Source organism: Rana temporaria, chromosome 2, assembly GCF_905171775.1.
Source record: "Rana temporaria chromosome 2, aRanTem1.1, whole genome shotgun sequence".
NCBI classification, from domain to species: domain Eukaryota; kingdom Metazoa; phylum Chordata; class Amphibia; order Anura; family Ranidae; genus Rana; species Rana temporaria.
In genome coordinates, this window is record NC_053490.1 from 1411974 (window position 1) to 1484062 (window position 72089).

At 50.3% G+C, this 72089-nt stretch overlaps 3 protein-coding genes across 3 annotated transcripts; all 3 read right to left on the minus strand.

Annotated features, from left to right (window-relative positions):
- Positions 1-1807: 1807 nt before the first annotated feature.
- Positions 1808-3268, minus strand: LOC120928449 (olfactory receptor 51E1-like). Its single transcript, XM_040339549.1, has one exon. It carries the CDS (start codon positions 3242-3244, stop codon positions 2294-2296), a length of 951 nt encoding a protein of 316 aa, XP_040195483.1. The 5' UTR covers positions 3245-3268; the 3' UTR covers positions 1808-2293.
- Positions 3269-19733: 16465 nt separating this feature from the next.
- Positions 19734-21099, minus strand: LOC120928450 (olfactory receptor 51E1-like). The gene has a single exon (XM_040339550.1). The coding sequence runs from the start codon at positions 21088-21090 to the stop codon at positions 19981-19983; it is 1110 nt and encodes a 369-aa protein (XP_040195484.1). The 5' UTR covers positions 21091-21099; the 3' UTR covers positions 19734-19980.
- A 21522-nt stretch (positions 21100-42621) lies between these two features.
- On the minus strand, positions 42622-43598 carry LOC120928830 (olfactory receptor 51E1-like). Its single transcript, XM_040339847.1, has one exon. It carries the CDS (start codon positions 43596-43598, stop codon positions 42645-42647), a length of 954 nt encoding a protein of 317 aa, XP_040195781.1. The 3' UTR covers positions 42622-42644.
- Positions 43599-72089: the final 28491 nt, after the last annotated feature.

The following is a 72089-nucleotide window of genomic DNA, read 5'->3' on the forward strand; positions in this document are numbered from 1 at the left end:
AGTATGGGGGGAGGAGTCCTGTGTAATAATAGGGGTAGTATGGGGAAGGGGGTCCTGTGTAATGATGGGGGTAGTATGGGGGGTCCTGTGTAATAATAGGGGTAGTATGGGGAAGGGGGTCCTGTGTAATGATGGGGGTAGTATGGGGGGTCCTGTGTAATGATGGGGGTAGTATGGGGTAGGGGGTCCTGTGTAATGATGAGGGTAGTATGTGGGGTCCTGTGTAATGATGGGGGTAGTATGGGGGGTCCTGTGTAATGATGGGGGTAGTATGGGGTAGGGGGTCCTGTGTAATGATGAGGGTAGTATGGGGGGTCCTGTGTAATGATGGGGGTAGTATGGGGGGGTCCTGTGTAATGATGGGGTAGTGTAGGAGAGGGGTCCTGTGTAATGGGGGAGGGGGTCCTGTGTAATGATGGGGGTAGTATGGGGGAGGTGGTCCTGTGTAATGATGGGGGTAGTATGGGGGAGGTGGTCCTGTGTAATGATGGGGGTAGTATGGGGGGTCCTGTGTAATGATGGGGGTAGTATGGGGGGTCCTGTGTAATGATGGGGGTAGTATGGGGGGTCCTGTGTAATGATGGGTGTAGTATGGGGGGGTCCTGTGTAATGATGGAGGTAGTATGGGGGAGTTGGCCCTGTGTAATGATGGAGAGTAGTATGGGGTAGGGGGTCCTGTGTAATGATGAGGGTAGTATGGGGGGTCCTGTGTAATGATGGGGGTAGTATATGGGGTCCTGTGTAATGATGGGGGTAGTATGGGGTAGGTGGTCCTGTGTAATGATGAGGGTAGTATAGGGGAGGTGGTCCTGTGTAATGATGGGGGTAGTATGGGGGGTCCTGTGTAATGATGAGGGTAGTATGGGGGGTCCTGTGTAATAATAGGGGTAGTATGGGTGAGGGGGGTGGGGTAGGGGGTCCTGTGTAATGATGGGGGTAGTATAGGGGGGGTCCTGTGTAATGATGGGGGTAGTATGGGGGGTCCTGTGTAATGATGGGGGTAGTATGGGGGTCCTGTGTAATGATGAGGGTAGTATGGGGGGTCCTGTGTAATAATAGGGGTAGTATGGGTGAGGGGGGTGGGGTAGGGGGTCCTGTGTAATGATGGGGGTAGTATGGAGGAGGGGGGTCCTGTGTAATGATGGGGGATAGTAAGGGGGGTCCTGTGTAATGATTAAGGTAGTATGGGGGGTCCTGTGTAATAATAGGGGTAGTATGGGTGAGGGGGGTGGGGTAGGGGGTCCTGTGTAATGATGGGGGTAGTATGGAGGAGGGGGGTCCTGTGTAATGATGGGGGATAGTATGGGGGGTCCTGTGTAATGATGAGGGTAGTATGGGGGGTCCTGTGTAATAATAGGGGTAGTATGGGTGAGGGGGATGGGGTAGGGGGTCCTGTGTAATGATGGGGGTAGTATGGGGGAGGGAGTCCTGTGTAATGATGGGGGGGAGTATAGGGTAGGGCGTCCTGTGTAATGATGGGGGTAGTATGGGGGGTCCTGTGTAATGACGAGGGTAGTATGGGGGGTCCTGTGTAATAATAGGGGTAGTATGGGTGAGGGGATGGGGTAGGGGGTCCTGTGTAATTTCGGGATGTTGAGGTGGAAAGCATGGGGGGGTAAGAGAATGTTTGCCCAGAACATTGCCCAATGTTTGCCCAGGCTCAATATTAAATATGACCACGCACATTGCCTGTGTAAATCTGGTCGTGGAGCCCCTGGGAGTGGGGGGGGTTGAACAGGCACATTCAGGGGGGTGAAGGGGTCTGTTCTCCGGCCCCCGTCCTCACACAGGAGAGTACAATCTGGGCTAAGAAGAACGGCTGCCCTGGAAGTCGGTCCTACTTGTAAGGTAACCCGGCTGCTTGCAATGGCCATGAGGGCCCGGGTCCCGGCTAAGAAAGCCCCTCCTCTCATGAAGACTCCTGGGACGTAGGACATCACTTTGGCCTAGGCCAGAATCCAGGAAGCAACCGAAGAAACGTAGAAAAAATTTAATAGTTGAAAACAAGTCATCTATAACCTCCCTTCCTATCTATTTACTAATGCTAGCAGCACGAGGATTACAAGTAGTTGATCGAGAAAGTTTAGTTCCACTTCCAACTGAAAAGCAGCTTTAACTGGTTTTGAGAGCCGATTGGATCTCAGCAGATCGAGGGGCACTCTAAGCCTTCCTCTGTCCATAAAATTAGGAGGTAAAAAATCCCTGGAATCAGACCTCCAATTGTCTTCCTTTTCACAAAATCTGTTCTCCAACGTTCCCGATATCGTCATTAGTCTTCAACCTGAACAAGATTTTACTCCGACTTTATTATTTTACTGACCAATTTGCTAAGCCTGTTTCGAATCTGCTTGGTTTTAATGCCGTAAACGAAGGGGTTGATCACCGGGGGCAGTAGGAGGTAGACATTTCCAAAAAGGATATAAAGGTACGGAGCCGAGGCGTTTGGATACCGGTGCACCACAGAAACGCCGATGAGGGGGATGTAGTAGACGAGGACGGCACATATGTGGGCGGCGCAGGTACTGATGGCCTTCAGACTGGCCTCGGCCAGCAGACACACCGCCGTCTTTATGATCAGCAGGTACGAGATGGAGATGAACAGAGAGTCGACGCCCATGGTATAGAGGATGATGAACAGGCCGTAGATGACGTTGACCTTAAAGTCATCGCAGGACAACTTCATGACTTCTTGGTGGAGGCAGTAAGAATGCGTCAGCAAGTTTCTCCGAAACAAGGGAAGCCTTTTTATAAGCAGTGGGAGAGGGGTCATCCCCGCCACCCCTCGTAATATGATGACCAAGGAGATCTTTGCAATGTTTCGGTGAGTTAAGATGGAAGTGTATCGAAGCGGGTGGCAAATGGCCACGTATCGGTCTACGGCCATGGCCACCAGTATCCCGGAATCCAGGGCCGATAGGAAGTGAATGAAGAACATCTGAGTCAGGCACATGTCGAAAGTGATCTGCCGCTGGTTAAACCAGAAGATCCCCAACATCTGAGGCATGACCGTGGTGGCTATCAGGATTTCCACAACCGATAGCAGGAAAAGGAAGACGTACATGGGTTCGTGGAGCTCCTGGTCCACCTTAATGATGTAGAGAATAGTAGAATTCCCTACGACCGCCATGACATACATTATGGCAATGAGGAAACCAAGCCAGAAATTGTAGTTCTCCAAGTTCGGAATACCGCTGAGGGTGAATTCACTGACATTGCTGCATAACGTATAGTTGGCCTCCGCCATGTCTTGTAGACGGTCACCAAAGCGGCATCTTGTCCTGTAACAGGAGTGGAACACATTGGTCACATGACAGGACATTTCTGACCTTACCACTATGTCCTTAGAGAAGATCTTCGACTTGGGATCAAACTAGTACAGTGTAATGGCCACAAAGCCATCGCTGTATTACACACCTCCTTTCTGGCAATGCCCCCTACCCTGCTCCACGGCCCACCACCTGCCTTCTTCTTCTTTTTTTGAACAGCATCAATAAAATCACTTCCTGTGACTCCAGGACCTCATGGACCCACCCTCTGGGGAAAAAGTATTGAGTTGTCCCAAACTGATGGCTCCAGGAATTCATGGGTTACCTATGTTAATAGTAGTCTCTGCTGGGGTCAAGTAGATAAAAGGAGGGAGCCATCTTGAGATTGGGTCGCTCCATGTGTTGGATCTGGAACAGGAGAGTGCTGCACTAAGTAACACTTTACTTTGCTTACTATCCTTCACCTTAGTGGGAACCTAGTTGGGGTTCCAGGACATACACTGATGGACTTGTATGAGAGTACTAGGGACTTTAAGGACTCTCTCTCTACAATTCAAAAGGTATGACCACCTCAAGGAGCAAGGGCACCAGGAGGCACTAGCCAGAGCTTTGTAAGAGGATTGAAATGTATATGAAGAAGCTAACCCTAACATTCCTCCCTAGGCTTCTTCTGGGACCTTCTTCCAGGGATTGCCAGAGGCATGATAAATATTCACACTGGATATTTGACTCTTCCTGCCCTACATTATATAGGTAATGGCAGCATATACCACAGGGATATCCCGGACGAGCCCCCATATGTACCGCTCACCCCCCGGAGAGGCCACTAAGAATATGTCCAGGTCTGCACCCCAGACTTAAATTCTTGTCTCAGTAGCCCTCTCCCAGAAGCAGCAGCCTCAGGAAAACTGCAACCCACCCTGGAGAAGAAAAAACGTTCAAGGCCTTCTAAACGTTTATTACCTTCCCAGTCACCTTCTGGGTGCATCCTATCAGGGATTGCCACTGGATATTTGACTCTTCCTGCCCTACTTTATATAGGCAATGGCAGCATATACCACAGGGATATCCCGGACGAGCCCCCATATGTACCGCTCACCCCCCGGAGAGGCCACTAAGAATATGTCCAGGTCTGGACCCCAGACTTCAATTCTTGTCTCAGTAGCCCTCTCAAAGAAGCAGCAGCCTCAGGAAAACTGCAACCCTCCCTGGAGAAGAAAAAACGTTCAAGGCCTCCTAAACGTTTATTACCTCCCCAGTCACCTTCTGGGTGCCTCCTATCAGGGATTGCCACTGGATATTTGACTCTTCCTGCCCTACTTTATATAGGCAATGGCAGCATATACCACAGAGATATCCCGGACGAGCCCCCATATGTACCGCTCACCCCCCGGAGAGGCCACTAAGAATATGTCCAGGTCTGGACCCCAGTCTTCAATTTTTGTCTCAGTAGCCCTCTCCCAGAAGCAGCAGCCTCAGGTAAACTGCAACCCTCCCTGGAGAAGAAAAAACTTCCAAGGCCTCCTAAACGTTTATTACCTCCCCAGTCACCTTCTGGGTGCCTCCTTCCAGGGATTGCTAGAGGCATGATAAATATTCATACTGGATATTAAACTCTTCTTGCCCTACATTATATAGGTGATGGTAGCATATACCACAAGGATATCCCGGACGAGCCCCCCATATGTAGCGCTCATCACCTGGAGGGGCCACTAAGAATATGGCAAGGAGCCCAGATTGCAATTCTTGTCTCAGTAGCCCTCCCCTCTCCCAGTAGCAGCAGCTCCAGGAAAACTGGAACCTTCTCTGGAGTTGAAAGAACCTTCTGGAAAGGCATTCTAAACATTTTTTACCTCCCCAGTCACCTTCTGGGTGCCTCCTTCCAGGGGTTGGTTAAAACACGATAAATATTCATACTGGACGTTTGACTCTCCCTATTCTATATTCTGGGAGCTTCTTCCAGGTACTCAGTACAAAGCCGCTGCACTCCGTAGAAGAAGTGAGGCACTGGGTATAAAATCTGGGAGGGGGAGGGGGGGTCAGTACAATAACCATGGAACTTGGTAGAAGACGCTGGGTGCTCAGTACAACATTCAGGGCATTTATAACAAACCCACAACACTCACTAGAAGAACTGGGGGAACTCAGTAGAGAACCTAGGGCACTCAGTTGAAGACCTGGGGCACTTCATAGTTGACCTGAGGCACTCAGTACAGGTCCAGGGCAAATAGTACAAGACCTGGGGCATGCAATAGTAGACCCGGGGCACTTAGTTGATGACCAATGGCACTCAACAAAAACTTAGGGCACTCAGTACAACCCCGCGACACTCACTCGAAGAACTGGGGCACTCTGTACAACCCTGCGACACTCACTAGAAGAACTGGGGCACTCCGTACTACCCAGCGACACTCACTCGAAGAACTGGGGCACTCTGTACAACCCTGCGACACTCACTATAAGAACTGGGGCACTCCGTACTACCCTGCGACACTCACTAGAGGAACTGGGGCACTCTGTACAACCCTGCAACACTCACTAGAAGAACTCTGGCACTCTGTACAACCCCGCGACACTCACTAGAAGAACTTGAGCACTCTGTACAACCCCGCAACACTCACTAGAAGAACTTGGGCACTCTGTACAACCCCGCAAAACTCACTAGAGGAACTGGGGCACTCTGTACAACCCCACGACACTCACTAGAAGAACTTGGGCACTCTGTACTACCCTGCGACACTCACTAGAAGAACTGGGGCACTCTGTACTACCCTGCGACACTCACTAGAGGAACTGGGGCACTCTGTACAACCCCGCAACACTCACTGGAAGAACTGGGGCACTCTGTACAACCCCGCGACACTCACTATAAGAACTGGGGCACTCTGTACAACCCTGCGACACTCACTAGAAGAATCTGGCACTCTGTACAACCCCGCGACACTCACTAGAAGAACTGGGGCACTCTGTACAACCCCGCGACACTCACTATAAGAACTGGGGCACTCTGTACAAACCTGCGACACTCACTAGAAGAACTGGGGCACTCTGTACAACCCTGCCACACTCACTAGAAGAACTGGGGCACTCTGTACAACCTCGCGACACTCACTAGAAGAACTGGGGCACTCTGTACAACCCTGCCACACTCACTAGAAGAACTTGGGCACTCTGTACAACCCCGCGACACTCACTAGAAGAACTGGGGCACTCTGTACAACCCTGTGACACTCACTAGAAGAACTTGGGCACTTTGTACAAGGCTGGGGGCACTCAGTACAAGGCTGGGGGCACTCAGTACAAGGCTGGGGGCACTCAGTACAAGGCTGGGGGCACTCAGTACAAGGCTGGGGGCACTCAGTACAAGGCTGGGGCACTCAGTACAAGACTGGGGGCACTCTGTACAAGACTAGGGGCACTCAGTACAAGGCTAGGGGTACTCAGTACAAGGCTAGGGGCACTCAGTACATGACTGGGGGCACTCAGTACAAGGCTGGGGGCACTCAGTACAAGGCTGGGGCACTCGGTACAAGGCTGGGGGCACTCAGTACAAGACTGGGGGCACTCAGTACAAGACTGGGGGCACTCAGTACAAGACTGGGGGCACTCAGTACAAGACTGGGGGGCACTCAGTACAAGACTAGGGACACTCAGTACAAGGCTGGGGGCACTCAGTACAAAACTGGGGGCACTCAGTACAAGACTGGGGACACTCAGTACAAGACTGGGGGGCACTTAGTACAAGGCTGGGGGCACTTAGTACAAGGCTGGGGGCACTTAGTACAAGGCTGGGGGCACTCAGTACAAGGCTGGGGGCACTCAGTACAAGGCTGGGGGCACTCAGTACAAGGCTGGGGCACTCAGTACAAGGCTGGGGGCACTCAGTACAAGGCTGGGGCACTCAGTACAAGACTGGGGGCACTCTGTACAAGACTAGGGGCACTCAGTACAAGGCTAGGGGCACTCAGTACAAGGCTAGGGGCACTCAGTACATGACTGGGGGCACTCAGTACATGGCTGGGGGCACTCAGTACATGGCTGGGGGCACTCAGTACAAGGCTGGGGCACTCGGTACAAGGCTGGGGGCACTCAGTACAAGACTGGGGGCACTCAGTACAAGACTGGGGGCACTCAGTACAAGACTGGGGGCACTCAGTACAAGACTGGGGGCACTCAGTACAAGACTGGGGGGCACTCAGTACAAGACTGGGGGGCACTCAGTACAAGACTGGGGGGCACTCAGTACAAGACTAGGGACACTCAGTACAAGGCTGGGGGCACTCAGTACAAAACTGGGGGCACTCAGTACAAGACTGGGGGGCACTCAGTACAAGACTAGGGACACTCAGTACAAGGCTGGGGGCACTCAGTACAAAACTGGGGGCACTCAGTACAAGACTGGGGGGGCACTCAGTTCAAGACTGTGGGGACACTCAGTACAAGACTAGGGGCACTCAGTACAAGACTGGGGGGCACTTAGTACACGACTAGGGGTACTCAGTACAAGGCTAGGGGCACTCAGTACAAGACTGGGGGTACTCAGTACAAGACTGGGGGTACTCAGTACAAGGCTGGGGGTACTCAGTACAAGACTGGGGGAACTCTTTACAAAACTGAGGGAGACTCAGTACAAGACTGGGGGCACTCAGTTCAATACTGGGGGCACTCAGTACAAGGCTAGGGGCACTCAGTACAAGGCTGGGGGCACTTAGTACAAGGCTGGGGGCACTCAGTACAAGGCTGGGGGCACTCAGTACAAGGCTGGGGGCACTCAGTACAAGGCTGGGGCACTCAGTACAAGGCTGGGGGCACTCAGTACAAGGCTGGGGCACTCAGTACAAGACTGGGGGCACTCTGTACAAGACTAGGGGCACTCAGTACAAGGCTAGGGGCACTCAGTACAAGGCTAGGGGCACTCAGTACATGACTGGGGGCACTCAGTACATGGCTGGGGGCACTCAGTACATGGCTGGGGGCACTCAGTACAAGGCTGGGGCACTCGGTACAAGGCTGGGGGCACTCAGTACAAGACTGGGGGCACTCAGTACAAGACTGGGGGCACTCAGTACAAGACTGGGGGCACTCAGTACAAGACTGGGGGGCACTCAGTACAAGACTGGGGGGCACTCAGTACAAGACTAGGGACACTCAGTACAAGGCTGGGGGCACTCAGTACAAAACTGGGGGCACTCAGTACAAGACTGGGGGGGCACTCAGTTCAAGACTGTGGGGACACTCAGTACAAGACTAGGGGCACTCAGTACAAGACTGGGGGGCACTTAGTACACGACTAGGGGTACTCAGTACAAGGCTAGGGGCACTCAGTACAAGACTGGGGGTACTCAGTACAAGACTGGGGGTACTCAGTACAAGGCTGGGGGTACTCAGTACAAGACTGGGGGAACTCTTTACAAAACTGAGGGAGACTCAGTACAAGACTGGGGGCACTCAGTTCAATACTGGGGGCACTCAGTACAAGGCTAGGGGCACTCAGTACAAGGCTAGGGGCACTCAGTACAAGACTAGGGGGCAATCAGTACAAGGCTGGGGCACTCGGTACAAGGCTGGGGGCACTCGGTACAAGGCTGGGGGCACTCAGTACAAGACTGGGGGCACTCAGTACAAGACTAGGGGCACTCAGTACAAGACTAGGGGCACTCAGTACAAGACTGGGGGCACTCAGTACAAGACTGGGGGCACTCAGTACAAGACTAGGGGCACTCAGTACAAGACTAGGGGCACTCAGTACAAGACTAGGGGCACTCAGTACAAGACTAGGGGGAACTCAGTACAAGACTCAGGGGCACTCAGTACAAGACTCAGGGGCACTCAGTACAAGACTCAGGGGCACTCAGTACAAGACTCAGGGGCACTCAGTACAAGACTGGGGGCACTCAGTACAAGGCTAGGGGCACTCAGTACAAAACTGGGGGGGACTCAGTACAAGACTGGGGGCACTCAGTACAAGGCTAGGGGCACTCAGTACAAAACTGGGGGGGACTCAGTACAAGACTAGGGGCACTCAGTACAAGACTGGGGGTACTCAGTACAAGACTGGGGGGAACTCAGTACAAGACTTGGGGGCACTCAGTACAAGACTGGGGGGCACTCAGTACAAGACTAGGGGCACTCAGTACAAGACTAGGGGCACTCAGTACAAGACTGGGGGCACTCAGTACAAGACTGGGGGGGACTCAGTACAAGACTAGGGGGCACTCAGTACAAGACTGGGGGGGACTCAGTACAAGACTAGGGACACTCAGTACAAGACTGGGGGGGCAATCAGTACAAGACTGGGGGGCACTCAGTACAAGACTAAGGGCACTCAGTACAATACTAGGGGTACTCAGTACAAGACTAGGGGGCACTCAGTACAAGACTAGGGGGCACTCAGTACAAGACTAGGGGTACTCAGTACAAGACTGGGGGCACTCAGTACAAGACTGGGGGCACTCAGTACAAGACTAGGGGGCACTCAGTACAAGACTAGGGGTACTCAATACAAGACTGGGGGGCACTCAGTACAAGACTAGGGGCACTCAGTACAAGACTGGGGGTACTCAGTACAAGACTGGGGGTACTCAGTACAAGACTAGGGGCACTCAGTACAAGACTAGGGGCACTCAGTACAAGACTAGGGGCACTCAATACAAGACTGGGGGGCACTCAGTACAAGACTAGGGGCACTCAGTACAAGACTTGGGGGAACTCAGTACAAGACTGGGGGCACTCAGTACAAGGCTAGGGGTACTTAGTACAAGGCTAGGGGTACTCAGTACAAGACTGGGGGGCACTCAGTACAAGACTAGGGGCACTCAGTACAAGACTAGGGGCACTCAGTACAAGACTGGGGGCACTCAATACAAGACTGGGGGCACTCGGTACAAGACTAGGGGCACTCGGTACAAGACTAGGGGCACTCGGTACAATACTGGGGGGCACTTAGTACAATACTGGGGGGCACTCAGTACAAGACTGGGGGCACTCAGTAGAAGACTAGGGGCACTCCGTAGAAGACTAGGGGGCACTCAGTACAAGACTAGGGGACACTCAGTACAAGACTAGGGGACACTCAGTACACGACTGGGGGTACTCACTACAAGACTAGGGGGCACTTAGTACAATACTGGGGGGCACTTAGTACAAGACTATGGGGCACCACACATAACTACCTTGCAGCACAGCAGAATTTCTCGCCCCTATGCCCGGTGTAGAAGGTCGCCCATCTCTCAGGGTACATCCAGGTCGGAGGGGGTCAATAGACGGGGTCCGGGGGGCCAGGTGTAAGCTTCCAGCGTGGTCTTTGCACAGCGGGGGGCAGAGTGGGGGGAAGATGTGGGGTGTGTGACCGCAGAGAGGAGGAAGACTCCGGGGAAGAGGAAGTTTCTTATGAAAAGCTCTCAGAGAAGAAATCTAAACATGACAGAACAATAGTTATCCGTCAGGAGAGGGGACCGCGGCCAGCTGAGACTCAGCCAAGAGGAGAAACTTTCCATCCCGTGGCCAGGGGCCAATCTGCCGGATAAAAGGGTGGGCACAGCGAGGGGGGGGGCACTCAGTAGTTGGTATTAGTCATTGTCGTAGTTTTCCATAGATATAAATTCTGATGGTTATCAGGCAAACTCTGCGCTTACTCAATCTCTATGAGCCGGTGTCCCCCTCCCCCCCACTGGGTGACCCGAGAGATACGTAGAGGTTCAATGCCGGAGTCCAACCAATCACAGTCCAGGGAATTGTATGTGGCGCCCTCTAGTGTAGATACTTGGGTAGATTTTAGCCAGAATGGGTTGAATCTGGGTCAGCACTGAGTAACTCGGGAGGCCGGGTGACTCATCAGGCTCACTGATCACTCACTGTGATGTCACTGCCAATCCCCAGCAAGTGGGCTCTCCGCATCCCCCCTGTGCTCTCCACTGCCCCCCTGTGCTCTCCACCTTCCCCCATGCTCTCTTCTGCCCCCGTGCTCTCCTCCTCCCCCCATGCTCTCCACTTCCCCCCTGTGCTCTCCATCTACCCCATGCTCTCCGCATCCCCCTGTGCTCTCCGCAGCCCCCCTGTGCTCTCCACCTTCCCCCATGCTCTCCGCTGCCCCCCTGTGCTCTCCACCACCCCAATGCTCGCCACTGCCCCCTTTGCTCTCCATATCCCCCATGCTCTCCGCTGCCCCCCCCTGTGCTCTCCACATCCCCCCATGCTCTCCACTGCCCCCATGCTCTCCACTGTCCCCCTGTGCTCTCCACCTCCCCCATGCTCTCTGCTGCCCCCATGTGCTCTCCACCGCCCCGTGCTCTCCACTGTTCCCCTGTGCTCTCCGCCTCCCCATGCTCTCTGCTGCCCCCCTGTGCTCTCCACCTCCCCCATGCTCGCCACTGCCCCATGTGCTCTCCACATCCCCCCATGCTCTCCGGTGGCCCCCTGTGCCCTCCACCTCCCCCATGCTCTCTGCATCCCCCCTGTGCTCTCCACCTCCCCAATGCTCGCCACTGCCGCCATGTGCTCTCAACATCCCCCCATGCTCTCCGGTGGCCCCCTGTGCCCTCCACCTCCCCCATGCTCTCCGCATCCCCCCTGTGCTCTCCACCTCCCCCATGCTCACCACTGCCCCCATGTGCTCTCCACATCCTCCCATGCTCTCCGGTGGCCCTCTGTGCCCTCCACCTCCCACCATGCTCTCCACTGCCCCCTGTGCTCTTCATATCCCCCCATGCTCTCCACTGCCCCATGTGCTCTCCACATCCACCCATGCTCTCCACTGCCCCATGTGTGCTCCACATCCCCCATGCTCTCCACTGCCCCCCTGTGCTCTCCACCTCCCCATGCTCGCCACTGCCCCCATGTGCTCTCTGCATCCTCCCATGCTCTCCGGTGGCCCCCTGTGCCCTCCACCTCCCCCCATGCTCTCCACTGCCCCCATGTGCGCCCCACATCCCCCCATGCTCTCCACTGCCCCCCTGTGCTCTGCACCTCCCCCATGCTCGCCACTGCCCCCATATGCTCTCCACATCCCCCCATGCTCTCTGGTGGCCCCCTGTGCCCTCCACCTCCCCCATGCTCTCCACTGCCCCCTGTGCTCTCCATATTCCCCATGCGCTCCGCTGCCCCTTTGCTCTTCCCCTCCCTCTATGCTCTCCACTGCCCTCTGTGCTCTCCACCTCCCCCTGGCTCTCAGCCTTCCCTGTGCTCTCCACTGCCTCCCCGGTCTCTCCACACCCCCTGTGCTCTCCACATCCTCCACCCCATGCTCTCCACCTCCCCCTTCTTCCCCCCAGTGCTCCCCAGCCCCCCAGTGTTGTCCACATCCCCCCATGCTCTCCACTGCCCCCTGTGCTCTCCACCTCCCCCATGTGCTCTCCACATCCCCCCATGCTCTCTGGTGGCCCCCTGTGCCCTCCACCTCCCCCATGCTCTCCACTGCCCCCTGTGCTCTCCATATTCACCATGCGCTCCGCTGCCCCTTTGCTCTTCCCCTCCCTCTATGCTCTCCACTGCCCTCTGTGCTCTCCACCTCCCCCTGGCTCTCAGCCTTCCCTGTGCTCTCCACTGCCTCCCCGGTCTCTCCACACCCCCCCTGTGCTCTCCACATCCTCCACCCCATGCTCTCCACCTCCCCCCTTCTTTCCCCATGTGCTCTCCAGCCCCCCAGTGTTGTCCACCTCCCCCCAGTGCTTCCCAGCCCCCCGTGCTCTCCAGTCCTCAGCCCCCCACTGTAGGCCGCCTCTCCCCAGTGCTCTCCAGCCCCCCAGTGCTGTCCGCCTCCCCTCAGTGATCTCTGCCTCCCCCTGTGCCCTCTCTGTACTCTTCACCGCTTTCCCCTTGTACTCTCCACCCTCCCTGTGATCTCCACCCTACCCCGTGTTTTTGCTTCCCCCTGTGCTCTCCAACCCCCCACCTCCTGTGCTCTCTGGCCCCCCTGTAATCTCCTCTTCCTCCCTGTGTTCACTGCTTCTCCCCTGTGCTCTCGCCCCACTCCATGTTCTCAATGTTCCTTCCTGTGCTGTCAACTCCCCCCTTCATGCTCTTCCCCAGTCCCTGCACCTCTGCCGGGTACCCCCCTTCCCTCTCCCGGGGGATCTGTCAGGGTGGAGAGTGGAGTAGGGGCCGGTTAACATGTCATGGGCTGCTCAGTCCAAAATGCCCGGGCCTATATTTTTTGCCCCCGGGGGAAGCTTTTATCTTGAAGACCAGTTCCTCGTGTTGGGGGAAGGTGGCCATTGTACCCGCAAGCCGGTTTTGTTGCGGGGGAGGAGGAGGGCTGCACCATACATTATTGTCATTACGAAATGTTATTCCCAGCATGGAGATTCGGCCCCCCGTGGAATCAGCCTGGAGACTGAGGCTGTGCAAATATTGACTGTCTGAAATGAAAGACGATTGTCAGCTGGCGGGTGTCCCGGCCACCGTCACCGTCTGGTATTTGATGACCTATGGAGGCCGGGGCTGTTTATTTCCTGTGCTCTGTATTATTATTATTGGGAGGTGTATGGTAGGTGATGGAAACAGGCTTGGATCTAGGTGGGTCCTCTTGGGGTGGGCAATCTGATGGGGCAATTGACGTAAGGGGGGCACATTGATGGAGCAACTGATGCAAGGGGGCATTTTGATGGGGCTGTTGATGTAAGAGGGCACACTGATGGGGCAGTTGATGCAAGGGGCACATTGATGGGGCAACTGATTTAAGGGGGCACACATTGATAGGGGCTTTTGATGTAAGAGGGCATGCTGATGGGGCAATTGATGCAAGGGGGCACATTAATGGGGCTGTTGATGTAAGAGGGGGCAAGTGATGTAAGGAGGCGCATTGATGGGACAATTGATGTAAGGGGGCACACTGATGGGGAAATTGATGTAAGGGGGGCACATTGATGGGGCACCTGATGCAAGGGGGGTATTTTGATGGGGCTGTTGATGTAAGAGGGCACGCTGATGGGGCAATTGATGCAAGAGGCACACAAGGGGCACATTGATGGGGCAACTGATTTAAGGGGGCACATTGATAGGGGCTATTGATGTAAGAGGGCACGCTGATGGGGCAATTGATGCAAGGGGGCACATTAATGGGGCTATTGATGTAAGAGGGGCAACTGATGTAAGGAGGCACATTGATGGGACATTTGATGTAAGAGGGCACATTGATGGGGCTATTGATGTAAGAGGGCACATTGATGGGGCAATTGATGTAAGAGGGCACATTGATGGGGCAACTGATGTAAGAGGGCACATTGATGGGGCTATTGATGTAAGGGGGCGCATTGATGGGCCAATTGATCCTCTGGCCTCCAAAGCATCTGATAAATGTGAGACTCACATAACGGGGACCTCATTGTCTCCTCGGGGGGAGGGTATTATTGGTAGACCCTTGGAGATGGTAAATGGGGGGCGGGGGTGTCTCGGTGTGTTATTGAAGACGTTTGTTCTCCAGCCAGTTCCTTGGATCTGGAGGACGACCAGGAGGATGTAATATCTCTCTGACTAATGGCCATACTGACATCATCTGAGTGGAGGGAAGAGACGTTCTCCGCCGGTGTCGGCTCGGTGTGAAGTGCATTTTGCGGCTCCAGCAGTCCCCTCCCCCCCTTTATTATAAATAAATACTTCATAAGTGCTGCTTTCTCTTCCATGGACTGTCTTGTGTCTGGGTGACAGCAGACACTTCCCCCACCCGGCCGCAGCAGAACGTTAGTATACTCTGGAGAAGTGGGAAGTTCAGGCTCCGATCTAGCGTTGTCCATATTTTCGTTGCACTCCCTCCCCCTCCCCCTCCCCTGGGTCTCTGAGGTCTCGGCATCGATTGATCCATGAGCCAGTCTGATAAAAACAATTGATATAAGGGGGGGCACTTTGATGGGGGCACCTGATGTAAGGGGGCACATTGATGGGGGCAACTGATGTAAGAGGGCACACTGATCAGGCAGTTGATGTAAGGGCGCACATTGATGGGGCAACTGATGTAAGGGGGCACATTGATGGGCCTATTGATGTAAGGGGGCTCTGATCTGATTTTACGGGGGGCACAGGTTCTGTTTATTCATCCTAATCTAATGACAACCCATTCAATACTAATCAGACATTGGTTCCGGGTCATTGGTACAGAGGTGTCCCGGATGAACATTGGTTCCATGCCTCTTCTGTGGTAGACTTACACGTTTACATGATGCCCTCTGACTTTACTGCACCCCCAGATGAGATCCAGCCCTGGAAGGGCTTGTAGAACTACAACTCCCAGGACCAGCTAGCACTGAATTCAAGGCCTGACACTGGCTCGGCCAGGCCCAAAGCAAAATGCCCTTTGCAGGCAGAGACCGCGGGCCCCTATGGTGTAGCAAAATATGGTAGTCCTAGTGCTAGCTATCGCATGTGGCTACTGATCTCAGTACCACCTCTTTAGGCCCCTCCAGCCCTTCCTGCTGCAGCTGCCTCTCTCCACTGCCCGTGCCACCACCCTCCTCCACCTCCACCCATCCCAGACTGCTCCATCCCAGTCCTCTCAGACGTGTCTCTCAGTTTTCCTGACTGTGTGTCACCCACCAGCCCTCTTGGCTGTTCCTTGTTCCTCCTGGAGACTTGCCCCGCAGTGTACTACTGCTGTCCTCTCCTTGCTCCCAGGCCTCCTGCCCAGGAAACCTCCGTTGGTTGTAGGAAGGTCCGGTCCGCACCCGAGCCCAGGCCCAAGGTCACAACCCACCTCCAAACTTGGAAGCTCCCTCAAAGGCCACAACAGCCTAACACTCCATCTTCAGCTTTCACCCGAACAACTCCTCCCCAGCTGGGCTGACCCTGAGTCAGGCAGCTGCAGCCAGGAGGGCTGGCAGGGCCTGAAGAGGACTGCCTCCCAGCATCACTCCACTGTCACCTCCCTCTTTCTTCTGGCTTATTCTAGAAGAGAAGGAGGGCAGGACAGGTGGAGCTGTTTGGGGTGTCTCAGGGAGCCTTGACCGATCCCCAACTAGGATTGGCAGGGGGCAGTCCTCCTTGAAATGCCCAGGGACTGCCCAGCTGGGGAGAGGTTGTCAGGTGGAAGAACTGAGGATGGAGTACTAGGCTGTTGGGGCCTTTGAGGGAGCTCCCCAGTCTGGGGAGGGGTGGCCTTGGGCCTGGGATTCGGATGCAGGATGGAGTCTTTGAAGGACTCATGATGGATCCAGACAGGAGGCACAGGAAGAGTCACAGAGGACAGCAGGGGCTAGTACTGCTGGGCAAGTCTTCAGGAGGGAACCACCGGTTGCAGGCAGGAGGGCTGGTGAGTGACTCATTCAGTCTGGAGGACTGGAGAGACGTGCCAGAGAGGACTGAGAGGAAACAGTCAGAGCTGCTGGGTGTCGAGCCCCTACCCTACCCCAAAGCTAAAACCTGGCAGCCATCACAAGGCTAAATGCATGGTCTTTTCTCAAAGAGTTTATTGGGCTAAACTCTGGGGTAGTTTCATGGACAAGACTAATATGTAGGCAGGTGCAGTTTGTTTTCGCCACTGCAGATGGTGCTTCACCAGAGTGGCTCTGCAACTGGAAAAGAAGTCACCGGGAACATGGTTCCTCTATCGTTCCCTGAATCACTGGGGAGGCAATCTGGTTGGAAGATGTTGCCTAGGGTGCCCACATGTCCCACATGTCCCGGCACTGTCCTGCAATTGACATGTGTGTCCTGGGTCCCGGGCACCTTCATTCCGGGACAATACAGTGTCCTGGAATGAAATAGAGGACACCGCCAACCTACTAACTGATTGTCAGAACTGGTTTCTAGGGCTCCTTGGCATCTAGCAACCAGTGACGTCAGTCAGAGACTCAAAGTGCGCCTAATACTGCACTGTGACTGCTGTTTCCACTCGCCTCCTCCTTCTCCAGAGTGACTTGCAGGCATCAGGGATCACCTTCTCTGGCGCCCGCATCCCACCGCATCTGCAGAGCTGACTGGGCTCTGGCTCAGATCCATGGCTGCCCAACTCTTCCTCCTCCTGCCTGTGGCCGTGGCCCGCCCGACTGTCTGAGGGACCTTGGACAGACCAGTGGACAACCATTTACCAGAGGGGATATTAGAAGGCGAGGATTGGAATAGAAGATGATACAAGTGGGGGCACTGGAGGACAGTAATGAAGCTGACAAGTGGGAGATATGAAGGTGACACAGGGGGACAATGAAGGTGACACAGGGGGACAATAAAGGTGACACAGGGGGAAAATGAAGGTGACACAGGGGGACAATGAAGGTGACACAGGGGGACAATGAAGGTGACACAGGGGGACAATGAAGGTGACACAGGGGGACAATGAAGGTGACACAGGGGGACAATGAAGGTGACACAGGGGGACAATGAAGGTGACACAGAGGGACAATGAAGGTGACACAGGGGGAAAATGAAGGTGACACAGGGGGAAAATGAAGGTGACACAGGGGGAAAATGAAGGTGACACAAGGGGACAATGAAGGTGACACAGGGGGACAATGAAGGTGACACAGGGGGACAATGAAGGTGACACAGGGGGACAATGAAGGTGACACAGGGGGACAATGAAGGTGACACAGGGGGACAATGAAGGTGACACAGGGGGACAATGAAGGTGACACAGGGGGACAATGAAGGTAACACAGGGGGACAATGAAGGTAACACAGGGGGACAATGAAGGTAACACAGGGGGACAATGAAGGTGACACAGGAGGACAATGAAGGTGACACAGGGGGACAACAACTGAGGGTACAGTAATGAAGAAGAAGGTGACTCAAGTGGGGGACAGCGAGTCTGCTTGGGTGCCCCCAGAGTAAGCTTCTTGCCCTGGGGGCACTTGGAAGGAGGAAGGGGCCAGGAGAGCCCACAGGGAACCATAGAAGAGGAAGATCTGAGCTGCTCTGTGAAAAACCACAGCACAAAGCAGGTAAGTACAACATGTTTGTAATTTTTTTTAAAAGACTTTAATATCCCTTTAAGGCCCTGGCTCCTGGGTTTTGGTGGGCTTATGTGAGTGGATAGTTCTGGGAAAGGTACATTGTCTGTTAGGGACAGTACTAGCGGTAGGGAAGGGTTCCTGACAAGGAGGGAAAGTGTAGGGTCACATTTCTTCTACACAACTTCTAGATTGGACATGAGATGTCCAGGCAGTGGCGTAGCATGGGGGTGCAGAGGGGGCCATGGCCCCAGGAGCAATATCAATATTTAAGGGGGGGTAAATTCTGTGCCAGTGTGCGTCACTACTGGCTGCCTCCTTTTCAATTTCCTATGTCCCCGGCGCTCTGGCCGCCATGTTCAGTGTCCGGCACCCTGTGATTGGGTGTACGGGGTCATGTGCGGCGGCAGGGCTGGACTATCCATGATTGTGATTGCTCATGGAGTCCTGCCTCCGCACATGACCCCTGTACGCCCAATCACAGGGGGCCGGACAGTAACCATGGTGGCCAGACCATGGAGGACCCAAGCAATGAAAATCGTAATCCGCCACTGTCTTCTCCTCCTCCTCCTCTCCTCCGGACCAAAGCAGGACAAAAAAACAGATGGTGAGTCATGTTGCTGGCCCCGGGGGGGGGGGACGCAGTCCCCAGACCCAGGGGCAACCACGAACATGGATAGTCCAGCCCTGACGCGTCACATGACCCCCATACACCCAATCACAGGTCTCCGGGCACTGAACATGGTGGCCAGAGACACAGGAAATTGAAATTAGGAGGAGGCAGTCAGTAGTGACGCACACTGGCCTCCCTAAATGTTGCGCCCGGGCCATGGCCCACTCCGTACCCCCCAAGCTACGCCACTGCCTGGACATCCCATGTCCAATGTAAAAAAAGCGAGGGAGCAGCTGGAGAGAGAGTAGAAGAGCAGCGCTGTGTCGTGTCACTATAGGAATACTGTAGGTAGGACAGTGCAGTGGTCAGTGTAGTGTAGTGGACAGTAAAGTGATCAGTGTAGTGGACAGTATAGTGGTCAGGGTAGTGTAGTGGACAGTATAGTGGTCAGGGTAGTAGAGTGGTCAGTGTAGTGGACAGTATAGTGGTCAATTTAGTGGACAGTGTAGTGGAAAGTGTAGTATAGTGGTCAGTGGACAGTGTAGGAATCAGGTAGCTCAGTACTATTGTAGGAAGGGAAGGGAATCGGGGGGCTAAAAGTCTGCAGGTTAGGGGTGCAAATTACTTTCCTTGCCCTGGGCGCTGACAACCCACGCTACGCCAGTCCAGATCATATTCTGCCCCTCTCTACTGATGCCGTCAGTCCAGCTGGAACCCATGGGCAGTCTTTCCAGCAGGATTATTATGAACATCACTTTAATACAAATTTGTTATTGCACTTGACTGAGAAACTTATTGCAGCCGCACCACGCTGCACCCCACCTACAAATTGTCCAAATGCCCCAGAGAAAAGGGTCAACATTTGGACTTATTAATCCGCCAACAATTTGATTTTTAATTCTGTGATTTTATTGAGAAATATGTGATAATAAAGTTAGTTTTTTTATCTTTACATTTGGTATATAAGTTGTCTGTTTACCGGTAGTCCTTTTCTTTCAATAGTGATCTGAACATCTAAGGATGTGGTGCCGCCATCTTGGAGGCCAGTCACTCGGCTTCTTCAGGAAGTGCTGCTTTTGTCTTCTATGGACTGCCTTGTCTCTGGCTGACAGCAACCCACATCCAATGACAGCAGACGTCTAGTTTATACCGAAGAAGTGTGAATTTGTAGATTTCAAAGCTCTGTTTCCTTCCCGATCAGTAGAAATTTCCTAGTCCCCTGATGTTCTACTTCGACTTGAACATTTTACTGAACAGTCTGCCGAGCCTGGTGCGGATTTGCTTTGTTTTAATTCCATAGATTAAGGGGTTAATCACAGGAGAAAACAGGAGATATATATTCCCAAACAGGACGTGAAGATTGGGGGCGGTGCTACTTGGAAAGCGGTGCACCACGGCAATGCCAATGAAGCCCATGTAGAAGACGATGACGGCACATATATGGGAGACACACGTACCGGTGGCCTTCAGACTTGCCTCGGCTACCACACTTACCACCATCTTCAGAAGTAGTAGGTACGAGATGATGATGAACAGAAAGTCGATGCCCACGGTTGAGAGGGCAATAAACAGGCCATAGACGATATTGATGCTTATGTCGGCACAGGCCAACTTCATGACCTCTTGGTGGAGGCAGTAGGAATGAGTTAAAAAGTTGTTCTTAAACAAGGGAAACCTTTTAAGAAGCAACGGTAGAGGAATCATCCCAGCTGCCCCTCTGGTTACAATGACCAAGGTGATATTTTTAATGGTCTTGTTGGTTAAGATGGAAGAATATCTAAGAGGGTGAGAAATGGCCACATACCGGTCTATAGCCATGGCCACCAGTATCCCGGATTCCAGGGCAGACAGGAAATGGATGGAGAACAATTGGGTCAAACACAGGTCAAAGACCATCTTCCGGTTATCAAACCAGAAGATCCAAAGCATTTTGGGCATGACTGTGGTGGCTATCAAGATGTCCAATACCGACAGCATGAAAAGGAAAATGAACATGGGTTCATGGAGCTTTTGGTCTACCTTAATGATATAGAGAATGGTGATGTTCCCAAGGATGGCGACGAGGTATAGTAGGGCAAGAGGAAATCCAAACCAGAAATTTAAGTCATCTAGATCTGGTATACCGCTGAGAGTGAAATCACTGATACCCCTGCATGTTAAGTTGAGTGGTTCCATGATGACCCTTGTCCCACCACGTCCAAGTACAGGTGGCTCCATGATGACCCGTGTGTTAAAATGTCCAGTCTTAGATGTCTTCATGATGACTTCCATCACAAAAGCCTCATCTTCTCCTGAAACAGGAATAACAAAACATTTAGGCAAGGCGTGACGAATCATCTACTCATTGGCAAACTACTCAAGGCATCATCTACTCATTGGCAAACTACTCAAGGCATCATCTATTCATTGGCAAACTACTCAAGGCATCATCTACTCATTGGCAAACGACTCAAGGCATCATCTACTCATTGGCAAACTACTCAAGGAATCATCTACTCATTGGCAAACTACTCAAGGCATCATCTACTCATTGGAAAACTACTCAAGGCATCATCTACTCATTGGCAAACTACTCAAGGCATCATCTAATCGTCTACTCATTGGCAAACTACTCAAGGCATCATCTAATCGTCTACTCATTGGCAAACTACTCAAGGCATCATCTAATCGTCTACCCATTGGCAAACTACTCAAGGCATCATCTAATCATCTGCTCATTGGCAAACTACTCAAGGCATCATCTAATCATCTACCCATTGGAAAACTACTCAAGGCATCATCTACTCATTGGCAAACTACTCAAGGCATCATCTACTCATTGGCAAACTACTCAAGGCATCATCTACTCATTGGCAAGCGACTCAAGGCATCATCTAATCGTCTACTCATTGGCAAACTACTCAAGGCATCGTCTAATCATCTGCTCATTGGCAAACTACTCAAGGCATCATCTAATCATCACCTCATTGGCAAACTACTCAAGGCATCATCTAATCATCTACTCATTGGAAAACTACTTAAGGCATCATCTAATCGTCTACTCATTGGCAAACGACTCAAGGCATCATCTAATCGTCTATTCATTGGCAAACTACTCAAGGCATCATCTAATCATCTACCCATTGGCAAACTACTCAAGGCATCATCTAATCATCTGCTCATTGGCAAACTTTTTGTGCTGAACTTTTTGGAAGATGCTCTGTGTTATGAATCGGGATGGCCAAAATTGAGAGCTCTTTTTTATCAAAAATTTCAGCGAAAATTGCGGGATTTTGATATTTTTTTCCCCATTTTTGGTGAAATGCTGGAATAGGTAAGTCGAAATGAATATGTTTTCCCTTCATCTCTGTCTCTAGTCCAAACTCCAGTGACCACACTGCCTGCACTTCTCTCTTTACTACTGCTGCCTTCTGTCCCCTCACCGATCCTCACAGTTTACACACCAAGTGGGCAAAAATGTCAGGCAACTCTTAGGATAGACCTCCAGCAGCTAAAGGACCCCTCTCCTCCCTGCCTGTGTGTCTCCTGGGCTGACAGAATTGTCCAGATTCACAGGAGAAGGAGCAGCAAGTGCAGCCGATCTGCTTCAGTAGAAGAAGCAACCCACAGCCTACAGAACTGGACAGCAGGAGACAGGTATACAGTCCACCACTGAGCACCACTGTCTCCTCACTGTCCACCCCACTATCCACCTGACTACTGCCCCCCATCCACTCCGCTACTCTCCATATCACCCACTGCCTCCCTGTCCCCCCCCACTGCCAGCCTGTCCATCCCGCTGCCCCCTGTTCACTCTGCTACTCGCCAGTCCACCCCACTGCCCCCTGTTCACTCTACTGCTCCCCATCCACTCTGCTACTCTCCAGTCTGTTTCACTGCCAGCCTGCCCATCCTGCTGCCCTCCATTCCATCCTGCTACTCTCCAGTCTACCCCAATGCCTCCCTGTTCATTCCGCTGCCCCCATCCACTCTGGTACTCTCCATTCTGTCACACTGCCCCCTGTCCATCCCACTGCCCCCATCCACTCTGCTACTCTCCAGTCTGTCACACTGCCCCACGTCCATCCCACTGCCCCCATCCACTCTGCTACTCTCCAGTCTGTCACACTGCCCCACGTCCATCCCACTGCCCCCCATCCACTCTGCTACTCTCCAGTCTGTCACACTGCCCCCTGTCCATCCCACTGCTCCATCCACTATGCTCTGTTCCAGTCCGCCCCACTTCCCCCTGTCATCCCGCTGCCCTCCAGTCCATCCTGCTACTCACCAGTCCACTCCACTGCCTCCCTGCCCACCCCTCTGCCCCCCCTGCCCACTCTGTTACTCTCCAGTCCACCCCACTGCCCCTCTGTCCATCCTGCTACCCTCCAGTCTACCCACTACCCCCTGTCCCCCCCGCTGCCCTCCAGTCCACCCCACTGCCTCCATGTCCATCCTGCTGTCCCCCCTGGCCACTCCATTGCTCTTCAGTCCACCCTACTGCCCCCTGTCCATCCTGCTGCCCTCCAGTCCAACCCACTGCGACCCTGTCCACTTCACTACTCTCCAGTCTACCCCACTGCCTCTCTGTCCATTTGGCTGTCCCCCTGTCTATCCCACTGATCCCCTGTCTATTTCACTGCCCCTCTGACCACTCTGTGGCCCCCATAAATCCTTGTGCCCCCCAGTCCATCCTGCTGCCTCCTTCCCTGCCCACCCCACTGCCCCACAGTCCATCTCGCTGCTGTGGGGCTCTTTGGGGTGCCGTGGTTAGGGTCGTCTGCTTTGGGGTGCGTTGGATATGATGATCTGCTTTGGGGTGTTGTAGACAGAATGGGCCACTTTGGTGTGGTGTTGATAGTGTGGTTTGCTTAGGTAGGGTGGGCTATTCTCTCCCACTGTTAATGCAATGTGACCACACCCTCCGTTCACCATCGTGTGCACAGCACGCCGCATTACTACTTTATTTTAGCCACCCCGGTTTTCTACATTTTTTACAATCCTATTGTCTATCATGTTTACTACAAAAAATCCCCCAACGCTGCAAAACCTGGACACCCCGGGTACTATGTTTGAAGTTCTTCACCCCCATCTTACTCTGAATTGTTATGCTAAACCATGTCTTTGCTATAACTGTACGATCATCACACAAGATGTACCGTCAGATTTGTTCCCAATTTCCATTGGAGATTATTTGTTGATGTATTCTGCCATTATGTTTAATAAAAAACTTTGAACAGAAAAAGAAAAATGCTGTGCGCCAGTAAAGTGTTTGGGTTTGGCTTAAAAGAAAAGGTGGCAACCATCCCTCCGGTAGCGAGGGGTTCAGCGTTCTGCCTCTCTCCCTAGTGGTCAGTTCCTGAAAAGAAACCGGGACAGAACCCACAGTATGGAGACCTCATTTGCCTAGCCGCATAGTGCTACCACTTCTTCCTCCACCAACACTACCACTTCTTCCTCCACCACCACTACCACTTCTTCCACCGTCCCTACTAGGGATGAGCCAAAACACCCCCCTGATCGGTTCGCACCAGAACCTGCGAACACACCAAATGTTCGTGTGAACTTTAGAACCCCGTTAAAGTCTATGGGACTCGAACATTTGAAATCTAAAGTGTTAATTTTAAAGGCTAATATGCAAGTTATTGTCCTAAAAAGTGTTTGGGGACCCGGGTCCTGCCCCAGGGGACATGTATCAATGCAAAAAAAGTTTTAAAAACTCACGTTTTTTCAGGAGCAGTGAATTTAATAATGCTAAAAGTGAAACAATAAAAGTGAAATATTACTTTAAATTTCATACCTAGGGGGGGTGTAAAGTCAGCATGTGAAATAGCGCATGTTTCCCATACATAGAACTGTCCCTGCACAAAGTGTCATTTCTGAAGGAAAAAAAGTCTTTTAAAACCGGACTTGCGGCTATAATGAATTGTCGGCTCTGGCAATTCAGAGAGAATTCATTCATAAAAAATTAAAAAAAAAGCGTGGGGGTCCCCCCAAATTCCATTACCAGGCCCTTCAGGTCTGGTATGGATATTAGGGGGAACCCCGCCGTCAATTTAAAAAAAAAAATGACGTGGGGTTCCCCCAAATATCCATTCCAGACCCTTCAGGTCTGGTGTGGATTTTAAGGGGAACTCCACCCCAAATAAAAAAAAAATGGCGTGGAGTTCCCCCAAAAATTCACACCAGACCCCTTATCCGAGCACGTTAACCTGGCCGGCCGCAGAAAAGAGGGGGGGGACAGAGTGCGGGCCCCCCTCTCCTGAACTGTACCAGGCCACATGCCCTCAACATGGGGAGGATATCCCCATGTTGATGAGGACAAGGGCCTCATCCCCACAACCCTTGCCCGGTGGTTGTGGGGGTCTGCGGGCGGGGGGCTTATCAGAATCTGGAAGACCCCTTTGCTACGTCACTGTGGAAGCCCAGTCTTCCCCCTTGCTGGGCTTCCCCAGTGACTCAAGAAAAGGGGTTGTACTACACTAGGTAGTGACATGGCGGACTTTCAAAGGCAACCACAGGGACATTTTTGGTTATAAAAAATATAGATTTAATTACAAAAATACAGATATACAAATAAATTTCAATAAAATATGTTGAGAAAAGTACATAAATACATATTCCTAAGCAATATTTTCGTCTCGCCGACGCGTTTCGCCTTACGGCTTCTTCAGGACGAGTTTTGAGATTTTATGACAAAAAGGTTTTGCTACTTGCATACGTCTGAAAAGAGATATAAACTTATATATAACTTATATCTCTTTTCAGACGTATGCAAGTAGCAATACCTTTTTGTCATAAAATCTCAAAACTCGTCCTGAAGAAGCCGTAAGGCGAAACGCGTCAGAGAGATGAAAATGTTGCTTAGGAATATGTATTTATGTACTTTTCTCAACATATTTTATTGAAATTTATTTGTATATCTGTATTTTTGTAATTAAATCTATATTTTTTATAACCAAAAATGTCCCTGTGATTGCCTTTGAAAGTCCGCCATGTCACTACCTAGTGTAGTACAACCCCTTTTCTTGAACTACTATTTCGGATGTGGGCAAATGTGAGTGCCTATGTGTTATCCCCCTCCCCCCTTTTTTTCTTGCTTCCCCAGTGACGTAGCAGAGGGTGCGTCAGAGGGGGCGGGGTCACGTGACGGGTGGCCCTGCCTCCCCTATATAAGAAATGTCACAACATCCTCCCCATGTTGAGGGCATGTGGCCTGGTGCGGTTCAGGAGAGGGGGGGGGCCGCACTCTGTCCCCCCTCTTTTCTGCGGCCGGCCAGGTTAACGTGCTCGGATAAGGGGTCTGGTGTGAATTTTTGGGGGAACTCCACGTAATTTTTTTTTTTTTTTTATGAATGAATTCTCTCTGAATTGCCAGAGCCGACAATTCATTAGAGCCGCAAGTCCAGTTTTAAATGTATTTTTTTCTTTCAGAAATGACACTTTGTGCAGGGACAGTTCTATGTACGGGAAACATGCGCTATTTCACATCCTAACTTTACACCCCCTAGGTACGAAATTTAAAGGAATATTTCACTTTTATTGTTTCACTTTTAGCATTATTAAATTCACTGCTCCTGAAAAAACAGCCATTTTTAAACTTTTTTTTGCAGGACCCAGGGTGTTCCGCGGCTTTTCGAATTTGCCGCGAACACCCCTAATTGTTCGTTGTTCGCCGAACAGGTAAACAGGCAATTTTCGAGTCGAACATGAGTTTGACTCGAACTCGAAGCTCATCCCTAGTCCCTACCACTTCTTGCTCCACTGCCACTACCACTTCTTCCTCCACCACCACTACCACTTCTTCCTCCACTACCACTTCTTCCTCCACTGCTCCTACCACTTCTTTCTCCACTGCTCCTGCCACTTCTTCCTCCACTGCTCCTACTACTTCTTCCTGCACTGCCACTACCACTGCTTCCTCCACTGCTCCTACCACTTATTCCTCCACTGCTCTTACCAATTCTTCCTCCACTGCTCCTACCACTTCTTCCTCCATGGCTCCTACCACTTCTTCATCCACTGCTCCTACCACTTCTTCCTCCACTTTCCCTACCACTTCTTCCTCCACTTTCCCTACCACTTCTTCCTCCACTGCCGCTACCACTTCCTCCTCCACGGCTCCTACCACTTCTTCTTTCACTGCTCCTACCACTTCTTTCTACACTGCCACTACCACTTCTTCCTCAACTTCTTCTATCACTTTTTCCTCCACTGCCACTACCACTTCTGTGCCAGTTATCCCCTCTCACCTGTGTCAGTTATCTCCTCTCACCTGTGTCAGTTGTCTCCTCTCACCTGTGTCAGTTGTCTCCTCTCACCTGTGTCAGTTGTCTCCTCTCACCTGTGTCAGTTGTCTCCTCTCACCTGTGTCAGTTATCTCCTCTCACCTGTGTCAGTTATCTCCTCTCACCTGTGTCAGTTGTCTCCTCTCACCTGTGTCAGTCATCCCCCTCACCTGTGTCAGTTATCTCCTCTCACCTGTGTCAGTTATCTTCCCTAACCTGTGTCAGTTTTCTCCTCTCACCTGTGTCCGTTATCTCACCTCACTTGTGTCAGTTATCTCCTCTCACCTGTGTCAGGTATCTCCTCTCACCTGTGTCAGTTATCTCCTCTCACCTGTGTCAGTTATCTTCCATAACCTGTGTCAGTTATCTCCTCTCACCTGTGTCAGTTATCTTCCCTAACCTGTGTCAGTTATCTCCTCTCACCTGTTTCAGTTATCTTCCCTAACCTGTGTCAGTTATCTCCTCTCACCTGTGTCAGTTATCTCCTCTCACCTGTGTCAGTTATCTCCTCTCACCTGTGTCCGTTATCTCACCTCACTTGTGTCAGTTATCTCCTCTCACCTGTGTCAGTTATCTCCTCTCACCTGTGTCAGTTATCTCCTCTCACCTGTGTCAGGTATCTCCTCTCACTTGTGTCAGGTATCTCCTCTCACCTGTGTCAGGTATCTCCTCTCACCTGTGTCAATTATCTCCTCTCACCTATGTCAGTTATCTCCTCTCACCTGTGTCAGTTATCTTCCATAACCTGTGTCAGTTAGCTCCTCTCACCTGTGTCAGGTATCTCCTCTCACCTGTGTCAGTTATCTTCCATAACCTGTGTCAGTTATCTTCTCTCACCTGTGTCAGTATTCTCCTCTCACCTGTGTCCATTATCTCACCTCACTTGTGTCAGGTATCTCCCCTAACTTGTGTCAGGTATCTCCTCTCACCTGTGTCAGGTATCTCCCCTCACTTGTGTCAGGTATCTCCCCTCACTTGTGTCAGGTATCTCCTCTCACCAGTGTCAGGTATCTCCTCTCACCTGTGTCAGTTATCTCCTCTCACCTATGTCAGTTATCTCCTCTCACCTGTGTCAGTTATCTTCCATAACCTGTGTCAGGTATCTCCTCTCACCTGTGTCAGGTATCTCCCCTCACTTGTGTCAGGTATCTCCCCTCACTTGTGTCAGTTATCTCCTCTCACCTGTGTCAGTTATCTCCTCTCACCTATGTCAGTTATCTCCTCTCACCTGTGTCAGTTATCTTCCATAACCTGTGTCAGTTAGCTCCTCTCACCTGTGTCAGGTATCTCCTCTCACCTGTGTCAGTTATCTTCTCTCACCTGTGTCCGTTATCTCACCTCACCTGTGTCAGTTATCTCCTCTCACCTGTGTCAGTTATCTCCCCTCACCTGTGTCAGTTATCTCCTCTCACCTGTGTCAGTTATCTCCTCTCACCTGTGTCAGTTATCTCCTCTCACCTGTGTCAGTTATCTCCTCTCACCTGTGTCAGTTATCTCCTCTCACCTGTGTCAGTTATCTCCTCTCACCTGTGTCAGTTATCTCCTCTCACCTGTGTCAGTTATCTCCTCTCACCTGTGTCAGTTATCTCCTCTCACCTGTGTCAGGTATCTCCTCTCACCTGTGTCAGTTATCTCCTCTCACCTGTGTCAGGTATCTCCTCTCACCTGTGTCAGTTATCTCCTCTCACCTGTGTCAGTTATCTCCTCTCACCTGTATTGGATATCTCAGTGTAGTCTCTCGTCTGTCTCTCTCCGGTAGGTGTGGGATCTCCTCAGTGACGGATCATTTATAGGGAACGTTGGGATCCCGGAGGACTCTCTGTGGTATAATTATGACTTCCGCTGCTCATTATGGAGTGTGAGGGTCTCCAGGGCCTGAATGACCTCCAGAGAAAGGAGATTTTTATACTGTAATAAAAGAATGGCGTAAAACGGATATAAATATATATTGTCACTTTGATCGTCAATGTCATAGTCAGCACTACCCAGCAGAATTTATTTTGACTGCCAAAAGAAACCAGAGCACCCCGTTAAGGTAGTTTGATGTCCATCTTTGTTGCCCCTCTTGTAGTAATTAAACCAGAATTTAGCTAAAATAACGAATTAAAATAAATAATAGCATTTCCACGGAGCCAGTGCCCCGCTCCACCAGACCAGCCTCACTCTGCCACCTCACTTCCAGGGACATAATGGGGTCCCACCATGCACCATGCTAGGTTTCTGGGGGTCTCCCTTTCATTGGTTTGGTCCCTGATTGTTTTTGGGGTACTGACCACTAGGGAGGGTGTCAGAGGTCTGACCCCTCACTACCAGAGGGCCTGTCACCCATGCCTGGCACCACTCTCTGCTGTCCGGCTGCATTTACATTCCCACCAGTTAACAGCTAGCGGCTAACAGAAATCCCCCAATCGCAAGTAGCAATGGTCACATGATCATAAACCCCACCCCTGCCTCCCGGCATCTGAAACCCCTTAAAGCAGTGGTTCTCAACCTTCTAGCGCCGTGACCCCTTAATAAAATTCCCAAGTTGTGGGGACCCCTAACAGTAAAATTATTTGCGTGGCAAGACAAGTAATTTGCGCCCCTAACCCACAGACATTTAGCGCTTATGGTACATTTTAGGATGTATCACTCTCTTTGTTCTCCTTTCTTTCCCTTGTAACTCTCTCTATCCTAATTTCTTGTTTTTTCCCCCATCCCTCTCTCTAGCTATCTTTCTTGTTATTTCTCTTATTCTTTCTCTCCCTTTTCCTCTCCCTTCCTTGTATTCTCTATTTTTTTTCCTTCACTTACTCCTTGGTGGGAGGCCACATGAACATACCAGCTGGGAGGCTACAGGCTCCAAGGACAGCCCTGCTGGGGGGCCACAAAAGGCTGGGAGAGCGGTGTGGGCTTCAGGAACAGCCCAGGATTCGGTGACCCCTGGCAAATCATCATTTGACCCCCGAGGGGGTCCCGACCCCCAGGTTGAGAACCACTGCCTTAAAGGGTCAGGCAGCACCTGCGCCAAGGGGTTAAGTAACTTCAGAATAGACTTTTAACAGTTAATAAAACTTTACTGGATATATTCAGCATTACAGTCCAACAGTGTGAAGCACCCTCTGGTTAGTGAGTGCTGGAAGTGAGGATTTTTGACAGGGTAGGAAAATTTGGGCAGGCCTAGCTGGTGGCTAGGCCTGTTTGTTTTCCTTCTGGGCTGGGAGAGGCTCAGGGAGAGTTGGGTGACTGACAGGTGGCATCACCATCACCTCCATTTTTCTTTCTAGAAGGTCCTGGAAAGAGAGGAGGGGAGCATAGGTGGAGCTGCCTGAGGAATCTGGGGAGTCTTGACCAATCCCCAACTTGGATTGGCAGGGGGCAGGCCTCCTTAAATACCCAGGGTCAGCCCAGCTGGCTAGGCGTTGTCGGGTGGGAGAGCTGGAGTGAGAGAGTGTGGAGTCTGTCGGGCCCACAGGGAGTCTTGGGGGGGGGACCCTGGGCTGGGGCTCGGGTGCATCCAGGAGGAGTGAAGAGATCCCGGAAATCAGAGGCACATGAGAGAGTGGAGAGAGGACAGCGGGAGAGAGAACTCTAAAGCCTCGTACACACGGTCGGTTTGGTCCGCTGAGAATGAACCGAAGTTAATTTTCATCTAACCAAACCGACCGTATGTATAGGCTAGCGGTCTGGTTTCCTTCGGTCCAAAATTTCTAAACATGCTTCAAAACCGAACCGCTGGACCGCTGGGCGATCGGACCAAACCGATGGTTAGTACAGAAAAGCATCGGTTCAAAACCCGCGCATGCTCAGAATCAAGTCGACGCATGCTTGGAAGCATTGAACTTCGTTTTATTCAGCACGTTGTGTGTTTTACGTCACCGCGTTCTGACCCGCTCGGATTTTGGACTGATGGTGTGTACGCACATCAGGCCGCCAGGCCACTTCAGAGGTGAACCGCTGAAAACGAAGCGACGGACCAGTCTCATCGGTTTGGTCCGACCGTGTGTACAAGGCCTAAGAGGCCAAGAGGGCTGGTGAGTGAGCACAGACGGGAGGACTGGGGAGCCACACCTGAGAGAACTGGGAGTTTGAAGCTTGAGATGGGTGCAGACCCAGAAGAGAGGACTGTGGAAAGGGCAGTGGAAAAGGGTCTTTGCAGCCAGGCTGGCACAACTTTCAGCAACCACTACGGGAGCATGACTACAAGTGCAGCAACAGTTTTTCCCTAACTATCTAGATCCAGGTTGCCCAGTGCTTACCCCCCAAGGTGAAAGTCCATAATGTGGAAGAGGCCCTAGGTCCAGGTGGATTCCCTTGAGGGTACTTTGCCTGCTGCTGTAAGTCACATCCTTGTGGTTGAGCTGCTTGATCTTCCCATGCAGCTATGACTGAGATCCCCTGAGCAGAGCCTTCCCCCCTTTTATTAGCAGCACAGGGTGGAGGGGAGGGCTCAGAAAAGCCCTGGATAAATACAGAACCCGAGTTAACCCTTTGCCACCTGGACCTGGAGTACCTATCTAAACAACAGTGACATTTCCAAGCACCTATTTAGTAGAAAGAGAGGGTGGGACTTTTAAGGTGCCAAGTTATAAACACAACATAGGTATAAAAAATATCAAAATGTATTTAAACATAATTAAAATCATCATAATATCATCATACAAAATCCATGTGATATAAAGATTGCAGTTACTCCTTGCTCTACATGTTTCTCCACAACAATGGCTTCCTTGGGAGACCCTTGAAGAGTACTAGTGCAGCATTATACTCTTCAAGGGTCTCCTGAGGAAGCCATCATTATGGCGAAACATGTAGAGCAGGGAGTGACTGCTATCTTTATAACAGATGGATATTGTATCATGGTATTATGATGATTTTAATTATGTTTAAATACATTTTGATATTTTTTATACCCATGTTGGCCCGGATTCACATACATCGGTGCATATTTATGCCAACGTAGCGTATCTAATATACGCTACGCCGGCACAGCGCACAGAGGAAAGCACTGGATTCACAAAGCACTCGCTCCCACTCGCTCTTAAAGATACGCTGGGTTTCCTCGGCGTAAGCCGTCGTAGGTGGAAGTGGGTGTGAGCCATGCTAATGAGGCGTGACCCCATGTAAATGATGGGGCAAGCGTCATAGAAGTACTTAAAATGAACGGCGCATGCACCGTCCCGTGGCCGCATCCCAGTGTGCATGCTCAGAATCACATCGGAACTACTCCCTAAGATACGACGGATCACTGCCTACGACATGAACGTAACCTACGCCTAGTCATATTCACGTACTACGTAAACGACAAAAGATACGACGGCTTGTGTTCCTTGGTCCATACCTTTGCATGACTTGCGCCTCCTATATGGGGAATAACTTTACGCCAGACGTACGACTTATGCAAACTGCGTATATTATGCGTAAGTACGTTCGTGAATCGATGTATCTCCCTCATTTGCATATGTGCATAGAAAATCAATGAGAGCGACAAATGTGCCCAGCGTAAATATGCGCCCACGATACGCCAGCGTAGGAAAGTTACGTTGGTCGGATGAAGCCTATTTTCATGCGTATCTCAGTTTATGGGCACGGCGCATAGATACGACGGCGCATACTTACACTTACGCGGCGTATCTCGAGATACGTCGGAGTAAGTACTTTGTGAATCCGGGCCATCGAGATCACAGCAATGAAGCCTATTTGCAAAGCCTAGTCTTAAAGTCTGTTTGGGTCTGAAAAGATTCACTGGAGAGAGCCAGGAGGAAGTTGGGGGGGGGAGTGTCCAGTTGTCTTATGGTGGCGTAAGCCTGTATCTCCCTTGCTGAAGAGTGCCTGGTGGATATTGGAAGAAGGGGAGGTGTGCTCAGAAGGTGTCTGGAGAGCCCATAAATAGTCTGAGGCCTAAGTCTGATTGAGAGAGTTCCTGGGTCCAGTTCTGCTGGAGGAGACCATTATGCAAGGGGCAGAACTAATGGAGGTGTCATCTAGATGACAATGAGATGACAGCAAGGAAGCCTATTTGCAAAGCCTAGTCTTAAAGTCTGTTTGGGTCTGGAAAGATTCACTGGAGAGAGCCAGGAGGAGGTTGGGGGGGGGGGGGGGAGTGTCCAGTTGTCTTATGGTGGCGTAAGCCTGTATCTCCCTTGCTGAAGAGTGCCTGGTGGATATTGGAAGAAGGGGAGGTGTGCTCAGAAGGTGTCTGGAGAGCCCATAAATAGTCTGAGGAGTAAGTCTGATTGAGAGAGTTCCTGGGTCCAGTTCTTCTGGAGGAGATCCTTATGCAAGGGGCAGAACTAATAGAGGTGCCATCTAGAAGACATTGAGATGACAGCAAGGAAGCCTATTTGCAAAGCCTAGTCTTGAACTCTGTTTGGGTCTGGAAAGATTTACTGGAGAGAGCCAGGAGGAAGTTGGGGGGGGGGGGGGGAGTGTCCAGCTGTCTTATGGTGGTGTGAGCCGGTATCTCCCTCGCTGAAGAGTGCCTGGTGTATATTGGAAGAAGGGGAGGTGTGCTCAGAAGGTGTCTGTAGTGCCCATAAATAGTCTTGTGCAGGGGGGCTCTGTTCCTGGGGCAGGATTACTGGAGGTGCCATCTAGAAGACATTGAGATCACAGCAAGGAGGCCTATTTACAAAGCCTAGTCTTAAACTCTGTTTGGGTCTGGAAAGCTTCACTGGAGAGAGCCAAGAGGAAGTTGGGGGAAAAGTGTCCAGCTGTCTTATGGTGGTGTGATCCGGTATCTCCCTCACTGAAGAGTGCCTGGTGGACATTGGAAGAAGGCAACTGATGATCCTGCGACCATGTGTCATGTACCTGCTAGGGGTCTGATATGACGAGGTCGGCCTTCCTTGTATCTCCAACCCAAGCCCCACTGAAGGTGGAACAGATGATGGATAGGGTCAGGAGGAACATGAGTGCCTGAGATTGTTGCTTGCAGAGCTTGCGGTTGGAGTTGTAGGCTCGGTGGCACAGGCAGGACAGCAGGCAAGGAGCTGGGATGAAGCTCAGTAGACCAGCTGGTGTTAAAGAGGCACTCCAACCAACTAGCAGGTTCAGGCTTCGCAGCTTGCCAGAACTTCCAGGAAGATACTGGACCCAGGAGAACTGAGATGGTAGGGAGCCAGCATAGGTACCCAGAGGCAATGTTGGAGCCGGACAGAGGATGAAAGCAGAGTCATGAAGATAGCCGGGTTCGGTAACAGTCGGATACAAGGCATTAAGCAGAAGCAATGTCAGGTGGAAGCCGGAACCAGGAATCAGTAGTCAGAGTCTATCAAAGTCAAAAAGCATAGTCAGGGGAAGCCAGGATCAGCAACGGGAATCATGCAGGTTTAAACAGGGTTCAGAGGTTCAGAACACAGCTGAAGTCCAGTCAGCACTGTTAGAGAGTCAACGCACCCTTTAAATAGGCCGTCTGGCGCCAATTGAAGTCAGGGGCGCGGTCCTGCGCATGCACGCCGTCCGTTGCGCACTGGCATTCAGGAGAGTCCATAGTTGTCCGTGATATGGAGCGCGCGCCAGGCGCCAACTACCAGTTCTCTTACACCATGTGAGTAGATGACCCCGGTACTGGAAGTTACTGACCAGGGCCGCCATCAGGGGGGGTACAGGCAGTACACCTGTAAGGGGCCCGGTGGTTCCAAGGGTCCCGGTTGGCATCCCCCCTTTATTATTTTTTTATAATTTATTTTTTATTTATTTACCATATTTTTTTTTTCGTCAGCCCCCTCCCGACCTCTAATCGGCCCGGTGGTCCCCAGGGCCCCGGGTGGCATCCCCCTTTTTTTTCGTCAGCAACCAACCCCCCCAACCTCTAAGGGGCCTGGTGGTCACCAAGGCCCCGGATAGCATGCCCCCTTTTTTTTGTCAGCACCCAAAGCCCCCCCCGACCTCTAAGTGGCCCGGATGACTATCCCCTTTTTTTATTTCTTTTTTTGGTCAGCACTCAAAGCCCACCCCCAACCTCTAGGGGGAATGCCCTTTTTTTGGTATTTAAAAAAAAAGGAGCCCAGTGATCCTCAGGGATGGCATCCCCCTTTTTTCATCAGCACCCAAAGCCCCCCCAACCTTAATTTGCGGTGGCAGCCTCCCCCCAGTTTCTCGATTTGCGGCGGCCCCCCCATTCTCAATTCGCAACACTCCCCCCTGATTCTCAATTTGCGGCGGCAACACCCCCCTGCTTCTCAATTTGGTGGCGTCAACACCCCCCCCCCCCCCGGTTCTCTGCCTGAAGCTGTGTAAGGGGCCCCCTGTGTCTTTTGGTGTTTTGGGAAAAGTCCTAGTCACCTGTCAACATTGGAGGTTGTGTGGGACATTTTCCGAAGCTCAGCAAGATAGAGAAGGAGTCCTCAAAATGTTTGGTTCCCCATTTTTTTTGGGGGGGGGGGTATCCCATGCTCTCTTTACCCCATTCAAGTTCAATGGTATATTATAAAACCCAGAGGAAAAAAAAGACACCCGTAGACTGTTCTCTAGTGGAAGAGTGAAGAAGATGCTGTGTGCCTGGCTGTGTGGGAAAAAGAGACCACCGGCTGCTCCTTGGGGGGGGGGGGGCGCTACCCATGTAAAACTGGCCTGATGGAAAGTTGTAGATTCCGGTTTATACCGGTGTCACAATGTTCTCTTAGAGTGAAATATTTCTAAGCTTGGCGACTCCGCCATAAGAAACGTCACGGCAAACACAAGAATGTTTTATTGGTATAAATATTTACTGAACTGCGAAGCGCCGGGTCGCTCTTCCATTTGTTTTCCCTAAAAACATTTATGTCTTCTTATCATTAAAAATCTAAAATAGATTTATTAGGAGATTTATATTGTCTTGGCAGTCACAGTCTTCTTTCATTTCACCAAAACAATTTTTTTCGGGAGCAGTGATTTTAATAATGCTTAAAGTGAAATATTCCTTTAAATTTCATACCTGGGGGTGTCTATAGAATGCCTGTGAAGTAGCGCGTGTTTCCCGTGCTTAGAACAGTCCCTGCACAAAGTGTCATTTCTAAAGAAAAAAAAAACATTTAAAACTACTCGCGGGAAACCCCCGTTACGTCAGAGGAGGGCGGGGTCCCCCGTGACGCCACGGGGGAAACTGCTGGTAACCCCAGTTGCGTCAGAGGGGGCAGGGTCAGATGGCCCCGCCCTCAGCTAGTTAAGAGCTGTCACGGCGTGTCTCGCGCCGTTCGGCGGGCGTCTCCCATGGAGGTGTGTATCGTCGGGTCGTGGAAGGATTACATCGCTGGAATTTTGTCCCAAGCCGTGTGTTTTTTTACCATTTTTTTTTTTTACTTTTTTTGGGTGAAATGGTAGTACAACGTACCCCGTTACCAATTCACACTGGGGGGGCTGGTATCTGGGGGATCCCCTTTGTTAAAGGGGGCGTCCAGATTCCAATAAGCCCCCCCACCTGCAGACCCCCACTGGGCAAGGGTTGTTGGGAATGAGGTCCTTGTCCCCATCAACATGTGGACATCCTCCCCATGTTGAGGGCATGTGGCCTGGTACGGATCAGAAGTGGGGAGGCGCTCTCTCTTGTTCCCCCCTCTTTTCCTGCGGTTGCGTGCTCACATAAGGGGTCTGGTGTGGATTTTTGGGGGAACCCCACGCCATTGTTTTTTTATTTTGGCGCGGGGTTCCCCTTAAAATCCGTACCAGACCTGAATGGCCTGATATGGAATTTGGGGGGGAACCCCACGCAATTTTTTTTTTACATTTTGGTTTGGAGTTTCCCTTAATATTCATACCAGACCCGTAAGTTAGCGAGGCAAGTACAAGATTCACAAAGTACTTGCCTGCTAAGTTACGGCGGCGTAGTGTAAATCGGGCGGGCATAAGCGCGCATAATTCAAATTCGGCTGAGGGGGCGTGTTTTATGCTAATGGGGGTTGACCTTACGTGATTGACGTATTTTACGAACAGCGCATGCGCCGTCCGCCTACATATCCCAGTGTGCATTGCGGCTAAGTCCGCCGCACGGGCCTATTGGTTTCGACGTGGACGTAAATGACGTAAATCCCTATTCACGGACGACTTACGCAAACGACGTAAAATTTTCGAATTTCGACGCGGGAACGACGGCCATACTTAACATTACTATTCCAGCTATTTGATGGAATAACTTTAGGCCTGATAATGCGTTACGTAAACGGCGTATCTGTACTGCGTCAGCCGGGCGTACGTTCGTGAATCTGCGTATCTAGGCATTTACATATTCTACGCCGACCGCAATGGAAGCGCCACCTAGCGGTCAGCCTAAATATTACACTTTAGGATACGACACTTACGCCGCTCGTATCTGAGCCTAATTTAAGCGTATCTGGTTACCAGAATACACTTAAATTAGCGCCGGCGCAAAATCAGACTTAGGCCGGCGTATCTACTGATAATCTACTGATACACCAGCCTAAGTCTTTCTGAATCTAGCTATTAGTCCGGAGGGTTCAATATTGAGTTAGCCCCGCCCTTTGCAGCTATAACAGCAGTGGTGGTGCGTTCTTTAAGGGTGCACAGGCGCTGCCCCCCTATCTCCAGCCACCCCCCATCTATGACTGATGGGTATTCATGCATCCAGAGCAGAAGAAGTGACAGTTCACCCATTTCTGAGACGAAGAACTTTCCCACACAAAGGGCATCAGTCTTGGGTGCTCCACCTATAGGAGTTCCAACCACCAGTATCCCAAGACATGATCTGTATATGTGGTGCTCAGACCATTGCAGGCTTCTGGAGCTTCAGCCATCTGCTTGGGCTCTCAGTACCGGGCCCCCAGGGGCCCCTCCGGAGAGCTCACTTGTTCCTTTCTAGCTCTGACAATGTCCTGTGTGCTATTTGTAGGACCTTCATCATTAGGACTCCCATGAAGACTGCTAGGAGGCTTCTGTGGCACAAAGCCAGACGATTCCCTCGGGGGGCGCTAATCATTTCTCACAGTTGTTGGAGGAAAGTCGGGAGCCAAGAATTACAAGTGTTACAGAATAATAAAAATCTTTATATGAAAACCGTAAGAGAAGCAGAAAATCCCCGGTGGGCCGACGACCCCTCTGTGTGGGAGAAAATATCTTCTATATTTATATATGATGTTATATTTATCCTCAGCGGTGGGAAGAGGGCGCTGCCAGAGAGGAGTCCTTAAAGAAGAAGCTCACCTTCATCTCTTCCACCCATCCAGCAAGTTCTGAACTTACCCCGGTTCTGTACTTACCCCCGGTTCTGTACTTACCCCGGGTTCTGAACTTACCCTGGTTCTGAACTTACCCCGGTTCTGAACTTAACCCGGTTCTGAACTTAACCCGGTTCTGAACTTACCCCCGGTTCTGAACTTAACCCGGTTCTAAACTTACCACCCGTTCTATACTTACCCAGTTCTGAACTCACCCCCAGTTCTATACTTACCCCGGTTCTGAACTTACCCCCGGTTCTGAACTTACCCTGATTCTGAACTTACCCCGGTTCTCAACTTACCCTGGTTCTGAACTTACCCCCGGTTCTGAACTTAACCCGGTTCTGAACTTACCCCCGGTTCTGAACTTACCCCGGTTCTGAACTTACCCCTGGTTCTGAACTTACCAGGTTTTGAACTTACCCCCGGTTCTATACTTACACCCGGTTCTGAACTTACCCCCGGTTCTATACTTACTCTGGTTCTGAACTTAACCCGGTTCTGAACTTACCCCGGTTCTGAACTTAACCCGGTTCTGAAATTACCCCGGTTCTGAACTTACCCCCGGTTCTGAAATTACGGGGTCAATAAGACCTCCCACAGATGCAGGGTCAATAAGACCTCCCACAGATGCGGGGTCAATAAGACCTCCCACAGATGCGGGGTCAATAAGACTTCCCACAGATGCAGGGTCAATAAGACCTCCCACAGATGCGGGGTCAATAAGACCTCCCACAGATGCAGGGTCAAAAATCCTCCCACAGATGCGGGGTCAAAAACCCTCCCACAGATGCGGGGTCAATAAGACCTCCCACAGATGCTGGGTCAATAAGACCTCCCACAGATGCGGGGTCAATAAGACTTCCCACAGATGCGGGGTCAACAAGACCTCCCACAAATTCGGGGTCAATAAGACTTCCCACAGATGCGGGGTCAACAAGACCTCCCACAGATGCGGGGTCAATAAGACTTCCCACAGATGCGGGGTCAACAAGACCTCCCACAGATGCAGGGTCAAAAACCCTCCCACAGATGTGGGGTCAATAAGACCTCCCACAGATGCGGGGTCAATAAGACCTCCCACAGATGCGGGGTCAATAAGACCTCCCACAGATGCGGGGTCAATAAGACCTCCCACAGATGCAGGGTCAATAAGACCTCCCACAGATGCAGGGTCAATAAGACCTCCCACAGATGCAGGGTCAAAAACCCTCCCACAGATGTGGGGTCAATAAGACCTCCCACAGATGCGGGATAATAAGACCTCCCACAGATGCGGGGTCAATAAGACCTCCCACAGATGTGGGGTCAATAAGGCTTCCCACAGATGCGGGGTCAATAAGACCTCCCAAAGATGCAGGGTCAATAAGACCTCCAACAGATGCGGGGTCAATAAGACCTCCCACAGATGCGGGGTCAATAAGACCTCCCACAGATGCAGGGTCAATAAGACCTCTCACAGATGCAGGGTCAATAAGACCTCCCACAGATGCGGGGTTAATAAGACCTCCCACAGATGCGGGGTCAACAAGACCTCCCACAGATGCAGGGTCAATAAGACCTCCCACAGATGCAGGGTCAATAAGACCTCCCACAGATGCAGGGTCAAAAACCCTCCCACAGATGTGGGGTCAATAAGACCTCCCACAGATGCGGGATATTAAGACCTCCCACAGATGCGGGGTCAATAAGACCTCCCACAGATGTGGGGTCAATAAGGCTTCCCACAGATGCGGGGTCAATAAGACCTCCCAAAGATGCAGGGTCAATAAGACCTCCCACAGATGCGGGGTCAATAAGACCTCCCACAGATGCGAGGTCAATAAGACCTCCCACAGATGCAGGGTCAATAAGACCTCTCACAGATGCAGGGTCAATAAGACCTCCCACAGATGCGGGGTCAATAAGACTTCCCACAGATGCGGGGTCAACAAGACCTCCCACAGATGCAGGGTCAAAAACCCTCCCACAGATGCAGGGTCAATAAGACCTCCCATAGATGCAGGGTCAATAAGACCTCCCACAGATGTGGGGTCAATAAGACCTCCCACAGATGCAGGGTCAATAACACCTCCCACAGATGCGGGGTTAATAAGACCTCCCACAGATGCAGGGTCAAAAACCCTCCTACAGATGCGGGGTCAATAAGACCTCCCACAGATGCTGGGTCAATAAGACCTCCCACAGATGCTGGGTCAATAAGACCTCCCACAGATGTGGGGTCAATAAGACCTCCCACAGATGCGGGATCAATAAGACCTCCCACAGATGTGGGGTCAATAAGGCTTCCCACAGATGCGGGGTCAATAAGACCTCCCACAGATGCAGGGTCAAAAACCCTCCCACAGATGTGGGGTCAATAAGACCTCCCACAGATGCGGGATAATAAGACCTCCCACAGATGCGGGGTCAATAAGACCTCCCACAGATGTGGGGTCAATAAGGCTTCCCACAGATGCGGGGTCAATAAGACCTCCCAAAGATGCAGGGTCAATAAGACCTCCAACAGATGCGGGGTCAATAAGACCTCCCACAGATGCTGGGTCAATAAGACCTCCCACAGATGCGGGGTCAATAAGACCTCCCACAGATGCGGGGTCAATAAGACCTCCCACAGATGCAGGGTCAATAAGACCTCTCACAGATGCAGGGTCAATAAGACCTCCCACAGATGCGGGGTTAATAAGACCTCCCACAGATGCGGGGTCAACAAGACCTCCCACAGATGCAGGGTCAATAAGACCTCCCACAGATGCAGGGTCAATAAGACCTCCCACAGATGCAGGGTCAAAAACCCTCCCACAGATGTGGGGTCAATAAGACCTCCCACAGATGCGGGATATTAAGACCTCCCACAGATGCGGGGTCAATAAGACCTCCCACAGATGTGGGGTCAATAAGGCTTCCCACAGATGCGGGGTCAATAAGACCTCCCAAAGATGCAGGGTCAATAAGACCTCCCACAGATGCGGGGTCAATAAGACCTCCCACAGATGCGAGGTCAATAAGACCTCCCACAGATGCAGGGTCAATAAGACCTCTCACAGATGCAGGGTCAATAAGACCTCCCACAGATGCGGGGTCAATAAGACCTCCCACAGATGCGGGGTCAATAAGACCTCCCACAGATGCGGGGTCAATAAGACCTCCCACAGATGCAGGGTCAATAAGACCTCCCATAGATGCAGGGTCAGTAAGACCTTCCACAGATGTGGGGTCAATAAGACTTCCCACAGATGCGGGGTCAACAAGACCTCCCACAGATGCAGGGTCAAAAACCCTCCCACAGATGCAGGGTCAATAAGACCTCCCATAGATGCAGGGTCAATAAGACCTCCCACAGATGTGGGGTCAATAAGACCTCCCACAGATGCAGGGTCAATAACACCTCCCACAGATGCGGGGTTAATAAGACCTCCCACAGATGCAGGGTCAAAAACCCTCCTACAGATGCGGGGTCAATAAGACCTCCCACAGATGCTGGGTCAATAAGACCTCCCACAGATGCGGGGTTCAAAACCCTCCCACAGATGCAGGGTCAATAAGACCTCCCACAGATGCGGGGTCAATAAGACCTCCCACAGATGCTGGGTCAAAAACCCTCCCACAGATGCGGGGTCAAAAACCCTCCCACAGATACTGGGTCAATAAGACCTCCCATAGATGCAGGGTCAATAAGACCTCCCACAGATGCAGGGTCAATAAGACCTCCCACAGATGTGGGGTCAATAAGACCTCCCATAGATGTGGGGTCAATAAGACCTCCCACAGATGCAGGGTCAATAAGACCTCCCACAGATGTGGGGTCAATAAGACCTCCCACAGATGCGGGGTCAAAAACCCTCCCGCAGATGCGGGGTCAATAAGACCTCCCACATCTCTCCTCCATGCTGGAAAGCATGAGATCGGGAAAAAAATGTCACGATCTCTTGCTGACAGCCGCGATCGTGGCTTTGTTTACATCTGGGGACCCGGGCGTGACATCATAACGCCACGCCCGGGCCTCCGACGGTCATAGAGATGACCATCTTGCCACCGGAAACCTCTATAGTAGTCATCATCCGGCACCAGACGGTTCTTTCTCCGGGCCTCCGCTGGCACGGGAGAGCCCAGAGAAGCACCGGATGGAGGCAGGAGGGGGGATGTCCCCTCCAGTCACCTATAAGAATGATCAAGTGGTGGAACTGCCCCTTTGATCATGCATATGGTGTAGGGAATCTTCGGCAGAAAAGAAGGACATCTGAATGATGCCTGTAGCTGCCCCCATCATTCAGATATCCCCACTGAAAGTCAAAGATGTCATATGACGTCCAGCGTTAGGGTGGTGGTTAAAACCGGACCCAACACTCCATTTTAGTTCCCGTATTCTTCTCTTAGGACTGAAAAAAGATACAAAACATGACTTAAAAATGTTTTATTTACATTGTCTCAATCCCTCAGGAAATCTGTTGTAGACATCTCCTATTTCCATGACAGTCCTGAGTCAGAGGGACCTCTATGGTTTGTCCTCCTTCGACACTTTACTTAGGAATTTGCCGAGTCTGCGGCGTATCTGCGTTGTTTTCATTCCGTAGATCAAGGGGTTAATGACGGGGGACAGCAGGATGTAGGCATTTCCAAACAGAATGTGAAGATCGGGGATGGTGTCACTAGGATATCGGTGCACCACGGCAATGCCGATATAAGGGATGTAGTAGATGAGGACGGCACATGTATGGGCGGAGCAGGTACTGATGGCCTTCAGACTGGCCTCCGCCACCTGGAAAACCACTGTCTTTATAATCAGCAGGTAGGAGATAAATATGAAAAGAGAGTCAAGGCCCATAACGTAAAGGGTAATAAAGAGGCCGTAGATGACGTTGACCTTTATGTCAGCGCAGGCCAACTTCATGAGCTCTTGGTGGATACAGTAGGAATGTGTCAGAAGATTGCTCCTCCACAATGGAAACCTCTGGATAATAAATGGGAGAGGAACCATTACGGCTGCTCCTCGGGCCATAAGGACCAGAGAGGTCTTTGTGATGGCCCGTTGGGTTACAATGGAAGAATATCGAAGAGGGTAACAAATGGCCACATATCGGTCTACAGCCATGGTCACCAGTATGGCGGAGTTCAGGGCGGACATGAAATGGAAGAAGAACATCTGGGTGAGGCACATGGAGAAGGAGATCTTCCGGCTATCGAACCAGAAGATTCCCAGCATCCGGGGCATGACCGTGGTGGCCGATACGAGGTCCACGACGGAAAGCATGGAAAGGAAGATGTACATGGGCTCGTGAAGTTCTTGTCTCATCGCGATGATATAAAGAATGGAGGTGTTACCGACTACAGCCACCATATACAACAAAACGAGGGGGAAACCAATAAAGACATGAAAGTCCTCCAGATTGGGTACACCACTGAGAGTGAAGTCATCAATACGGCTGCATGTTAGGTTGTCGGAGGCCATGATCACCGCCGGTGCGCCGCCACGTCCAACGACGGAACCCACATCTTCTCCTGCAACAGGGAAAGGTATACGTTAGGCACATCGTATTATCTTTACTTGTACATTCGGATGTTTTTTGACTAGTAGGACAATCTTCTTTTATTAGGTTGTTCCTTTTTTTTTTGCTACCTCTTTGTACCTCAATCGAGTCCTGAAGAAGCCTAACGGTGAAACGTGTTGACGCACATGGGCTCACTTTGGCTCAGATTCTCAAAGGACTTACGACGGCGCAGCACCATGTACGCCGTCATAAGTCCTAATCTGGGCCGTCGTATCTATGCGCCTGATTCTTAGAATCAGTTACGCTTTGATATCCATTAGATCCAACAGGCGTAAGTCTCTTACACCGTCGGATCGTAACTGCAATTTTTTTTTTGCCCACTAGGTGGCGCTTCCGGCGATTTCCGTGTCGAGTATGCAAAGTAGCTACATACGCGGATTCCCGAACGTACGCGCAGCCGATGCAGTAAAGTTACGACATTTACGTTAGGCTTTTCCCGGCGTAAAGTTGCCCCTTCTATATGAGGCGCAGCCAATGTTAAGTATGGCCGTCATTCCCGCGTCAAAATTTTAAAAAGTTACGTTGTTTGCGTAAGTCGTCCGTGAATGGGGCTGGACGTCATTTACGTTCACGTCGAAACCAATGACGTCCTTGCGACGTCATTTGGAGCAATGCACACTGGGATATTTTACGGACTGCGCATGCGCAGTTCGTTCGGCGCGGGGACGCACTTCATTTAAATGATACACGCCCCCTACCTGCCGAATTTGAATTCCGCCGGGTGATTTACGTTACGCCGCCGCAACTTTACAGGCAAGTGCTTTGTGAATAAAGCACTTGCCTGAAAAACTTGTGGCGGCGTAACGTAAATCAGATATGTTACGCCGCTGCATAGATACGCCATTCTACGAGAATCTGACCCTTTGTGTCATTTTATATGATTTTATCAAATTTTTGAGGGGAAACCCAATAAAGATATGATAGTCCTCCAGATTGGGTCCACCACTGAGAGTGAACTCATCAATACGGCTGCATGTTAGGTTGTCGGAGGCCATGATCACCGGTGCGCCGCCACGTCCAATGGCAGAACCCACATCTTCTCCTGCAACAGGAAACACTTTTGACCATACCGTGTACTTTTTTCAATAAATATTGTTATATTTTTCTACTTCTCCGTTGTGTTCTATCCCTCTAAAGTCTGGCCTATGGTTATCCTCATTTTCTTGTTTCCTCTCTAAATTTACGGATGTGGCGATGTGAGGTCTTCCTTTTTTTCATTGTTCCTTTTTTTTCTCACCCTCTGTCTGTAGAAATGGCCTTCAACTCACCAGACAATTTCCACAAAAATAACTTTTTTTACAGGTCAACTAATATAGAGGTCACCAACAGTGGAACCTCGGATTACGATCATAATCCGTTCCGGGAGAACGCTCTTAATCCAAAGCACTCGCATATCAAAGCGAGTTTCCCCATTGAAGTCAATGGAAAACGAAAATAATTTGTGCCGCATTGACTTCAATGGCATGCAATACAGCATGCGGCCAGAGGTGGGGGGCACCAGAGAGCCTCGGAAATGGCCGGAAAGTCCCGAGGACGCCTTGGCTGGCCTCGGAAAACCTTGGAAAGTGTCTTTCTGAGCATTTCCGAATGGCGCCGATTGACTGTCCCCGCACCTCAGGCCAAACGCGGTACTGCACATCACTTAGGCCTGAATCCTGCTCGTTTTGAGAGACAACACTCGCAAACCGAGTTAGGATTTTTTCAAATACAGCGCGTTGCAAAACGCTTGTTAAGCGCGTTACTCGCAATCTGAGGTTCCACTGTAGTCCCAGGAAGCCGGCAACTTGGGCTGATCCTTAACCATGTATTGTCCAGACTATAGATAAATGACAGTCGGGGGGGCGTCCTTTCAGAACATGCCTTGCAGCAGCTAAATCTGTCACCCGCTGTGTCGAGTGGACGACTGATCAGTGCCGGTACCATGTGATCGCTGTGGCCAATGACAGCAGATCACGAAACGATTTTACACAATGAAGGGCTTCCATTCATTCCATCCATTGTGTACTACTATTGTGTTGATTTCTATGATTGGTCACAGCAATCACATGGCACAGACAGGGATATTCACAGCCCATCTGTACCATGTGATTAGCTGTGACCAATCACAGAGATCAACACAATATTAAACACTGAAAAAAAATCAATATAATTCAGTAAAAATGGTTGTTTACAGGACACAGTGGTCACGGGACACAGTGGTCATGGGACACAGTGGTCACAGGACACAGTGGTCACAGGACACATAGGTCACAGGACACAGTGGTCACGGGACACAGTGGTCACGGGACTCAGTGGTCAAGGAACACAGTGGTCACGGGACACAGTGGTCAGGGGACACAGTGGTCACAGGACACAGTGGTCATGGGACACAGTGGTCACAGGACTCAGTGGTAATGGGACACAGTGGTCACAGGACACAGTGGTCATGAAACACAGTGGTCACAGGACTCAGTGGTCATGGGACACGGTGGTCACGGGACACAGTGGTCAGGGGACACAGTGGTCACGGGACACAGTGGTCACAGGACTCAGTGGTAATTGGACACAGTGTTCACAGGACACAGTGGTCATGGGACACAGTGGTCACGGGACACAGTGGTAATGGGACATAGTGGTCATGGGACACAGTGGTCATGGGACACAGTGGTAATGGGACAAAGTGGTCACAAGACACAGTGGTCATGGGACACAGTGGTCACAGGACACAGTGGTCATGGGACACAGTGGTAATGGGACACAGTGGTCATGGGACTTAGTGGTAATGGGACACAGTGGTCACGGGACACAATGGTCACTGGACTCAGTGTTCACGGGACTCAGTGGTCACGGGACACAGTGGTCACGGGACACAGTGGTGATGGGACACAATGGTCACAGTACTCAGTGGTGATGGAACACAGTGGCCATGGGACACAGTGGTCACAGTACTCAGTGGTGATGGAACACAGTGGTCATGGGACACAGTGGTCACAGGACTCAGTGGTCATGGGACACAGTGGTCATGGGACACAGTGGTCACAGTACTCAGTGGTGATGGGACACAGTGGTCATGGGACACAGTGGTCACAGGACTCAGTGGTCACGGGACACAGTGGTCACAGGAAACAGTGGTCACAGTACTCAGTGGTGATGGGACACAGTGGCCATGGGATCACTCTGCTTTTTCCCCCGGGGGGCACTCCGGTGAGCTTGAGCACCACAACATACATTTTGCCTCTTTTTCTCACCTAAATTCACTTTTTTTGTTAAATAAATAAATAGATGCAGGCATGAAAACAAATGTTCGTTATAATCTCAGAGTGCCGTTACTCAAATGGTTGACACAATATAATTTTTTATTTTTTTAGACATCCTGTATAAGCCGGGAGACTTTATTTCTATTATTTTGAAGCTTTGTGTTCTTGGCCTCTCTGCGGTATTATTTCTATTACAGAACTCATACAAGGTGAATTGTACCTTCATGGAGAACTCTGACCTCCTGTCTTGTGTATCGGGACGTCCACAATCCGAGGTGCAGCCAGGTCAGAAGGGTCGTGAGTAAGGGGTCCTTCATCCAGGTATGATGGACATTCTGAGGACAGAGAGGAGGAAACGAGCTAAGCAATTCCCCAATGGAGAGGAGGACACAAACTAAGCAATCACCCCAATGGAGAGGAGGACACAAACTAAGCAATCTCTGCCAATCCAAGGTGCAGCCAGGTCAATAGGGTCATGAACAAGGGGTCCCTCATTCAGGTATGATGGACATTCCGAGGAGAGGAGGGCACAAACTAAGCAATCTCCCCAATGGAGAGGAGGACACAAACTAAGCAATCTCCCCAATGGAGAGGAGGACACAAACTAAGCAATCTCTGCCAATCCAAGGTGCAGCCAGGTCAATAGGGTCATGAACAAGGGGTCCCTCATTCAGGTATGATGGACAATTCTGAGGAGAGGAGGACACAAACTAAGCCATTATCCCCAATGGGACCCCAACTAAAAAATCCCCAATGGAAAGGAGGATGCAAACCAAGCAATTTCTCCAATGGCACGCCAACAAAAAAATTGCAAATGGAGAGGAGGACACAACGTAAGCAATCACCCCAATGGAAGACAGGCTAAAAAAATCCCCAAAGGCGTGGAGGACACAAACTAAGCAATTTCCCCAATGGGACACCAACTCTAAAATTTCCCCAATGGAGCGGAGGACCCAAACTAATCAATCTCTGCCAATCCAAGGTGCAGCCAGGTCAATGGGGTCATGAACAAGGGTCCTCATTCAGGTATGATGGACATTCTGTGGAGAGGAGCACACAAACTAAGCAATTTCTCCAATGGGACGCCATCTAAAAAATCCCCAATGGAAAGGAGGATGCAAACTAACCCATCTCCCCAATGGCACATCAACTAAAAAAAAATCCCCCAATGGAGAGGAGTTCAGCCAGGTCAATAGGGTCATGGACAAGGGGTCCCTCATTCAGGTATGATGGACATTCTAAAGACAGAGGAGGACACAAAATGAACAAATTTCCCCAATGGGACCCCAACTAAAAAATGTCCCCAATTGAGAGGAGGATGAAAACTAAGCAATCTCTGCCAATCCAAGGTGCAGCCAGGTCAATAGGGTCATTCAGGTATGATGGACATTCCTAGGAGAGGAGGACACCAACAAACCTATCTCCCCACTGGGACACCAACTAAAGATTCCCCCCAATGGAGAGGAGGACACAAACTAAGCAATCTCTGCCGATCCAAGGTGCAGCCAGGTCAATAGGGTCATGAACAAGGGGTCCCTCATTCAGATATGATGGACATTCTAAGGAGAGGAGGACACAAACTAAGCAATCTCCCCAATTGGACACCAACTATAAAAACTCCCCAATGGAGAGGAGGACACCAAGAAACCCATCTCCTCAATGGGACATCAACTAAAGAAAATTCCCCAAATGGAGAGGAGTTCAGCCAGATCAATAGCGTCATGGACAAGGGGTCCCTCATTCAGGTATGATGGACATTCTGTGGAGAGGAGGACACAAACTAAGCAATTTCCCCAATGGGACCCCATCTAAAAAATCCCCAATGGAAAGGAGGATGCAAACTAAGCAATTTCTCCAATGGCACACCAACTAAAAAAAAATCCCCCAATGGAGAGGAGTTCAGCCAGGTCAATAGGGTCATGGACAAGGGGTCCCTCATTCAGGTATGACGGACATTCCGAGGACAGAGAGGACACAAGCTAAGCAATCTCCCCAATGGAGAGGACGATGAAAACTAATCAATCTCTGCCAATCCAAGGTGCAGCCAGATCAATGGGGTCACGAAGAAGGGGTCCCTCATTCAGGTATGATGGACATTCTGTGGAGAGGAGGACACAAACTAAGCAATCTCCCTAATGGGACACCAACTGAAGAAATTCCCCAATGGAAAGGAGGATGCAAACTTAGCAATTTCTCCAATGGCACACCAACTAAAAAATTGCCAATGGAGAGGAGGACACAACGTAAGTAATCAACCCAATGGAAGACAGGCTAAAAAATCCCCAAAGGAGTGGAGGACACAAACTAAGCAATTTCCCCAATGGGACACCAACTCTAAAATTTCCCCAATGGAGAGGAGGACACAAACTAAGCCACCTCTGCCAATCCAAGGTGCAGCCAGGTCAATGGGGTCATGAACAAGGGTCCTCATTCAGGTATGATGGACATTCTGTGGAGAGGAGGACACAAACTAAGCAATTTCCCCAATGGGACCCCATCTAAAAAATCCCCAATGGAAAGGAGGATGCAAACTAAGCAATTTCTCCAATGGCACACCAACTAAAAAAAAAACCCCAATGGAGAGGAGTTCAGCCAGGTCAATAGGGTCATGGACAAAGGGTCCCTCATTCAGGTATGATGGACATTCTAAGGACAGAGAGGACACAAACTAAGCAATCTCCCCAATGGGACACCAACTAAAAAATGTCCCCAATGAAGAGGAGGATGAAAACTAAGCAATCTCTGCCAATCGAAGGTGCAGCCAGGTCAATGGGGTCATTCAGGTATGATGGACATTCCGAGGAGAGGAGGACACAAACTAAGCAATTTCCCCAATGGGACACCAACTAAAGATTCCCCCCAATGGAGAGGAGGACACAAACTAAGCAATCTCCCCAATGGGACACCAACTAAAGATTCCCCCCAATGGAGAGGAGGATGAAAACTAAGCAATCTCTGCCAATCCAAGGTGCAGCCAGGTCAATAGGGTCATGAACAAGGGGTCCTCATTCAGATATGATGGACATTCTAAGGACAGAGGAGGACACAACTTAAGCAATTTCCCCAGTTGGACACCAACTATAAAAACTCCCCAATGGAGAGGAGGACACCAAGAAACCCATCTCCTCAATGGGACATCAACTAAAAAAAATCCCCCAATGGAGAGGAGTTCAGCCAGGTCAATTGGGTCATGGACAAGGGGTCCCTCATTCAGGTATGATGGACATTCCGAGGAGAGAGAGGACACAAAATGGAGAGGAGGACACCAACAAACCCATCTCCCCAACGGGACACCAACTATAAAATGTCCCCAATGGAGAGGAGGACACAAACTAAGCAATCTCCTCAACGGGACACCGACTAAAAGAAATACCCAATGGAGAGGAGGACACAAACTAAGCAATCTCTGCCAATCCAAGGTGCAGCCAGGTCAATAGGGTCATTCAGGTATGATGGACATCCCGAGGAGAGGAGGACACAAATGAAGCCATTATCCCAAATGGGACACCAACAAAAAAAACTCTCCATTGGGGAGAAGGACAGAAACTAAAATTCAAAAACAAAAATTCCATTTAAAGTGAAGCTAAATTAGTTACAACTAAATGACGAAACATCAAGGGGCGGGGTCTGTACAGTCACATGTAAGAACACTTACTGTCACCCGCTGGGACCATAACACTCCTTCAAGATAAGCACAAAAATAAAAATAAAACTTGGTATAATTACATGTTGGAACAAAATAATACAATTCTAATTTATTGAAAATCAACAAAATATTTAAAAAAAATCAGACCAAATGGAAAGAAATCTCATCTGAAAATAAATAAATAAAAAGCTTAAAGAAAGGAAAAAGTAAAAAATGTGTTTAAATGTCTTAAATAATTTATATATATATATATATTTTTATGCAAAATTATAAGTCTTTATTTTTTTTGGAAGTATAAGGTCCCCTTTTTGGGATATAGGCTTTTTTATTATTTTATTTTTAACATTTTACAGTTGGGTTAGTTAAAGTAAAACATTTCCCAGTGACCGGTACCTGTGAGTGTCGCTGCCCTCGGAGGTGTCAGACGTCTCTCTGTGTCCTCTCCCCGGCTGCTCTGGGATTTGTTCTGTGACGGATCATATATATATACGAGATGTCGGGATCCCCCGGGGGGGGGGGGAGATCTGCCGGAATTGCTATAACCACTTATACACAGACAAGGGAAATCTCTGATGGGTTAATTAGCTGTTCATAAATTCTCCGGTCTCTGAATCCTCTGATCCCCGGGGAGAGGTGTCTTTTTATTTGTAATAAAATAAAAATATTAATTTAAATATAAAATATAAAAAAAAATGTGCCTCTGATCTCCAGAGTGAGGTGTCTTTTTATTGTAATAAAATAAAAAAATGTAATTTAAATATAGAATATTAAAAAAACAATGTGCCTCTGATCTCCAGAGTGAAGGTGTCTTTTTATTGTAATAAAATAAAAATATTAATATAAATATAAAAAAAAAATGTGCCTCTGATCTCCAGAGTGAAGGTATCTTTTTATTGTAATAAAATAAAAATATTAATATAAATATAGAGGGCCAGATCCACGTACATCGGCGCATATATAGGCCGGCGTAGCGCATGTCATTTCCGCTACGCCGGCTTAACTCAGAGAGGCAAGCACCGTATCCTCAGAGCATTTTCTTCCAACGTTGCGCCGGCGCAACATAAATTCGTACGCGTAATTCAAAGTAGGAAGGAAGTGGGCGTGTTCCATTTAAATGAACCGTGACCCCATGCAAATGAAGGGCCGAACGAACGGCGCATGCGCCGTGACGTTGACGTCTGTCCCACACCCCTCCGCATCTGAGATACGCCCAGGGCTTAAATACGCCCAGACATGCGCCTGTCGAGCGCAAAAGTACATCCGCTTGTTTCCCCCCCTGAAGCAAGGTACTTTTGTTTGCTGTTTGTTTTAGAGCCATGTCTGCTCCAGCTACTGAGAAGGACAAGAGGAAGAAGAATTTTACGCACCAGGAGAAGGATGTTATCATCAGGGCCATGTCCAGGTATGATGTGTACCTCCATGGTGCAGAGAGTGCCAACACCCCTAAGGCCAGGAAGGCGGAGATCCTGATGCAGCTTGTGGCAGAGGTCAATGCCCTGGGATCCGAGGTCAGGTCCTCCAAAAACATCCAGAAAAAAATCAATGACCTGCGTCGCCTGGTCCGAGGGAAGCTGTCCAAGATAAGGAGTCATGCCAGTGGCACTGGAGGGGGACCACCCACTACTATGACGCTCACTCCTGATGAACAGGTGGTTGCCCAGTGCCTCCACAGGCATCAAGTGGAGGGAGTGGAGGGCTTTGACTCCGTTGAGGATGCCTTGAGGACAGGTAAGTGTGTTTTATCTCCTATCTAGTGTGTAGCATGTGAAGGGGTGGAAGGGAACATGTGACAAGTGTGTGGTTCCACCAACATGTGAATGTTTTGTGTCATCCACAGATGTGCAGGAGGGAGCAGGGCCATCTGATGCCGGTGGCCATTCCACACCATCCCCCGAACATCAGTCTGAGTCAGACCCCCTGGGAAGCCGTGAGTCATTGGTGGAGGGGAGTGGCCACACCTCTCCTCAGGAGGTGTTTGAGGAGGAGACGATGAACAGTGACACAGATGTTTGCCTCTACTTGGAGGAGTCTCCCCCTTTGGCCGGGCCCTCTCAGACCTCCACCTCCATCAGGGGAAGCCCCTCAGGGTCCTCCCCAACAGGTCTACCCCCTCAAGGGGCTCCCCTTATAGACGGCCCCAAGCCTCTCCTGTCCCCAGGAAGGCTACCAGAAAGACTAGGGGGGTGCCTGAGTTCCTCCCGGAACATCTCAAGAGGGGACAGGCCCGCCAGACCCGCCATCTGGGTGAGGTTGACGTCCAGATGCGGCAAGTGGCAGACAGCATGGCCTCCTCTGCCAACATCAATGACAGTGTCCTGGATGTCAGTGCCAACTATGCTGCTGTTGTCACCTGCCTGGGAGATCTGCAGGCCACCACAGCAGGCCTCGTGGCAGAGGTCCACACCCTGGCAGAGGCCGTACGGGACAATACTGCTGCCATCCAGGCAGAGGGGAGGCAGTCAAGGCTGCTGCAGGCTGAGACCAATGCGGTCCTCACCCGCATCGCCCTGGCGTTAGAGGGCAGGCAGCCAGCCATGGAGAGACCAGGGGATGCTCCTCCTCCTGATTCCCCCCCCCCCACCTGAGGCTCCCACCATGCAGTTAAGGAGCCGGGGCCATGGCCGTGGCACCAGGCATGGGCCACGACAGCGCAGATGAGTGGTTTTTTTTTTGGGATGTTCACAGTCAGTAGTGCAGGCTACAGTGTGACTGGTGTGTGAATGTGGGGGTGACATTCCTGCCGGCAAAGGGGTGTCACCCTGCGTCGTCGGGGAGAAGTTTTGCCCACGACCATGTGAATGTGGTATGAATGAACAGCGACATAATTGGGGCCTTGGCGTGGCGTTGCTGCTCTCAAGTCCTGCATGGTGGACTTGGGCTAATCCAATGTGATGTGGATGTGGTGTGTGTGAGCTAGGGACCACAGTGGATCCACAAAGCATATATGCTGGCGTAAGTGCTTTGTGGATCTGGCCCATAGCTTTTATCCCCACCGTTGAGTCCTACAACACCTCACACATTAACGAATATTTACGTTGGCAGAATGGCTCCTGTGCGCATAGCAACGTACCTGTACCGTAGGCGGCGCACGCTCCTAAGGTGAGCTCCGTAAACCTGCCCGCGGGTCCCACAGACTTGATGTTTGCCATTGTCTCGCGATCGTGTTACGGAGCTGCAGAATGGGGGGATGGCGTTGTAAACAAGGCATCTCCCTGTTCTGCCTAGTGACAGAACACTGATCGTCTGCATCCTGTCATCGGGAGCAGTGATTGCTGTCATTTCAGCAGTAGCCTATCCCCCTCACAGTTAGAATCGCTCCTTAGAACAAACTGAACCACCTTCCTCGCCCCCTACTGGTTAACCTCTTCCCTGCCAGTGTCATTTACACAGTAATCAGTGCATTTTTATAGCACTGATCGCTGTATAAATGTGAATGGTCCCAAAATAGCGTAAAAAGTGTCCGATGTGCCCGCCATAATTTCGCAGTCACAATAAAAATCGCTGATCAACGCCATTACTAGTAAAAATGCAATAAAATTATCCCCTATTTTGTAAACGCTATAACTTTTGCGCAAACCAATCGATAAACGCTTATTGCGATTTTTTTTTTACCAAAAATATGTAGAAGAATACGTATGGGCCTAAACTGAGGAAAAAAATATTGTTTTTATATAATTTTTGGGGGATATTATAGCAAAAAGTAAAAAATATATATATTTTTTTCAAAATTGTCGCTCTATTTTTGTTTATAGCGCAAAAAATAAAAACCGCAGAGGTGATCAAATACCACCAAAATAAAGCTCTATTTGTGGGGAAAAAAGGACGTAAATTTTGTTTGGGAGCCACGTCGCACGACCGCGCAATTGTCAGTTAAAGCGACGCAGTGCCGAATTGCAAAAAAACTGTCCGGGTCCTTTACCTGCATAATGATCCGGGGCTGGAGTGGTTAAAGCGACGCAGTGCCGAATCGCAAAACAAATGGCCGGGTCATTGGGCAGCCAAATCCTCCGGGGGCGAAGTGGTTAAGATACTCGCTTCTGTTTCCATTGGTCAGCTGGGGGGAAAAAAATCCCCTTACTTATCTCTCTGTTTCAATATACATGTTGTTTTGATATTCTACGAGACAAAAATAAAAACGTTTTGGAAAAAATAAATAAAAAAATAAAACATTAATTGGACGAGCGCCACACACACGCGCACGTACATTGAATCTTCCCCGTAATGTCTCTGATACATTCATTTGTAGGATCAGCAGCTCCATCTAGTGGCCAAAATGCGGTATATTTTCTCATCTCGGTATTACAGGACACTATACTGAATTTTGGCCTCTAGGTGGAGCTGATGATAGAGGAGTAACCCTACTGACCACGCCCACTTTAATGACATCCGCATTTGGCGCCACTCCAACAATATCCCCCCTCCGCTTTCTTCTAAAAGTCCCTTAATACATTTAGGTGTATCAAATGGTGTCAGTGATCTGACGATATGGTTCCGGCTATCGAGATGCTTCTGACTCTTTTTTTAACATCCTCCAATCCACGGGGGTGTTAAGGAATGAGCCTGGATGCCGGCCGGGGTTCGGAGATTTCCATCGGCAAGGATTCCGTGCGCAGTCCTTACAGGAACCAGGGCTGGACTGGGAAAAAATTTTTTGGCCCTGGACTTCATCCAGACTGGCCCACTATGACAGGTCTCTCCCAGAGCGGCTGGACAACTCCCCCCCGGCCACCCAAGCCCCCTCTCCCCCTTTACTAGCCACTAGCCAATCTTTATTAGAGTAGAATGGCTGGTACTGGTACTCTTATAGGCAGTACCAGTGGGGAAGCTAGACATTATTTCACCCGGGGCAAAGAATCAGTTTGGTGCCCCCCTTATGGGACAAGATTAGGCAGAAGTGAGAAGCTCCCAGGCCGCTGTCACTAAAGCCGGCCCAATGAGCCATCGGCTCACCGGGAAACTCCCTGTAGTCCCAATGGCCAGTCCATCCCTGACAGGAACCATCTGGATAGGGGAACAATACCGACAAGTCACTGGCTTCCCCTGCTTGATGTCTAGATGAAGGTCTCCCCTTCCCGAGCATTCCTCCCATCCAATGCCCCCCGGCCGTGTTGTCACCTCTTGAAAAGCCCCCACAGATATGATTCTTAGCCGTCAAGGCTAATCTGGACACACGGATGAGCCCCTCCTTTTTTTTTTTGGGAAAACAGAAATCCACAAGGAATTGTAATAGAAACAAGAAAAGACAGGTCCTCTTTATAGAGAGATCTGGCGACTATAAATCCCTCATCTACCTTTGAAAGCAAAAGATCAAAATAAAAAAAAAGCTTGATCTTTTGCTTAAAAAAAAGTTTATTTCCGTCCTGGACCGGAAGTGATGTCACGACGTTGCTCCGGTCCTCCAAGATCATAGAGGTTATCAGGGACGATCTGGTTTCTGTTCACCTCTGTGACCAGCCGCCGAACCGTTAAACCTTGTATACACGATCAGTCCATCCGATGAGAACGGTCTGAAGGACCGTTGTCATAGGTTAACTGATGAAGCTGACTGATGGTCCGTCGCGCCTACACACCATTGGTTAAATAACCGATCGTGTCAGAACGCGGTGACGTAAAACACAACAACGTGCTGAAAAAAACGAAGTTCAATGCTTCCAAGCATGCGTCGACTTGATTCTGAGCATGCGTGGGTTTTTAACCAATGGTCGTGCCTACTAACGATCGGTTTTGACCTATCGGTTAGGAATCCATCTGTTAAATTTAAAGCAAGTTGGCTTTTTTTTTACCGATGGTTAAATAACCTATGGGGCCCACACACGATCGGTTTTGACCGATGAAAACGGTCCATCAGACGCTGTCCTCTGGTTAACCTATCGTGTACACGAGGCCTGAGAATGGTAAGCCTGAGAAACACCGGTGGGTGGTGGTGTTGGTGGTGGAGGAGGGGGTTGAGGATGATCCCCTCCTGCTGATTCTGAAAGCGATCCAGTGGCTAATTAGCCGCTCAGCTCACTTTTATGAAAAAGAGAATTGCGATTTGTTATGGTTGATGGCTTCAGTCATAATCCCGGTAAACCACTAGAAAGCCACAACTTATTGTAGGTATTGTAGTTGGTAGGTGGATGATATACAAATCCAGGTACGTTCGGCTCATCACTTAGCGGGAGAAACTCCAATGATAATAAAATTTCCCCCGATGGGGCTTTTTGGCCGCAATGTATTAAGGCCAAGCAAGTAAGATTAGTGATACTATAAAAATTCTTTATTCAGAGAAAGTCCAATGTCTTAATGTCATTAAAATACAGGCATTCCGCAATGCAGCATAAAGACATAATTATTCACATCGTTACATTGCATACTGCTATACAGTGTAAGAACTCCAACGCGTTTCGACCTGTGTGCCATCTTCTTCAGGGGGATAATTGGCTCTAAAGAGATACATTAAATATTTTCAGAATTTCAAAAACATATTGTGACAGACTCACCCGGGACATCCCCGGGCCCTCTTATGTCTAAAATCATCCTATGTCCACTAGGGGCATAGGATGACTGAGAAATGATATCTTGGACTACCTGAGAGGGGATTATTATGTAATTATTATCCACAATATATTCCAGGATATCTGTAAAGAACTATTTACTGGTTGTTGATTCTGAACTCAATGGGTTAATTGTAAGAGTTGCTCATTCATACTGTTAGATGCTAATGTCACCAACTCCAGCCATCTGTCTGTTCTCTGTGCTAATTGACCCTGCTATTGTGTGAAGATGTCTTGTGTTTACACTTATGATAATGTGTATTGTATAGCAGGTGAGCGAGGAGACATGATGTCTACCCTGAACGGTCATATCTCGGAGTCACCTCGTCTGGGTAAATGATTAGTTAATTAGCTCATGTTCATTTATGTTCTGGTTACTCCCTCTAACTGTATATAAGGCTGTATTCTCGGTTCTAATAAACACTCCATGTTCAGCAGACAAACAAGTCTCGTCTCGTTGTGTGTTGAGGGCAGCTGGAATATCCGATATCTATATCCAGACTGATAGGAAGCGGTATATGAAGCACTCAAGCAGAGTGTGGGACGTTCCTGAGGCCCCATACAGACGAGCGGACAGTCCGATGAAAACGGTCCGCCGCTCTGAGATTTCGGTCTGATGGTTGTACACACCATCAAACCGAAATCCACGCGTACAGACAGCGCGGTGATGTGGCCGCGCCGTCGCCGTGACGATGACGCTGCAACGTGCGCGACCCTGGAAGGTCAATGCTTCCACGCATGTGTCGAATCACTTTGACGCATTCGAGGGACGGCGGCCCAGCGGACATGTCCGGTAAGTCGTACAGACGACCGAACATGTCCGACGGACAGGCTTCCAGCGGACATGTTTCTTAGCATGCTAAGAAACATTTGTCCGCTGGAAACCTGTCCGATCCGCCGGACATTTGATCCAGTCGGCCGTACACACGACCGAACATGTCTGCTGAAACTGGTCAGCGAACCAGTTTCAGCAGACATGTTCGGTCGTGTGTACGAGGCCTTACACATATCATCATCCATCGCATTTAGGAAAAAAACTTCAATGATATAAAACTAATTAGAAACATTACAACAATAAAGATTCTCACCAGATGGTACTAAGTTCCCTCAAGAATCTATCCAGACCCCTCCCCCCTGTGCTTCAGAAATGGTAATCAGATGGGCGCTATACTCCATGTTTAGTGGACTTTTCCACGCATTAGAGGCTTCTGGAATAGATTCTTCCACCTAATACGGAAGGTCACTGGTACTGGTATCCCCCAGAACCCCACCATCGCTCTTCTGAGGATAGATGGTGATCCCAAACACACCCAAAACTTCATTTTCCAAATGCTCCTAGGAGCAAAAATCACAGTAGCAGGGGCATGGAAGAAGACCAAGGTCTTGATGGTAGCAGCGAATCGCAAGATATCTTGGATCATGACCCAACAGCACATTACCGCAAAACTTTTGGACGGGGTCCTTAGGTTTGAAGCAACGTGGAACCTTGGGCTTTATACATCGAAGTCCCTCTATACCCAAAGCCCATATTTCTCCCCAAGTTATCTAGTCTGGATGACTCTTCTCTTCTCCTCCTTCCATCGATGCTGTATTGATACCCATTCTCTCTGGTCTTCTCCTTTCCTCTTTAAGTTAGAAGTTGCCCCCTCAGAGAATACTATGAAGGGATTGGCTGACTCAATATAAAAATAAATGTTTTAGGTTGTGAGAATATTGCTTGGACACATGACTAGGCCTAACATACCATTCACCACCAACTGTCACATACCTGGTGGAGATCGAGCTGTAGAGGGGGCTTCTCTTGCACCTCCTGTCCGACACCCCTGGTAGTGATGACAGGGAGTGATGGACACAGAGTGGCACGAGGGCCAATGTAATGGATGGTGCTGGCTGAGTCTTGGCAGGAACCAGGTGGCTGAAGAGCGCTGGGCAGACTCTGAGAACAGGAGCTCTGTATTGCTGAATCAGCAGATGGAGGCGTAGCCGGGACGTAAGCCAGGAGGTCATCAACAGCTGGGGCAGAGCAGGTACAGAGACGAGAGGCAGATACGGGACACAGACAGGGTTCGGTACACAGTCGGGCAGCAAGGTACAGGAACATCAGGCAGAAGCGGAGTCAGACACAAGCTGGGATCAGGTAGGCAGGCCGAGGTCAAAGAGTAGGTTCAGGTGAAGCCGGGTCAAGACACAGGAAGCATGGATCAGATCCGGGAAGAGGCACTAGCTGAAAGACCACTCAGCAATGTTCACATGTCAGTGTTCAGTTTAAATAGGGTTCCTTATTCGCACACCCGCGCATGCACCAATACAAGTCCCTCTTTATGCACACACTGGTGTGCCCGTGATTGTGCGCAGATGCGCGTCTGTTAGCCGGACTTCTCTTAGGCCTCGTACAGACGAGAGGATATCCGCTGGAAACGGTCCGCCAGACCGTTTCCAGCGGATAAATCCTCTGGCGGATTTGGATCTGATGGCTGTACACACCATCAGATCGAAATCCCTGCGGAATACATCCGCGGTGACGTGGCCGCGCCGTCGCCGCGACGATGACGCGGCGACGTGCGCAACCCTGGAAGGTAAATACTTCCACGCATGCATCGAATCATTACGATGCATGCGAGGGATGGGAGCGGACGGACTGATCCGGTGAGTCTGTACAGACGACCGGATCAGTCCGCTGGACTGGATTCCAGAGGACAGATTTCTTAGCATGCTACAAAATTTTTATCCGCTGGGAATCCGTCGGCTGGATTTTTATCCGCTGGGAAATGTCCTCTAGGCCGTACACACGATCGGATCTATCTGCTGGAACTGATCCACGGATCAATCCCAGCGGATAGATCCGGTCGTCTGTACGGGGCCTTACACCAACAACACCCGGGGCAAAACTTCAAACAGAGTACCTTACCATCCGTAATTTTACGGACAGACTGTAAAAACGGCCAATTTTGGTCCGTGGTTGTGGGAATGTGCCAGTAAAAATAGGCAGGGGGGCCTGGGGGAGATTGGAGGCAGGGAGTGATTGGAGGCAGGGGGTGTTGGTGGCACTGCAGAGGGGGATGGTGGCACCGCAGAGGGTGGGGGATGGAGACAGAGGTTGAGATTCATGGGTGGAAGCGTCACTTCTCACTTCCACCCGAGGATCTCAACCTCGTCCTCGCAAGATCACTTTTATCGGGGCGGGAGAGGCTCCCCCCCTTCCCGCTGCGCTATGGTCGTCTCCGCTGCTTACCGGAGCCTTCGGTAGCGGCGGAGACGATCGGGTCCTCTCCCCTCTGAGACATGGAGCCGAGTGAGGGAAAGATGGTCCCCCACCCCCACCAAACGTCATTTGGTGGGGGTGGGTGCCATATTTTCCTCACTCGGCTCCATGTCTCAGAGGGGAGAGGACCCGATCCTCTCCGCCGCTACCGAAGGCTCTGGTAAGCAGCGGAGACGACCGTAGCGCAGCGAGAAGGGGGGAGCCTCTCCCGCCCCGATAAAAGTGATCTTGCGGCGAATGCACAGTGGAGATGGCTTTTGTCAGAAAGAGGACCGTCCGCCATTTAAGAATATACCGGGGGTTATGGCAGCTATCTGTTGCCACAGCCTCTGTATTCAGGGCTGGTGCTACCACTAGGCAAACTAGGAAGCTGCCTAGGGCGCACTGCTGCCCAGGGGCTCCCGGTCACTGGGGTTCCAACTCTCTTCTCTCTGCAGCAACCAAGTCTCAGAATCAGCAGGCAGCCGCCGCACCATGGGTGGATGTGTGGTGGAGGACTGTGTCTGTGTCCCAACTCCCGAATGAATGGATGCAAGCAAATTTTCATTTGATGGGCACTGGTGAGGCTGCATTGAGGGGGGCTGGTAGGCTGCATTTGATGGGCACTGGTGAGGCTGCATTGATGGGCAATGGTAAGGCTGCATTTATGGGCACTGGTGAGGCTGCATTGATGGGCACTGGTGAGGCTGCATTGATGGGCAATGGTGAGGCTGCATTGATGGGCAATGGTGAGGCTGCATTGATGGGCACTGGTGAGGCTGCATTGATGGGCACTGGTAAGGCTGCATTTAGGGGGGCTGGTAGGCTGCATTTGATGGGCACTGGTGAGGCTGCATTGATGGGCACTGGTAAGGCTGCATTGAGGGGGGCTGGTAGGCTGCATTTGATGGGCACTGGTGAGGCTGCATTGATGGGCACTGGCGAGGCTGCATTGATGGGCAATGGTGAGGCTGCATTTATGAGCACTGGTGAGGCTGCATTGAGGGGGGCTGGTAGGCTGCATTTGATGGGCGCTGGTAAGGCTGCATTTGATGGGCACTGGTGAGGCTGCATTGAGGGGCGCTGGTGAGGCTGGGAGAAAAAAAAGGACGCCAGTTTTGTTTGGGAGCCACGTCGCACGACGCAGTGCCGAATCGCAAAAAAACTGGCCAGGTCCTTTACCTGCATAATGGTCCGGGGCTGAAGTGCTTAAAGCGACGCAGTGCCCAATCGCAAATAAAAATGGCCGGATCATTGGGCAGCCAAATCATCCGGGGGCGAAGTGGTTAAGATACTCGCTTCTGTTTCCATTGGTCAGCTGGGGGGAAAAAAATCCCCTTATTTATCTCTCTGTTTCAATATACATGTTGTTTTGATATTCCTTGAAACAAAAATGAAAACTTTTTGGAAAAAATAAATAAAAAGTAAAACATTCATTGGACGAACGCCACACACACACGCGCGTACAGTGAATCTTCCCCATAATGTCTCTGATACATTCATTTGTAGGATCAGCAGCTCCATCTAGTGGCCAAAATGCGGTATATTTTCTCATCTCGGTATTACAGAACACTATACTGAATTTTGGCCTCTAGGTGGAGCTGATGATAGAGGAGTGACCCTACTGACCACGCCCACTTTAATGACATCCGCATTTGGCGCCACTCCAACAATATCCCCCCTCCCCTTTCTTCTAAAAATCCCTTAATACATTTAGGTGTATCAAATGGTGCCGGTGATCTGCCAATGTGGTTCCGGCTATCAGGATGGTTCCTGTAAGGACTGCGCAGGCGCAATCCTTGCCGACGGAAATCTCTGAACCTCGGCCGCCATCCAGGGCGAAGTGGAATTTGAGGAAAGTGGCCAGTCGGCCTCACGTCCTATCTTCGCTCTGGCGGCTCGCTCTGCTCGCTCGGCCTCCCGGCTCTTTTTTTAACATCCTACAATCCACGGGGGTGTTAAGTAATGAGCCTGGATGCCGGCCGGGGTTCGGAGATTTCCGTCGGCAAGGATTGCGCCTGCGCAGTCCTTACAGGAAACATCTCGATAGGGGAACAATACCGACAAGTCACCGACTTCCCCTGCTTGACGTCTAGATGAAGGTCTCCCCTTTCCTGAGTATTCCTCCCATCCAATGCCCCCGGCCGTGTTGTCACCTCTTGTAAACCTCCCACAGATATGATTCTTAGCCGTCAAGATTAGAGTTGAGCGAACCCGAATAATTGCTGAAAGTTTGGGTCCGGGTTCGGTGTTCGGGGAAAAAAAATGCGCGGAGGTCCCCCCAAATTCAATAACTAGACCCTTTAGGTCTGGTATGGATATTAAGGGGAACCCCGCCGTCAATTTAAAAATAAAAAAGACATGGGGTTCCCCCTAAATATCCCCCCTAAATATCCATAACCAGACCCTTCAGGATATTTAGGGGGAACCCCACATCATTTTTTTTTAAATTGACGGCGGGGTTCCCCTTAATATCCATACCAGACCTAAAGGGTCTGGTTATTGAATTTGGGGGGACCTCCGCGCATTTTTTTTTACTAAAAGTCCATGTCCCATTGACTTCAATGGGGTTCGGAGTTCGGGTTCGGGTTCCCGAACCCAAACTTTTTTTTTAAAGTTCGGGTTCGGGTCACCCTAACCCGAACATCCAGGTGTCCGCTCAACTCTAGTCAAGATATTTCTGGACACACGGATGAGCCCCTCCTTTTCTTTTTTTTGGAAAACAGAAATCCACAAGGAATTGTAATAGAAACAAGAAAAGACAGGTCCTCTTTATAGAGAGATCTGGCGACTATAAATCTCTCAAATAGCTTTGAAAGCAAAAGATCAAAATAAAAAAAAAGCTTGATCTTTTGCTTAAAAATAAAATAAAAAGTTTATTTCCGCCCTGGAAGTGATGTCACGACGTTGCTCCGGTCCTCCAAGATCATAGAGGTTATCAGAGACAATCTGGTTCCTGTTCACCTCTGTGACCGGCCGCCGAACCGTAAGAATGGTAAGCCTGAGAAACACCGGTGAGTGGTGGTGGTGGGGGGTTGAGGATGACCCCCTCCTGCTGATTCTGAAAGCGATCCAGTGGCTAATTAGCCGCTCAGCTCACTTTTATGAAAAAGAGAATTGCGATTTGTTATGGTTGATGGCTTCGGTCATAATCCCGGTAAACCACTAGAAAGCCGCAACTTACTGTCCGTATTGTAGTTGGTAAGTGGATGATATACAAATCCAGGTCCGTTCGGCTCATCACTCAGCAGGAGAAACTTCAATGATAATATGGAAAAATTTCCCCCGATGGGGCTTTTTGGCCGCAATGTATCAAGGCCAAGGAAGTAAGATTAGTGATACTATGAAAATACTTTATTCAGAGAAAGTCCAATGTCATAATGTAATTAAAATACAGGCATTCCGCAATGCAGCATACAGACATAATTATTCACATCGTTACATTGCATACTGCTATACAGTGTAAGAACGCCAACGCGTTTCGACCTGTGTGCAGTCTTCTTCAGGGGGATCCTTGGCTCATTAAATATTTTCAGAATTTCAAAAACATATTGTGACAGACTCACCCGGGACATCCCCGGGCCCTCTTATGTCTTAAATCATCCTATGTCCACTAGGGGCATAGGATGACTGAGAAATGATATCTTGGACTACCTGAGATGGGATTATTATGTAATTATTATCCACAATATATTCCAGGATATCTGTAAAGAACTATTTACTGTTTGTTGATTCTGAACTCAACGGGTTAATTGTAAGAGTGACTCCTTCATAATGTTGGGGCACATAATGTCACCAACTCCAGCCATCTGTCTGGTCTCTGTGCTAATTGACCCTGCTATTGTGTGAAGATGTCCTGTGTAACCTTGGGGCAAACTCCTTGAATTGTGGCGAGAGAAGAGGCATTTGTAGAAATGATCACATCTCACCTTGTGCTATCTGTCGGGTGATTGTATCTCCGAGACGTCTGTAGAAGTTGGAGGTCGTTGGCCTGGTTCATCTTCTTTTACTAATGACAATCAAGTCTCTAAAGCTTTGTTAGGAATTAATGAGCAGAAGGGCGCTCCCTGGATGCAGGGACAGCCCCCGAGGACTGAGAACCACATATCAGATGCAGGAACATCCCCCGAGGACTTGAGGGTCATTAGAAGATCTCACGCTGGTGGGTATTTAAGTGTCTGAGTGAGATATCAATCATCAGAACACAACTACAGAGCTCTGCGGTGACACCTCCTTTCTCTCTCTCTCTCTCTCTCCGGTAAGACCCACTTTGCTTATTTCTTTTAAAGAATTTCAAGAAATAGGAAAGTACATTGTATTTCTAGAAACAAAAAAAAATACATGTAGGACCCCCTAGAGTGCTAGAGGAGGATGTTTAGTGATAGTGTAGGTAGAGTTTCAGGCTTGGCTGGTGTTTTTCTGGGTCGGGTGAGAGACTCAGGTAGGCTGGATGACTCGGCAGCAGCTTCTCTGGTAACTCCTCCCTGCTTGCTGGAAACATGGAGAAGGTTCCAGAAGCAATTGGGAGGGGTCTAGAGGGAGCTAGCTGGAGCATTCATGAGGGCCCTGACCAATTCCCAACAGATAGGCTGGCGGGGGGGCAGGCCACCTCAAATACTCAGGGTCAGCCTAGCAAGGGGTGTTCTGTCAAGTTCTCTAACGCTTAACTTCCGGTTTATTTAAAAACAAAAGTAATTGGAGTTTTTGACGAGTTGGCGGTCGGACACACCGCTGGCAACCGAATAGAGTACAGTGCAGGATCTTATGAGCGGAGATTCTTATGCCGCATAAACACGATCGGATTTTCAGCCTTGAATGGTTTTCCCGACGGAATTCCGCTCAAGCTTGCCCTGCATACACACGGTCACACAAAAGTTCTCTGAACTTTCGACCGTCGAGAACGCCAGTGACGTACAACGACGAGCCGATAAAATTAAGTTCAATGCTTCCGAGCATGCGTCAAATTGTTTCCGAGCATGCATAGGGATTTTGTGCATCGGAATTGCTACAGACGATCGGAATCTCCGATCGGAATTTTTCCCGTCGGAAAAATTGAGAACCTGCTCTCAATCTTTTGCCGGCGGAAATGCCGACAAATTCCTACACACTTTCGGAAATTTCCAACCAAAAGCTCACATGGGAACTTTTGCTGGCGGAATTTCCGACAGCATTTACTCCGCTGCGATACTAGCCAACAAAATGGCCGCCTCCGAGGCGGCGACAACTTTTTCTTTATTAGCCGCTGTGCTGTCAAAACAGCTCAGTCTTCCTGTACCGGACTCTATTTGATTGTTGGTGTCCAACCACCAAATTCGTCCAAATCTCCGATTACTAAGGTTTTAAATAAACTGGAAGTGACGTAGTTGGAGTTTCTGATGGGTTGGAGATATTGACATAACAAAGGCAGTGTGGAGATCGGGTGGAAGATGGAGTGAGTGAATAACTTGTATAGCGCTGCAAATGCGAACTGAATCGCCTCAAGGCGCTTATTTCCATCCAGTGTCATCCTGATCCTTCAGAAGAGGTGGGTCTTAAGTTTTTTCCGGAAGGCCCGATGGTTTTCTTCCATGCGGATGTCCGTTGATAGAGAGTTCCAGGGCCGTGGTCCTTGGACTGCAAATCTTCGTTCTCCCTTCGATTTGGAGCGGGACTTGAGGATGAGGAGGAGGTTTTGGTTGGTTGATTCGGAGAACGTGATTGGGGGTGAAATGCTTTATTTTTATATCGCACAAGTATTGAGGAGCGTTTCCTTGTGTGCACTTGTGGGTGAGGCAGAGGGTCTTGAATGTGCCCCGATCCTTTACGGTGAGCCAATGGAGGGCCCTCAGGCAAGGGGTGATGGATTCCCAGAGTTTTTTCCCCGGTTACCAGTCTGGCTGCCGTGTTCTGGACGACTTGTAGGCGCGAAATCTGGTATTTGGGTAATCCTATGTAGAGGGAGTTTGGAGAGTTAGGCTGTCGGGGTCTTTGAGAACTAACTCCCTAGTCTTGGGGGGGGGGGGTGAACTCTGACCTGGGCTCGGGTGCGGGACCCCTCTTCATGACACACAAAGGTGTCCTGACCAGAAGGTACAGGAGCAGGAAAAGCACAGCAGGAGAACACTGCTGGGCAAATCTTCAAGGAGGAAGACAGCCAGGTGGGCTGGTGAGTGAGGACTGAGAGGCATGCCTGAAGGGACTGGGTGCAAGCAGTCTTGGATGGAGGCGGAGTCAGTCTTGGAGGACTGTGGAAAAGTAGCCAGGAGGGCTGGAAAAAGGGGCAGGTGGGTTAGCAGTGCCTGTAGATGTGGTACCGGGAGCAGTTGCCACAGGAGAAGGACAGCTAGCACCAAAGACCTCTCTTTTTGCTGCGCTATCAAAGGGGCCTGCGGTCCCTGCCTGCAAAGGGCATTTCACAAAGATCTTACGGAGTTTGTGTTGGATCAAACGGTCAATGCTAGCTGTTCCTGGGGGTTGTAGTTCCACAAGCAAGTCTGTGCTGGAGGTAGGTTGTGTCCCTGAAGAGTTTCTACTGATGGGCATCCCATAATAACCCTTCCCCATCCAAGTTTAACTCCCCTATAAAACAAAGCTGCAAGGACTGCTTCTTGTCTCAATCCCCCCCTCCAGCCCCCGTGTTCTTCTATGTATTTCCCGGAGAATATGATCTTGTTCCTCTCGCGCACAGAGATCCGCGTCGGACACATAATGAGGTGTCACTCGCACTTTCATGGTTTATCTTCCAGTAATTGTCCCAAGTCATTCATGTCGGTGTTTATTCTTCTCGTGTTGATGTTTCCTGATTGAGTTTTTCTACGGAAGTCTTTTATGTTACTCCAAAATCTGACTGTATCTTCCCAAAAGAACCATGGACCATGACCTGATAACTCTGGGGGGTCGTAATCAGTGTAATGACTTCCCCTCGTAGAAAAGTCACCCGCCTTGTAACATTAATGGGAAGAACACTTCCATGTATTGTTATACCGAGTGTGATGAAACGCGTAGATGTTGATTGAAGAACTCACTTTGTATCTTCCAGTTTGGCAGAAGCTGTTACTGGTGATTCAATGTTTTTGTACAAATGCACCTCAAGGCTTCCGATGAAATTGCCCAAGAGGTCCTATATGTAGTCATCCAAAATATTTATATCTAAAGCCCATACCCTGGTATGTAAAGACTCCCCTTCAATTCTTCCTTCCCATCCCCCCCCGTCCCATTTTCCTAAGGCTCAGCCATACTTGCAACCAGGTGTTGGTTAAAATAAGTGGTTTTGCTGCCCCCCCCCCGATCACCCCCTTATCCAAGCATGGCAGACGAGCAGGGTTGTACGCATGTGCCACCCACAATGCTTAGCAGCAGCAGCAAAAATGTTACCCTCACAGTACAGCTACACAACATGACCCATTCAGGTGAATGGCGCCTCGCCACAAGTGCCCTGCCTGCTAACTTCTTCCCATCCAGCCTGGGTGTCTCTTTAACAGGGTCTGTACACCCAGGGGGTGGCGGGAAGTATCAGTGATCATGTGACCACCATGATTGGCTGTCACAGTAATCTCATGATAGAAAGCCGGTCCTGCCTGCTACTAATGGTACGTGGTGGCAAGCTCAGAAACCTTGGCAAACCAGGGTGTGGGCATTAAGGCATGGTACATGGGTGGCAAGCTCAGAAACCTTGGCAACCCGGTGTGTGGGCATTAAGGCATTGTATATGGGTGGCAAGCTCAGAAACCTTGGCAACCCGGTGTATGGGCATTAAGGCATGGTATATGTGTGACAAGCTCAGAAACCTTGGCAACCCGGTGTGTGGGCATTAAGGCATGGTACATGGGTGGCAAGCTCAGACACCTTGGCAAACCAGTGTGTGGGCAATGATGCATGGTACATGGGTGGCAAGCTCAGAAACCCTGGCAACCTGGTGTGTGGGCATTAAGGCATGGTATATGGGTGGCAAGCTCAGAAACCTTGGCAACCCGGTGTGTGGGCATTAAGACATGGTACATGGGTGGCAAGCTCAGACACCTTGGCAACCCGGTGTGTGGGCATTAAGGCATGGTATATGGGTGGCAAGCTCAGGCACCTTGGCAAACCGGTGTGTGGGCAATGAGGCATGGTTAATGGGTGGCAAGTTCAGAAACATTGGCAACCTAGTTTGTGGGCATTAAGGCACGGTACGTGGGTGGCAAGCTCAGAAACCTTGGCAACCCGAAGTGTGGGCATTAAGGCATGGTACATGGGTGGTAAGCTCAGAAACCGTGGCAACCCGGTGTGTGGGCATTAAGGCATTGTACATGGGTGGCAAGAGGTCAAAAGAGGCACTGAGGAGGTGATGTGGAAACCCAGTGTGTGGGCAATAAGGCATGGTACATGGGTGGCAAGCTCAGAAACCTTGGTAACCCAGTGTGTGGGCAATAAAGCATGGTACATGGGTGGCAAGCTCAAAAACCTTGGCAACCCGATGTATGGGCAAGAAGGCATGGTACATGGGTGGCAAGCTCAGAAACCTTGGCAACCCAGTGTGTGTGGTCATTAAGGCATGGTACATGGGTGGCAAGAGGTCAAAAGAGGCACTGAGAATGTGATGTGACAGCCCAGTGTGTGGGAAATAAGACATGGTACATGGGTGGCAAGCTCAGAAACCTTGGCAACCCGTTGTGTGGGCAATAAGGCATGGTACATGGGTGGCAAGCTCAGAAACCCTGACAACCCGATGTGTGGGCATTAAGGCATGGTACATGTGTGGCAAGCTCAGAAACCCTGGCAAAGGCATGGTACATGGGTGGCAAGCTCAGAAACCTTGGCAACCCAATGTGTGGGCAAGAAGGCATGGTACATGTGGTCAAAAGAGGCACTGAGGAGGTGACATATCACCTCCCAGCCACCTGTGAGCCACCAGCAAGGGTTTCTGCAAAGGTAATTGAACCCTAACACCATTTTTTCTTCTTCATGATATGATTGCGCTATCTATAAAGTCTTCTGGAGCCTTGGAGGACCCCGACCTTTGGATACCTGCTACATCAAGCTGCTGTGGAACTTATCTATGCACATTATAATATTCATCCACCACTTATTCCCTGAGTCCTACTTCCACTCCCATCCCAAGTCTCTCCCACTTATTACGTTCCAAGCCCTGATGAAGAGGCTTTCAGACTCCTGAAACATGTTGTATATGTAGCACCCTCTAGTGTACAAAGTTAATAGGAAAATTTAGCTGACTCACTTGAGTGAGTCTGGGTAATTGCTGTGGGTTCAGATTTAGGTCAGCTGGCAGGCTTTCCAGGCTGGGCTTTTATAACCTCCTCCTGGCTTCTGGAAGCTTCTGTAAAGTTCCAGAACTTAGTGGGAGGGGCTATCAAAATGGAAGCCTGAATATTTAGGGGATCTCAGCTAATACCTGGGCAAGAATGTCCCAGTAGGTGGGGAGGTGGCCCTTAAATATTGAAGAGCCTGGCCAGGGGTTGTTGGTGGTTGGAGGATGCAGTGTAGAGCTGAAGATTGTGAGGCCTGGGAGGGGACCCCCGGGACTGTAGGGGGCTCTTCCTCCAGACTGGAGCTGAGGAAGGAAGGAGAGGAAGCTGGAGAGAAGGAATCTCCACCATCCTTCAGTCCCATCCAGGAGACACGCTGACTAGCATAGGAAGTCCTGTACAGCAGGAGGTCAGAACAGCAGTCTTAACTAAAGCAGCGGGAGCCACAAGGACACCATGATAACCTCTATTGCCCTGGGGGCTTCAAGGAGAAGGCCCCCAGGTGGTCCGTGGCGGCTGGTGGTTTTTTGTTTGGGGGGGAGCGGCAGACAACCAAATCCCCCCCAACGCTGCAACTCAAACCCCCGTCTGCTGGTCGGTCCACCGACACTTACTCCAACTAGGCGGCGGGCATTGGCGGGCATCTGAGGATCAGCGGCGGGGATCGGGCACCCAGGCATTGGCCAGTGGCTCTTCTCCTCCTCAATTCCACCGTAGCTGCTGTAATTCATGCGCTGGTGCCCTGAAAGGGGTCGGACGCATGAATAGGGGGTGGCTGTGGTGGCCGTGGATAGATTCATGCTATGCATGAATCCATGGCTTTTTTTCTCAGAGCATAGGTGCAGGAACTCAACCATGCCCGCCACACACACATACCTGCTGTTGCGGTACCTCTCTTCCCGAGCTCCAAAGTACACGAACCGCCGCTAACCGCCGAAGTGCAATAGGTTCCAACCGGCAACTCTCTCCATACACCGTCCTTAGTGGCCAGTAACCCAATCCCCTCCAGTAACGAGACCAAGCTCCATTATGAGGGTAAAACACAAACTCATTTACTGTGGGCTACCCGCCCGTATTTATGCAGGTCTCCCACCTGGTGGACACTCCCCTAGGGGACCAGATGGGAGACTGAAATAACAGACATTAAAATCTATAACTTTATAACTGCCGAACATTTTATATTCATATAACGTATCCCCAGATAGCCTGGAACTGAGGGCATATTATTGGGGAATAGCGCCCAGATCCCATCCGCATAGTCCGATCGCCTCGTGGTCGACATACGAATGGGCGACTTCATGTAAAACGGCAAAGCAGACGAACACAATATGTCCAGTATACGGATGGGTCCGTCACACCTGCCAAGTGGCATCAAATAGTAGCTCTTACCTTGGCATACAACCCATGCCCTCACCTCCCCCCCACCTTAAAAGCTCTACCATCTGCCACATGTCTGATCATTCAGTAGGAGCATCAACAACTGGTCACCAGGGAAAAAATGGAGACCACAGAGGGTGCAGCCTACCACGCACCCTCCCCCGCCCATGACTGCACTGAACCCTGGGCAACTGTTCTGTATCTCCCTTGTCCCTGTCCGGCACTTAGCAGGATCTGCTCAGGAGATCTGACCTGCGGGAGCTACTTGGCGATAAGCTATCACTTGTAAACGCAGAAGATGGACTTCTGTGTTACTAAGTGATAGTGGTGAGCAGGGACCAGAAGACCTGAGCCGGAGGTGGTGGAACTGAGTTTCCCCTAGTCCTTGCTGAAAAAAAGCTCTGCATGAATCTATCCATTGCATATAGCTGGTGGCCTGAAGAGAGGGGGCAGCGCCCGGGCGCCCCTAATGGATGGGACGCCCCTGAAATAGGGTGGCCACGTGTCCCGGATTGCCCGGGACTGTCCCACAATTGACATGTCTGTCCCGGGTCCCGGGCACCTTCATTCCAGTACAATACAGTGTCCCGGAATGAAATAGAGGACACAGCCACCCCCTACTAACTAATAACTACATTTCCGGAACTGGTTGCTTGGGCCGGCGCTGCCTGGTGTCTTGTAACCAGTGACAATTTGGGTAGACCGACATATACTTGTTTGGAAAGGATCTTACTACTTTATTAGAATAAAGCTTATATATGGACTCCCATGTTGGGTGTGGCTCTCCATTCTGGTTTTCTTTGGTTCTTCCTACAGAAACTTTGGGAGACGGGGCGGCATTGCAAGACCTTCAACTCCATGAGAACCTATAGGGAAAAGTACATCAGCTCTCCTCTTTAGTTAATAGGAAGTGTCCGTGTCACCCAGGAAGAAATGTGACCAACCAATGAAGGACTTTTCCTTATTCTGTATTGAAGAAGATACAAAACTCGGGACCCGGTGGGCCAAGCACCCATGGATTTAGGTACATATTTTGAGCTTTTAACGCAGATTTTTTTTTATTTTATAGGATCAACAAGTATTTACAGTGGGACCTCGGTTTACGAGTAACGCGGTTAACAAGCATTTTGA

Coding starts and splice junctions, on each gene's coding strand:
- LOC120928449 (XM_040339549.1), bottom strand. CDS start 3,244: ATGGCGGAGGCCAACTATACGTTATGCAGCAATGTCAGTGAATTCACC.
- LOC120928450 (XM_040339550.1), bottom strand. CDS start 21,090: ATGATTCGTCACGCCTTGCCTAAATGTTTTGTTATTCCTGTTTCAGGA.
- LOC120928830 (XM_040339847.1), bottom strand. CDS start 43,598: ATGGCCTCCGACAACCTAACATGCAGCCGTATTGATGACTTCACTCTC.